General features: G+C 36.8%; 4 protein-coding genes and 1 pseudogene across 6 annotated transcripts; 3 read left to right on the top strand and 2 right to left on the bottom strand.

The window, feature by feature from the left end:
* Positions 1–4,775: 4,775 nt before the first annotated feature.
* Positions 4,776–5,851, top strand: LOC143563477 (uncharacterized). Its single transcript, XM_077051010.1, has one exon. It carries the CDS (start codon positions 5,052–5,054, stop codon positions 5,643–5,645), a length of 594 nt encoding a protein of 197 aa, XP_076907125.1. The 5' UTR covers positions 4,776–5,051; the 3' UTR covers positions 5,646–5,851.
* A 26,178-nt stretch (positions 5,852–32,029) lies between these two features.
* Positions 32,030–42,930, bottom strand: LOC143563475 (porphobilinogen deaminase, chloroplastic-like). Of its 2 annotated transcripts, none has more exons than XM_077051009.1 (5): positions 42,722–42,930; positions 34,273–34,678; positions 33,177–33,383; positions 32,418–32,595; positions 32,030–32,334 (listed from the first exon to the last, which is right to left on the bottom strand). In XM_077051009.1, exons 1-5 carry the CDS (start codon positions 42,838–42,840, stop codon positions 32,222–32,224), a joined length of 1,023 nt encoding a protein of 340 aa, XP_076907124.1. In that variant the 5' UTR covers positions 42,841–42,930; the 3' UTR covers positions 32,030–32,221. The 2 variants fall into 2 exon arrangements, with proteins under 2 accessions (XP_076907124.1, XP_076907122.1); XM_077051007.1 differs by lacking the exon at positions 42,722–42,930 and adding an exon at positions 35,721–36,035.
* On the bottom strand, positions 41,307–42,065 carry LOC143563474 (uncharacterized). Its single transcript, XM_077051006.1, has 2 exons — positions 41,768–42,065; positions 41,307–41,563 (listed from the first exon to the last, which is right to left on the bottom strand). Exons 1-2 carry the CDS (start codon positions 42,041–42,043, stop codon positions 41,420–41,422), a joined length of 420 nt encoding a protein of 139 aa, XP_076907121.1. The 5' UTR covers positions 42,044–42,065; the 3' UTR covers positions 41,307–41,419.
* Positions 42,931–45,839: 2,909 nt separating the features above from the next.
* LOC143563473 (uncharacterized) lies at positions 45,840–48,521 on the top strand. The gene is made up of 5 exons (XM_077051005.1): positions 45,840–46,259; positions 47,128–47,205; positions 47,626–47,725; positions 47,813–47,955; positions 48,156–48,521. Exons 1-5 carry the CDS (start codon positions 45,996–45,998, stop codon positions 48,369–48,371), a joined length of 801 nt encoding a protein of 266 aa, XP_076907120.1. The 5' UTR covers positions 45,840–45,995; the 3' UTR covers positions 48,372–48,521.
* Positions 48,522–53,724: 5,203 nt separating this feature from the next.
* LOC143563485 (structural maintenance of chromosomes protein 5-like) lies at positions 53,725–63,608 on the top strand (annotated as a pseudogene). The gene is made up of 31 exons (XR_013140676.1): positions 53,725–53,783; positions 53,968–54,145; positions 54,612–54,765; positions 54,896–54,969; positions 55,429–55,578; positions 55,660–55,764; positions 55,841–55,986; positions 56,071–56,182; positions 56,279–56,434; positions 56,519–56,640; positions 57,409–57,553; positions 57,634–57,699; positions 57,912–58,040; positions 58,117–58,215; positions 58,827–58,992; positions 59,100–59,245; positions 59,730–59,793; positions 59,892–60,016; positions 60,114–60,191; positions 60,737–60,809; positions 60,892–60,995; positions 61,140–61,256; positions 61,342–61,419; positions 61,503–61,602; positions 62,181–62,235; positions 62,356–62,404; positions 62,490–62,577; positions 62,654–62,726; positions 62,810–62,913; positions 63,026–63,084; positions 63,579–63,608. The product of XR_013140676.1 is annotated as a structural maintenance of chromosomes protein 5-like (transcript).
* Positions 63,609–72,089: the final 8,481 nt, after the last annotated feature.

The raw sequence follows: 72,089 nt of genomic DNA, 5'->3' as shown, positions 1-72,089 counted from the left end.
CAAAATTAGTATCAAACAAACACAATTGCATGAATATCTCTTAAAAAATTACAAAATCATACAATTAAACACATATAGAGTCAAATCTAGCCACATACTGCGTTTACGATCAGTGGTTGAACAATTTAACACAATAATCAACAACATTCATTCAATTTAACAGAAATTGAACCTTATCAAACAAACGCAGTAGCACGTATATCTCTTTAACAATTACGAAATCATACATTTAAACACATATCTAACACAGTAATTAACAATATTCCTTCAATTAAACAGAAATTGAACCTTATACTGAATGTGTAAGGATGATGTCAATAATCATTACAAGTCCGTCGAAATGATCGAGTAATGGGGTTGTTGATGGTTGGAGGGCTAGGAGTTGTTGTTTAGTGAAAGTGTAGTAGGTCCTTCAAGTTTGTCCAAGTTACAAAAAATAGAAGTGTTTTTTACCTAACAGACACATGTCATACTTTCACATTCATACTCATTCGTATTTGAAGATACACATATCATTTTTCACCTATTCCACACACATATATTCATGCAAGCTTATTTAACATTCTTAAAACATTCACATTCAACACTTTCCATAACCAACCAAGAGTATGTTCATACTCCACCATCTATACCTATACCCAAGGCCATGAGCGCGTATAAGGTCCGTAATCCTTACCTGTGTTCACCATTCATGGTATGTACAAGGTCTGCGATCCTTCCCTATACCAACATACATTAACAGCACGCACATGGTCTACCATCCTTCTCTCTGCTGACACCTACATCATCGCAGGTACGAGGTTTACACCCTCTTATGCTATCATATTACATTTACAACATGTATAAGTTCCACAACCTTTCCTATGCTAACATCTAATAGCTACAACACGTATAAGGTCCATTTTCCTTATCTAAGCTGACATCTATCATATATATATATAACGTATAAGGTCCACAGTCCTTATCTACGCTAACACATTACATGCATAACATGTATGAGGTCCACAGTCCTTACCTATGCTAACACATACAATATCTATACCAGTCCTTACCTATGCTAACACATTACATGCATAACATGTATGAGGTCCACAGTCCTTACCTATGCTAACACATACAATATCTATACCAGCGAAAGTTAGAGGGATTTGTCATCCTAACTTGCCATGTCTTACATACAACATATATGAGTTAACATATGAACATTTTACATTCTACATGCCAACACATACTACTTACAAATCAATATATAACATTCAACTAACATATTGAGTATGAACGCATCCCAAAAAACATAAACAGAGAAAGGAGCTAGAAACCCATTTGGATGGTTGCGTTCTTAATTTTAGTTATTCCCTTTCTCAAATACGCACGGTTAACTTAATCGAGGGAGATCAAAAAAGGTATGAAATATTTGATGACGAATCCTTTAAGTTTTCTTTTGGTTTAGCATAGATCTACACGTTTATGAAGTCAGATATTGAATTCTTTACTAAAACAAAACTCTTCAAATCTTGAGCTTCATGTGTGTGTTTTAAAAGATGGAATATGAACATATTTAGGGTTTGAGAGCTTTAAGAGGGTATTTATACTCTATATATCATGGACCCTTAAGCCCATTATATTTTCTTAAGCCTATTCCCTTGTAGCCCAAGGCTATTCAACTTATTTAAATTATAAAGTCCATAAAAATAATTAATAAATCCTTTTATTATTTTTTTGAAATTCCGGATGATACAAGAATCAAACAAACGCAACTGAACATATATATCTTTAACATTTCCAAAATCATATAGTTAAATGCATATTAAACATAGTAATTAACAATATTTCTTCAATTAATCATAATTTAACCTTAAATCGAGGGTGTGTGGATGATGCCGATCATCATTACAAGTCCGTCAAAATCATCTAGTAATAGGTCGTTGGGGGTTGGTGGGTTAGGAGCTGTTCAATGAGAGTGTAGTAAGCCCTTCAAGTTTCTCAAAGTTATGGAAAATAGAAATATATTTTTTTTTTCTAAAAAAGTAAAAGTTAGTTGTATTTTAAAAATAATAATAAGTATTAACCGAGTTAATTCATTTTTACATGTTTATACTCTCTCTACTCTTCAAATTAAAAAACCATAAAAAAAATTCTATATTTATATACTTCTCCATAAACATCACTCTATAGAGCAATCAAATCTTGTTCCCGAACCGAGAATTATGAGAATACCGCAAACATGGGGCTACGAAGAAGTGGTGTTGGTAAATGCTTGGGTCCATGTTTCCGAAGACTCTAAACATTTTGTTACGTTGAGTTTTCTCGAACTCTTAAAGCTCACGTTTTTCTAAAATGAAATTTTACTTTAAATTATTTAAATACTTCTTAAATATATGGGTAGGAGCACCGTCTTTTTTCCTTCTGAAAATACGTGAAAATGAAATTAAGTCACTTATTAATTATTATAGATTTATAGAATTTGTGCCGCTGGCCCACTAATAACCAGCAACAGACCAAGGCCCCAAGTTGTATGTCCCAAACTTATCGGCCCACAGTATTATCCAAGCTAACACACAAACACCGGCCCAACCCCAGCTAGCCCAAAACAAATTCCATTTTATTTCTAATTTTCATTTATTTATATTTAATTGCATAGTTAATTTAGTAAAATAACAATATGTTTTAAACTGAATTATTAAAACGATCTTCTTAATTTTGTTGATATCTTATCATATCTGACCGGAGCTTATTAGATTATTGGACTAAGTTGTTGCCCCTTTGTATCTAACCTAACGGGGTTTAAAGGCTAACAATTGCAACGACCACCAGGGGTTGTCACAAACACTAGATGATTGTTCTTTCTCTTGTTCAATGCGCTCGGTTTTTTCTTGTCTCGTTTATCTATGTTTTAGGGTTGTAGATGAACTCTTTATGTGCTTTATTTGAGTTATTCATTGTGTATTAGTTGATCTTGTTTTAGTCTCTATTTGGGTAAACATTATTGATTTGGGATAATAAAGCTGAGATTCGGTATTCGTTCTCTATGATGCATATTTTATATTTATCACGAAAGATAGAACAGTAACATTATGTTCTAGATCTATAATGCATAGATAGTTAACATTTAATTCTAGCTGATATCTACTTTTATGACACATAGGCATAACTACTTTTATAACTGATTCTGACTTTATATTTATTAATTATAAATTTCTATCAAATAAGAACATTGGATGAACAATAAAAAGTTCTTTCTTTTCCACAAAAGAAACATAAAGAACCTATAAATCTCTTTTCATTTCCTACCATAATCATACATGTGATCTCTCTCTCTCTATTTCTTATGTGCTTTAGGGATAGAAGTCATGTGAAGCAGTCATATTCCATAATGGTAGTCTGTCCCTTCAACTAGAAAAAAGATCGAATGCCGTATTCAATAACTAGACGTGTGTATGGCTAGAGCTACCCTTCTCGTGAAAACGTTATAAACCGCCATAGCCAAGCGACACATACACATAAAATATAAAATTGTAATTTTAATTGCAATTATGATTGTTATAATTACGGTTACCTGGTTTTATTTATTTACATACTACGAAAAAACCAATAACTTCTTGTGTTATATATATACCTAGCATTGCAAGAGCCACCTATGCAGTGTCGGGTGGTTGACGGTCCGCGGACCGACCCTGATAGGCCTGAATTTTAATTTTTTTAAAGTTATATATATTTTTTTTGAAAAAAAATATGTATTCTTAATGTTTAAACCCAATTACTCAACTAATTTAAAGTCTAATTTTTTCTCCTTCGGTCCAATAAAATTTCCACGATTCATGGAGATGGCCCTGGGCATTGTTGGTCAAAAAACAATTAGTGATGAGGCTTAAAACCGTCGAAAATAATATTATCGTTGACTCGGTTATCGTTTGACCTAAGAAAATGGTCCAACCTGTGAGTTTGGGGGTGAAAAGCCCAAATAGCTACAATAAGTTGGTTCTCGGCTTAAGGGGTGTTTAATGAGATTGTGAATGACTAGGTTACGGTTATTTAGACTTTTTGTTAGTTAATTAGTTGAGTGAACATTACGAATACATAATCAAGTCTAGGGTTATTTATATATATTTTTTAGTTAAGTTGAGTTTTTAGTTTTTGTGTGTTTATCATTTGAGTTATATCAATTCAATCCTTGATTAATTTTTGTGTAGATAACCTTTGTCTCAACCCTCAAATATTAAATATTAAACACGTATTTACAAATTTATTGTTATCACGGATGAAAGCTAATAGTGACATGGATTAATTACTAGATGTAAAAATGATTGATGCTCATAAGGAGCTGAACCATATAGGTTCAATGCACATTGATCATCATTAGTGGATTCTTTGCTTAAATACATTGCTTACTTCTTAACTTATACCTTTATAGAAAACATACATCAATATAAGATATTGAATAATCAAACACACATTTTTAGCTTTAAGTAAGTTGAGTTAGGATATATATTAATACTATTTAATGGGATTTAATTTAATAAACATAAGGTTGATAACAAATATCAATTAAAAGTTCTATATTAATATAACTTTTTTGAATATATTAAGAAACTTTTATGTATATAGTTGTAAAAATTAATAAATTTGAATATCTATGGATAGATTTCTTCCATAGGGATCAACCATGCAAGTATACCTTTAATTTTATTACTTAACCTTGAGAAAATATAACTTATTTAAAACCGTGTATAGTCAATCACAGCTCAACTAATTAATCACATATTTTACTAAACAATATTAAACAACTTGGCTGCCTCCATATGAGTAGACGACCCTAGACAAAGGGTCATTATTTTATAACTGTTGGTTCACACCAGAAACCTAAAAGGTAAGGTACTTTTTTGTCCACATCCTTTTAGTTTGAGTGAATGAACAAAAGTCATCCACATACATTTAACAAGGACTAGAAACCAGTAGATGAAATCACACACTATATAATAAATGACCCAACTCACAACATATCAAAACATCACATTATTTACATATCAACATATTCACATATCTTGTTAATTATGGCTCCAGATAGAGATACTCTTATGGCTTCCTACAATGCTAAAAACAACTCAACCAATCTCCAAAAGCCCTCAAGGTTATCAATGGACACGTTACAACGAACCATATCAGATATATCGTTTGAATTAAGCAAAGAAGTGGATGCTGTTGCTGATCAGCTAAAGCTCCCCCCTATTTCGGAAGTTGAAGACGCAAAGTGTGAGTGTTGTGGGATGTCCGAGGAGTGTACACCCGAGTACATTGCAAAAGTGCGCGATAAGTTTTTAGGAAAACTAATTTGTGGGTTGTGTTCGGAGGCGGTGAAGGAAGAGATGGAGAAAAGTGGAGAAAAGATAGAGGAAGCATTGAATGAGCATACTAGGGTTTGTGTGAGGTTTAATCGGTTTGACCGACCCAACCCGGTGTTGTTCCAAGCCGCCGCCATGAAGGAAATGCTGAAGAAAAGTGCAAGGTTAGATGGAACTAGGGGCAAGTCTCTTAGCCCTAGAGATCATAAGAGAGCCTTTGGTATGAACAAGGGTGGGCTTGCAAGGAGTTCAAGTTGCATACCTTCCATTACAAAAGAAATGACCGACCGAGAGGTCGTCAATTAAGAAACTGTCACGTTTCTGATAACAAGTTCTCATGGTTAACCCAAAAAAACATTCCCGCAAGTGATGGCTAGAAAATCCCTATTAGTGTACATACTATAAGTTGTTTCTTAGATGTTAACTTGAAAATAAACTCTCATAAATCAACCCGAGATGTATATAGTGAGAATCTATGTGTGACATGCTACCTTCAGTGTTTTTTAAATGTTCATGACTGTATATTAGTTAATTAATTAGTTCTTTCTTCGAAATCATCTCAAAATTGTGTTGGACCCAGGAGATCACGATGCAACCAACAATTAAGAACATAACAAAGAAGAAGAACAACAAGGGATTAACCCGAAACACAAACTTTATTGATCGAACAAGAAATGATACAATTGTTTAAATCGAGCATCTATGTATAGTTTTCCTCATGGCGGTTAACTAACCACCCCTGGCTACAACTACATGGTAGTTATATAACTAACTTATAATCGCCAATAACCACATAATATTTACATCAAGACCCCTAAGTTACAAATGTTGCATAAAGCACCCTAAAGTATACCTTATACTAATACAAAATTGAACCGCAACATTTGTATCAAATTGGATCACACAATTAAAGCCAACATTCACCCCCCTAATTGTTGATCCAAGTTTGAGTCTTTTTCAGTTGGTCTTGATCTGTCTTATCTTGTATTTTCTTGCATCCTAATGGTTTCGTAAATGGTCTTCATTCCTTGAACTTATTTCTCGCTTTCCTAGCAAACACCTTGCGCAACACTCGACTATAACGCTTTCTGGTCGGATTCCCTACAGCCTCATGCCGAACCTCGGTTCTCCCCGGTTAGATTGCATGTGTAAGTGCTACTGCCATTGATTAACGACCAAACTTCACTCGGTCACCCCCCACCCCCGAACCATTGTCTTCATGTGTTTCTTTGGATTCAAACAACCCTTTGCGTGGTAAGGACAAAACACCGGGATTCCAACCACCATTAGTGTTGATCTATTCCCCAAACCTAAATCAAAAACACATCCCCTGCATATCAATACCCACAGCCTCCTGCCGCTTTTGTTGTCACCATACAACGTTGTTGTCGCTTCCTGGCCGCCATCGATGACCACAGAGTAAGCCTTTGCCTACTTTGATTCGGTTCAACGGAACGGACCACCGGCGTTCCCACTGCCGCTGCATTTTTCACCAGATCACACTACAACCGTCACCACAACTCACACCCGACTCGCTAAACCTTGATTATAACCTCCACCGAACTCTCACATTCATCCTCTTCTTCTTTATTGTTTCGCCCTAACACCAAAATTATTCGATGTACAAGACTCGTAGTGAACCACTTCTGATATCGCTACTCGGTTTTTGGTTCTTCTTTCCATGAACCCAAGTAACCGCCACTGAATTCTTAATTGAAGATTGAATACAATGATCTTGATATTTTAAACCTTCTAATCTTTCCCAAACTTAACATTCCAATAACTAGTCTTTCTTCTTGAACCCTAATGACTTCTCACCCGCGTCACATGCAACACCATTTCCTTTCCTCGCGATCTCATCCATTGTCATACCCGGTTCACTCTTGAAAGAATCCTTGTAACCATCAACCGAATCACACCGTGGTTGAACACCCCTTGGCCTATCGCTAGAGATCTCTCAACATCACCGGACTTTGCACACTGGGGAACTTTATATTGATTAGAAAACCATGTGGCTCTTCTACCAATATTGGACCTATGAGATCACGATTCAACCAAAAATCAAGAACATAACAAAGAAGAAGAAGAACAAGAAAGAATTAACCCGAAACACAAACTTTTTTGATCGAACAAGACACGATACAACTGTTTACATCGAGCATCTGTTTATAGTTTTTTCTCATGGCGGTTGATAAACCACCCATGGCGGTTATATAACTACCTAGTAGTTATATAACTAACTTATAGCCGTCAATAACCACCAAATACTTACATCAAGACTCGCTAACTTACAAATATTGCATAAAGCACCCCAAATTATACTTTATATTGATACAAAGCTGAATCGCAACATTTGTATCAAACCGAATCACACAATTAAAGTCTACAAATTACAACTTTCAGTTGAGTTTTACGATTTTTTTGCTACATAAAACACTGATTATGTATATATTTTGAACATGCATGGAATTTAAATATTACCAGGATTACTTCAAAAACAGTATAATTATATATTATATGGTCTAGAAGAGTGAGGATGGTTACAATTACCTTTTCCTTAAATCTCAGCCATTGATGGTCAATAAGATTAAATCCTAGCCATGTAAAGTAACTCAAATGGCAGTTTTGAAAGAAGTTACCGGAGGTTTCATCTAGGGGTGTTCAAATTCGGATATCTGAACATTTCAGATAGTGGATTTCACTATCCGAATCCATATCCGAAATTTCGAATATCTGAAATTTCGGATGTCCGTTCGGATAGTGAAATGGATATCCGAAATTACAAAAAAAGAAGCTATTTCAAAATCATTGTGTAGTCCACATCTACTTATAGTTGTTGGTGGGATTTCACTGGGTATGATTGATTGATTGATTGTGTAGTCCACATCTCAACCAATTCTACAGCCCCCTTAATTCACCTCCATCATCATTAATCCATTAAGATCCTAAAAAATTGATTCCACACATGATACAGACACACATCCAAGTCACTTCAAATCTTCAATTGAATCAAACAGTCACTATCGCCTAACCATGAACACTAGCCACGAATCATTCTCGTTGATCAGATGAATATCTTCGTCACATCTCCATCTTTGTTTTTCTGGTGAACGACGGCGAGGTGAGAGGATAGAGGTGAACGATTGAAGGAGGCGGTGTGGTGGAAGGTTGATCTGAGAAGCAGATGGAGGAGAAAAAAGGTTGAATCTAGGGTTATCAAAGTGTCATGAGGTCAACAGCAGTAGCGGCATGCAACAATATGTGATTTAGGTTTTTACTAGTGATATATAAATAAATAATTAAAAATAATAAAATAAATTTTGGATATCGGATGGATATCCGAAATATCCGAAAATTTTCAAAATCACTATCTAAATCCGAATCTGAAAATTCGGATGTCCGATATTCAGATATCCGAATTTTCGAATATTTCACATACAGATTCGAATTTTTTTGAACCCCCCTAGTTTCACCCCCCCTTTTTTCATCTTCGTAGGTAGAGAATAGTGTGATAGGTTACAACTACTTTTTGTTGAATCTCATCCCTCACTCAACTTGAGATTTTGGCGGTCCCACCATTGCTTTATACCCTCAGGAGGTTCCTCCCCACGTCGCCTACCTCAATATGCATTCATTCATTCAGAGATCTCCCATATAGGGCTGTTCAAAAAGCTCACGGCTCGAAACTCGCTCAAAAAAAGCTCGGAGAAAGCTCACTCGAAATCGGATCAATTGTAAACGAGCCGAGCCTAGCTCGACTCGATTTCTAAACAAGCCGAGCCTGAGCTAGCCCTGGCTCGACTCGAGCTCGCTCGATTGGCCCGAACGATTTTATTTTAATTTATTATATGATATAATTATCGAGCCCAATTATTTTAATACATGGGCTTTCCTTTAATCCAGCCCAATTTCTTTTCTTACTCCATAGTCCATATTCATTATTTCATATAATGAGTAACTGAGAGATAGGACTTCATAGTTCACACACTCAATAATTAGTATACGTTTTATTTTCCACCATAACCCTAGAAGCTTATATTCACCTCCGCCGCTGCTCATATTCACCTCTATCATCGGCCCCCGATTCTCTGCTTAATTTTGTATTAGACGTATTTATTTAGTTTGTATTTGGTTGGTGTTGATCTCAACGTCATATTTATTTAGTTTAACTTGATGGTTGCATACAATTGTTATTATTACAGGTAAACTCGAGCCAAATCGAGCCGAGCCGAGCTGACTCGATTTAAAACCGAGCCGAGCTTGAGCTCATATTTTTAGCTCAATTAAGAGCTCGAGCTCGAGCCAAGCCAACTCGATTGAATATTGAGCCGAGCTTGAGCTTGCCTTGGCTCGGGCTCGGCTCGGCTCGTGAACAGGCCTACTCCCATAACAGAAAGTTTGTTCATCATTGATGCCCATCTCTCTGATTACAATCAAGGTTAAGGTTAGTATGTTTATCTCTCTCAAAGCCATAGCCATTACATATGCACGCGAAAGTATTTCATAGTAAGATTGCTTGATACTTATGCATGAACTGATGGCTATTGAAATAAGGGTTTGCAATGCCATCGGCAACACAACTGTTAGTGCACGGTTTTGCGTCTAGAGTCTTTGTAATTATCATTAATGTTTTCCCTCCTGATTCGTTAGGAATGTTAGCGAACTAGGACATCATAATGTTTTCCCTCCTGATTCGTTAGGGGATGTTAACGAATCAGGGGGTGGTTCGTTAAGTTAATGTATTTAACGAAGGGGATGCTGGTTCGCTAGGGAATGTTAGCGAACCAGATCGTCTTCTATAAATAGTGAACCACTGTTCACTTGTAAAAAGTTGAAGTTTTGAGAGAAATAACATTATTTAGAAAGATTTAAAGTATTCTCTCTCTCTCTCTCAAGCTTCACGATTAAACTTATTGATAATACATACTACATACTAATAACAATCGAGCTAAGGTATTAACGGGTTAGATCCGTATGATTAATACTAACGTATAGATCTGGTTTAGATCTAAGTTATTGATTAGAACGAGTAAAACGGGATCAAACAAGTAGTATCAGAGCTTTCGGGGCTCAATTCGCTTGGTTTGATTGTTATTATTATAGTTTTCATGTTTATTTTCTGTTTGATTTGATTTTGAATCGATTTGAGTTGATTTGGATAGAATCTGGATGGATTAGAGTGAATTTGGTTTAGTTAAAGTATTATTGGTGTTTAGATAAATGGAATTGGATTGTGGATTGAATTTGTGATGGTTATTGTGTTTTCGGTTTAAGTCCGTAAACAGGGGAGTGGTTTTGGTTGAAATTGGTTCGTGTATTGTGATAATCGGTTACGAGATGTGTTGAGTTGAATTCGCGTTGTGATTAAGAAGATTTTGGTATATTATTTGTTAAGTTTGGTTAAGAAATGAGTGTGTATTATGAATCTGGAATTGATAAGTTTCTGGGTTTGATCTTCTTATTTCTGGAAAATTGTTCTTGAATGTTTGAAGATTTGAAGATGAATGCGATTCGTTATAAAGTTTTAAGCGATTCGCTATGTCTTTAATTTGATTCGCTATCAGTTCTTGCCATTCGCTAATCAGTTCGCTAACTGATTCGTGTGAGTTAATCAATTCGTGTTATCTTGTTCGCTAAACTAGATAACTGATTCGTTTTGACACGTGTTTGTCTTGGAATTTGTGCTCTAACAACTTTTTGCCACGTGGCAGAAAGGAATCAAGTTTGTTACAAACGGTTGTAACAACCTGATTCGTTATAGTATAATTCGCTATAGTGTTGATTCGCTAATCAACTGTAGCTGATTCGTTATTTTAATTCGCTAAGCACTCCTTAGCAATTCGTTAAGTTGACTTGGTCAATTCGTGTGATCAATTCGTTAAGTTGACTTGGTCAATTCGTGTGATCAATTCATTAAGTTGACTTGGTCAATTCGTTTGGTCAATTCGTTAAGTTGACTTGTGATTCGTTAAACCTTCATCACATTCGTTATCTGTTTCGCCATTTGGGTGATTCGTTAACTTTATTTGTGATTCGTTAACTTTATTTGTGATTCGTTAAGTTGACTCGCTAGGTTGACTTTTGATTCGCTAACACACTCACCTCATTCGTTAAGACTTGATTCGTTAAGCCTTGATTCGCTACACTATTCACAGTTCGCTCAATCTTGTTCATTGATTCGTTAAACATAGGGTGTAGTTCGCTATAACTATACACTTGTTTATTTTCAATTATGGCTGGTATGTATGCATTGGCGTCTCAGAACATGTTGATGCAACAGATGTTACAACTTGATACCGAGATAGGTTCACATTCTAAATATCCAAGATTGATGAAGTTCAGTGACTTTGCCAAATGGGAACCTCGGTTTCGTGCACATTTGGGATCGGTTCATCCTGACTGCTCATATTGTCTTGATGAGGTTTATGTTGCACCAATGATTGGTGATGATACTATTGGGTATACTCCTAAAGCTGTCTCTCAATACTCACAAGAAGAGAAGAAAGCTTTAGAAATCGAGATAAAAGCATATTCTACTTTGACTATGGCTTTACCAGAGAATATTTTTCATCAAGTTGGAAGTATCAAGAGATGTGCATCTTTGTTTCAACATCTGCGTATGAGAAGCATGGGAAACACAGCTGAGAGTAAGAAAGTGATGCTCAAGTTTCAATTTCGAAACTTTAATTTATTGAAAGGAGAAACAGTTGAAGAGATGACTACAAGATTTAGTCACTTAATTGCTGAAATGGATAAAATGAAAATGGAAATTTCTGAAAGAGATAAAATTGACACTATCAAGAGTGTGCTTCCTAGTTCCTATTCAACATTTCTCATGGTTTTGAAAGAGAATGATTATTTTCTAAATGAAGACTTGACAGCACTTGAATTTCTACAAAAGATCGAAGCTAGAGAATACGATCTTAAGTGTCAAAAATCTTCCAAAGAAAATCAAGATCCAGCTTTCTATGGTGGAAGTATGCCTCTCAGTTCTACAATCTCACCAATCACTGCTTTTCTTACTCATGCCGCAAGTGAAAAAGAATCTGCTATATTTAATGATCCAAAAGTTTGTTTCTACTCTGCTAGTAATTCTGGTGGTTCTGGAAGTTCTACTAGTACCTATCCATTTGCTACACCACCTAGTGTGAATATGAAGGAAGCTGAGCAAAACTTTGCTTTTCTGACGGCATTTATGTCTTCATATGAAAACTTGGTGAGTAGTAAAATTGCCACAAGTGAGTTAACTGATGAGGATTATGATTAGATAGATCCGGATGATCTAGAAATCATGGATTTGAATTGGAATATGGCCATGATCGTTCGTAAGGTTAAAAGATTCATGCAGAGAACTGGAAAAGATCTTCCAGCGTTAAACAAGAAGTTGGGTTTTGACAAATTAAAGGTGAAGTGTTATAATTGTCAAGAATTCGGGCATTTCGCGAAGGAATGTGACAAACCAAGAAAAGAATACACTGGACCTCGTGGTCAAAGTCAAAATGCTTCTTCACCACGAGGAAGTGATGCTGAAAAGAAACCATCTTCTTCAACAACACAAGCAATGTTAGCAGACGGGACTGATTGGTCACAACGGCTACTATGCAATGATGTTCAAGCAAATTTAGCTATGTTTGGATTACATGAAGATTGTCAGGATACTACTGGTAGTGTGGTGTCTTCAGATAATGATTCTGGATCTGATTCTGACGACTCCTGCGACAAGCCTTCTGAATCAATGTTTGCTTGCATGGCTAAGATCAATGAGGTTAGTAATTCTATTTCTTCTACTTCATTTGTTAAAGCATCATGTGTTGACTGTGAATCTAGCAACTCTAAGTTAGAAGTTTTGAAAAATCAAAATGATAATCTTATAAGAGAAATTGCTTCTCTTAAGGACACTTATCGACAATCTCTTGAGTCTCAAATGAAATCTCGAGAAAAGATTGAAGCATTGTCGACAAGTAATCATGATCTCAAAGCCGAGTTATCTGTGAAAATGACCATTAATGACCAAAAGTTTCAGGAAATCTTGAAACATCGTTCTAGGATAACTGAGCTTGAGAATGAGGTTCTTGAGTTGAAGATCAAGTTGGGTAAATTTCGAAATTCTTCATTTTTATTGAATGAAATTATTGAAGTTTCTGGAAAACAAAAAGATTCTAAGAAAGGTATTGGTTTTGTTGAAATTCCACCACCTACATACCTCACATATACGATAATTACATCGTAGCATACGAACACTCTAGGCGTTCTTCATATCATTCATCTAACAACCATACTCCATGACGATACTTGCAATATCCGAAGATCGTTCACGCACCAACAAGCATTCATTCATAACACTCATACATACTATCACATAATTCATCATAGCAAACACTTACCATTTAAGGTAAGTGTATTAACGCTCACATTGAGTATGCACACAGCCCCGAAAACATAACAAGGAAGTGGGGCTAGAAACTCACCTGGATTCTATCACGTTCTCAGTTAATTGTTATTCCTCTCTTTAACTGTGCTCGGCTAACTGTACATTAATTACATGTATCAATACTTGTTCTAATCACATATTTCAGGTTTCACCAAAAATAGTTAAGTCTTGTCTATTCTAATAGCATTGTATTTGAATACTTTGTATTCGAATGGTATTAGAATACATTATATTGTATTCTAATAATCATATTGTATTCTAATGATGTAAGGCCCCGTTATCGGAGCCTACATTGGACGTTGGATTTACTCATAAACACAGTTCAAAACATCAGAGTTATTTTAAACTTTCGCGGAATAATATAAAGGTAAACCATTCATTACAAACATCCATAACTTGTCTTTTAAATACATAACATAAAACATAGAATAAAAACATCATGACAAATCTTCAGATGCCAGCCTCTTCAATCTTGCCATGTGTCCTGCTCAAACCAACTGCCTCAATCTGTTAACCTGCGTGCATACTAAAAGTCAGCTACGCTGAGTGAGTTCTAGTTAATCTGGCGACATACAATAAATTCACATACTTACATATGCACCCGAAGGTACCTACCTTCATATTTACTTACATGCTGACATACATACGTACTTTCATTCTTTCTTTCATACTTACGTAATACTTTCATTCATAGATATACGTTTTAAAGAGCATTCCGCCCTATAAACTTCGCCGATATTATTAGGGTCGGTTCCCTACATTCGCTGATACTATTAGGGTGAAGAACATAAGCCAGATGATGGAACGGGAAGACCTAGGATGTAGAAGATCATAAAATGAGTGATTCGGCAGATTTTGATTCCTATATATCTACCCATGTGGTACTTCATTATACCATATATATAAGATCCATCGGTATAGATATCACCATCTACATCCAGAAAGCCATATGCTTTGGAAGAAGCTTGTATAGTTTGGGAAGGGGTTTTGATTGATAAAAAAGAAGAATCTACTTCAACTGATATGCCCTTAGGCACGGCCATACATAACATAGAAATCACACTTGGAAAGGGTGGACAAATAGCTAGAGCAGCGGGTGCTGTAGCGGAACTGATTGCAAAAGAAGGGAAATCGGCCACATTAAAATTACCTTCTGGGGAGGTCCGTTTGATATCCAAAAACTGCTCAGCAACAGTCGGACAAGTGGGGAATGTTGGGGTGAACCAGAAAAGTTTGGGTAGAGCCGGATCTAAGCGTTGGCTAGGTAAGCGCCCTGTAGTAAGAGGAGTAGTTATGAACCCTGTAGACCATCCACATGGGGGTGGTGAAGGGAGGGCCCCAATTGGTAGAAAAAACCCACAACCCCTTGGGGTTATCCTGCATTTGGAAAAAGAAGTCGAAAAAGGAATAAATATAGTGATAATTTGATTCTTCGTCGCCGTAGTAAATAGGAGAGAAAATAGAATTTCTTTCTTCGTCTTTACAAAAAAAAATAGGAGAAAGCTGTGACACGTTCACTAAAAACCCTACATTCGACGATACCATTAGGGTAGGTTCCCTACATTCGCCGATACTATTAGGGTCGGTTCCCTTTTTCTAACTATGCCTTTCGTACCTTTCTATACATTCATAATTATAACTTCCATACGTTCATACATCATTTATACATCATATATATGTCAATCATATCTTTACACTATCCCTTGGCGGTACATGCAATATCCGAAGATCGTTCATGCATCGTCAAGCATTCATTCATACATAAATCATATAATACATACACTTACCACTTAAGGTAAGTGTATGAACTAATCACATCGAGTATGCACACAGCCCCGAAAACATAATAAGGAATGGGGCTAGAAACTCACCTGAACGTGACTACGTTCACCGTTTATAATTAATCCTTTCTTGAGCTGAGCACGACTAACTGTATAATCATACATATATTAAATATGGTTCTAGCTCTTCTTATCATCTGCTTAATTTATCATACGTATATAAGCCGGTTTTACTTCATTGGATCATTACCAGTTAGTTAACCGTTACACATTAACCTTTAAAGGCGTCCTTCATAAATCATCAAAGTCCAAGGACTATTATATAATTATATCATTCTTTTCTAAGTCCAGGGACTGTTATGTCATTATGATAAACTTCTAGTTCGTTACTTGACTCTTAATGGATTATCATACGAACTGGTTCTCGTAACGAATTGAACTCTTTAGCGAACTGGATATTTAAACGAATTGGACCTTATAACGAACTGGTCCTTTGACGAATTAGTTCAGGTAGCGAATCAGTCCATGTAACGAATTGGACCTTCCAATTCGTTACCTACTTTAACGAATCAAGGGTAATTCATCATCATATTCCTTTAACTAATTGAACAGGAAATAAGTCTGGTTCATTAGACTTTCTTTAGCGAACCTCTTGGCGAATCACCCCCAGTTCGTTAACTTCCCGTTGACGAACTAGGGTTAAGTCAGAACATTCTCTGACATTCCTCTGACCTTGTACCACTTTCTGGCGCCGCCTTTGCCGGAAAACCGAGATCTCGCAGGAAAAACGATATCCAGCTTATTTCTCCACCATTTTCTCCGTTTTTCGTCCCGTTCGATCCAGATCTGAGCTAGGGTGACCACTAAGCTCAACTTAGGTTCAGTTTATACCCGATTCCACCCGGATCTCATGACTCTAACGGTTTAACGATGTCAGCTCGTCGTTTCATGATCATATCTAACGGTTTAAGCTCATACAACATCATAATATCATTACCTTGGATCGGGATCGGTTTTCTATCTTGGATCGGCTAGAGAAAGGAGAGAAACTAAAGAGAGAGCTTAAGTGTGTGTTTTGGTGGTGTATGAAATATGTGTGGAATGAATGATTAAATGGGTAATTATGACTTATATAATTATGGATCATGGGCTTAAGCCCATGGTCTTTCCTTCCTTCCTTCATAACCCAAGTCTATAACCCATATCCATTTAACCCAACACTAGCCCGACTCATAATAACTCGTATTTCATTTTATTAACCGAAACCCGAAAAACGGGATGTTACAAATGATCATATTGTATTCTAGTGATCATATTTTATTCGAAAATCTACATTGTAATCGAATGAGCTCATTGTATTCGAAAATCTACCTTGTGATCTAACGAGCTTATTGTATTCAAAAATCTACATTGTAATCGAACAAGCTGAGACAGTTTGGTCTTTTTATCAACGTTATCATCGCAACTCGTGACCTTAACATCCTATTATGGTTCGTTATTAACCCATAAACGTTCCCGTTTCCATTTTCGGCCAAGACTTGACCCGTGCAACCATAAAGCTTGGACCTCTATGGCTTAAAACGTTCAAAGTTATATCTAGGGTTTCTTTATGAGCTGTATCTAACCACGAGTTCATTAAGTCCATTTTAAACATCAAGTTTTCACTTTTATGATTTATCTATACCCGATCTACTCTAGGGTTAAGTTTTTGGGTAAACCGTTCATAAAAACGTAACCTTTAAATGTAAAGAACATACATTTATGTGTTTCCAGGCTACGGTTAGCTTCGGTTATGAACAATAATCTTGTATCATGCTTGTATATCAAAGATCTAACAAGATATAGCTTGGTTTTGGTCTTGGATCTTCTTTCTTGCTTTCGGTCGTATATGGAAGGGTTTGTGTGTCTGTGTGTTTTGAGTGTGTAGAGAATAAGAAAGATAGAAATGAGGGTTTTAGGGTTTTAGGGCAGTTTAAGGGGGTATTTATACCCTCTCAAGCCCATGGACCTAAGGCCCATCATCACCCTTTACTCCATCTTTCATTAATCCAAGTCCATACTCTTTATTCTATTTATTTGGCCTACTAAACCTTCCATCTTTATTATTTTATTAATTCTTTATTACTTCAAGTAAACTTTTCCATCATTAATAATAATATATTATTCTTGGAAATTCCGGAATGTTACATTGATGAAGACTATCAAGCAGACAACTCGGCAGGGAGCATTAGACAGAATTAATTGAGATTTTTAACTACCAAGTAAATATTTCTTCTTTAACAAACCATAATTAAGCATTAACTGGAACATATTATCACCGTCTTCATTTTCAAAAACTTTCATTTAAGTTTAAGTGTACTCCCATTCATATTACTATGTAAGCTTCCCTCTCAAACAAACATAGAGTTTAAGAAGCTTGTTTCTTTTTATTACTGGACATTGTTCCTATTTCACATATATGTTCTAGCCTATAAAGTAAACAAATATTTATCAATTTTTTTCCTTGTATAAATTTTATTGGCTTTCCTTTTAGTTGTGATTTGCGGTGTCTAAAATACCTAAAACCGATTAACCAGACCCAACCCAAAACCCGAATAACCTAATTAGATTCGGATAAAATAAGATGGAAAACTACATATGGATTCAAGGATTATAAATACAAAATTACAAACCCAAAGGGTAACGACATGATGAAAGTGATCACAGACTTTATTGATAAAAACAATTTCTGCATATTAAACAATTGCCATGAACCAAAAATGGCATGTATGATTTCAATATAAGTTGAAAATAAATTGAAATAGTGTTTTAAATATATTAAAAATGAAGAATACATGTAATAACATAACCTAAATTGAATTAGGATATGATGACCAGCAGCCATCCTATCACTCGCTCCTTGTAATTTCATTCAATTAGTTCGATTCACTGGATAATATGATTAATTGAATAGACTCGCTTATTTTGATGAAGATGTTCTTTATTGAAATTCTTAGGATTCAGTTCCACTTTGATTTCATGATTTTATGGTGGAGAGAGGATGAAGCGAACAACAGTGGTTTCTTTTTTGTTTATGGCTTTTCAAAACATCTGCAAGCTTAATTTGTACAAACTGTGAAAAACAAAATTGATGAAAAAAAAAACTATGCTAGAGCTAATTCACTATTGGCCTTCGTTAGAAGGATGACATTATTTAAGCATGCTATGGTCGATTACAGCATCATGACTATATATATATTCTAATAATGGATTCACAAATTCAACCAAGAACTACAAAAATGTAGAAACAGCCCTAGAACTTAAACTACGATTGATATATTTGAGCCCTTGAATTTAAACTGAAACAAAAATTTTAAAGAACATGAAAAGAACAGCACCTTAATTTATCGTTTGCTAATCCAATGATAACCTTAAGTCTTTCTTCTGCAATGCTAAAAAACCCCCCAATTTTAGGGACACAAATTAATAGATCAGTCGATTGATAATAACAGACAATAAGTTATAATAGCATGGAATCATTATCGGAGCCAGAAAGCATGCGGCTAAATTTTTATAATAAATACCAATTAAACTGAAATACAAATTAACATTTAGAAATCTAGGACCACTACCACGATCTTCATGTGTACCTTATTTGCTTGCTGATGTTGCTAAGAATATTTTAGAGCCCAAATTACACCTGATGAACAAACATGAAGAAGAAACGAAATCATCTGTGATTTATTTCCCAAATTATGTACAAAAAAACACAATGAGTCAATTTAATACCCGTTAGGAGAAGGCGGTCCATGAATGGGTTGTTGTTTGATCCCGTTTTACTCGTTCTAATTAATAACTTAGATCTAAACCAGATCTATACGTTAGTATTAATCATACGGATCTAACCCGTTAATACCTTAGCTCGATTGTTATTAGTATGTAGTATGTATTATCAATAAGTTTAATCGTGAAGCTTGAGAGAGAGAGAGAGAGAGAGAGAGAGAGAGAGAATACTTTAAATCTTTCTAAATAATGTTATTTCTCTCAAAACTTCAACTTTTTACAAGTGAAAAGTGGTTCACTATTTATAGAAGACGATCTGGTTCGCTAACATCCCCTAGCGAACTAGCATCCCCTTCTTTAAATACATTAACTTAACGAACCACCCCTGATTCGTTAACATCCCCTAACGAATCAGGAGGGAAAACATTATGATGTCCTAGTTCGCTAACATTCCTAGCGAACTAGACTTAACCTTAACGAACTTGTCTTAGTTCGCTAACATTCCTAGCGAACTAGACTCAAACATAACGAATTAGTCTAAATAACATTAAATATTACATTAAAATAATCAAATAAACATTAATGATAATTACAAAGACTCTAGACGCAAAACCGTGCACTAACAGACACCCCCTCGTCTTGAGCTCTTTGTCTTTAACTTATTTGAAACGCTTTGTCTGCCAATCTCTGCAACTATGAATCCCATGTTCATGGCATACACGAACGACACGTTGGAATTGCATAGCCAGGTCGTAATCTTCTTGGCGTTCAAACAAAATTTGCTTCCTGTGTAGCACATCATTGTCTATCTCTGATAAATTAACCAACCACATCGGGTCGATTATCTTGATAAGCTCAGTCTGTAGTCCTTGACCACGAACAATAACGGCCTCGCCAGTACGATTGTCATAGTACCAACGGTTGAAAGACAGATGAATATCTTGAGGCATTGTCTTCACATGAACCCTTCTCATTGTCTTTGGTGGCTTCACTTTCAAAACAAGTTTCTTCCAGCCGGTCCTTGGATCAATCTCATTAGTACGTTTACGTCTTGGGACCTGGGGCTTGAAGAATTTGAAGCCATGATTGACCTCGAACAGTAAGTGTTGATGAAACCACTCAGCAGTTCGGTTACCCCCACGATTGATAAATGGACGTCTCGCGAGGGTGCGTACATCCCAACGCGGTAGTGTTAACACATCCATTATCCTCTCGTAATATTGGACACCCTTTTCCCATTTCACAATACATACCTTAAGGTCTGAATCATAGAGCCAGGAGACAATATCACCATGTACCTTAGAAACAGTCTTGAAGGTAGTCATCTGATTTGCCTCAATCCAAGCAGCAGCGGTATCCTTTCTTTCTTTATCTACATACCGAAAAGCACTGATGATCTTACCCACTTTCTGGCGTTTGAACCATCTTTCAATGTCATCATCAGTCACTTCTTTGAGTGAAGGAACCGTTCGCTGCACAATCTTCTCCAAATCATCCTCAGTTTCTTTAATTACGTCTTCATGAAATACCGGAGCACCTTGATCAACATTTGCGTGTTGATACAAGTCCGGGTACTCTTCAGCTGTAACATCCTCCATCTCAATCTCCTCGTTTTCATAAATAAAATTTGTATCCATAAATAACGGATCATCTTCCATTTCATTCTCATTGATCACTTCGACATCGGGCTCAGTCTCTAATGCAGTCAGCTGATCGTCATTTAGCCCAAGTAGAATCGAGATCTGCTCCCTTGTCAAAGATCTAATCACAAACTCACCGATCTGTATCTCATCTTTGTTCACCACACTTCTAACCATCCCACATTCATCAATAAATATCACCATGTTAACCTCAATCATTTCTATTGGCTTGGCCGCTGTTGGATCTTGAAATAAAATTATCTGTTTGTTTGAATCATCAGCGCCACTCACACCAGCACAAGAGGATGAACCATGCGATTGTTTAGGCTCACCTCCTGCATCAGACTCGTCAGGATCATCATCATCATTTTTGAGTTTCTTGAGGGCATCTTCTTTACAAGTTAATTGTAAAATTAACTCATCTTGTTCTTTTAGTTTCACCCCCTGAGACTCAACAATCGCACGCAACGACTTGGTCTCCTTCTGACAGAACGAAATCTAACTCATCATTTTTCGTTGATTCTCCATGAGTCGTTCTTGATTGAGTCGGTCAGCTACCATTTGATTTTCATATAAGTGTAACAGATTAAGCTGCATTTCCGTTTGACGTCCAGGTGACAAATTGTATACAGATGGATGAACTGGTTGAATAGGTCCCTGAGGCCGAGTGATTCTCATGAAAGAGACATCACTAGGCAGAGGCGGAGGAAAAGTAGTTGTTGGCAGAGGAGGAGGTCCCATTGGAGTGGTGGAAGATACGGTAGACAACACAGCAGGAGGCTTCGGTATCTCGGTCAACGCCATTTGAGGAATCAGGCCGAGCCTCTCATGTGACACCATCGTCGTCGTCAAGGTGAGCATCGGGGTGCTAGTAGTTAGCGGCACCGCCGAGCTTTGAGTAGTTGATTGACGTGGTAGTGGTGTTCCAATAATTACCCCAGCCCCAGAAGACACACGGGGCTTCTTTGATGGTTCATCAGTAGCTACCGCTTTGCCCTTTCGTTTTCGTTCTTGCTGAGCTTTCATGGTGGCAGCTAGAGCAGCATCGACTGCATCTTGTTGTTCTTTCAGAGCTCGCTCACCAGCTCCATCATCACCATCATCATTGTTACCATCATCATCCCCACCATCATTGTTCCCACCTTCTCCCCCTTCACGCTCGGAATCCGAATCATTATGGATCCAGCGTTCATTAGGAGGACATACATAATCTGGATTGATTATATGACCAATCATCCTTTTGTCCTGTGGCTTATCCTTTCGATAAATCAACATCCGATGCATCGTTTCAGCTTTCATATGTTCCATATCAAGAACATCGTTCACCAACGATCGATCAATCACCAAATCTGGTATCAGATCTTGAATAATTAATTGTAGAAAGCGTGGATACATCAAGAACTTCTTTGACGGTAGAGTTTGCTGAACTTGCTCTTTCAAATGATCAAAGATGAGTTCTGAATAGTTGAATGGCTTGTTCAGGATTAAAGCAACAAATGCCGATTGTAAGCTCAGTCTACATTCATCGAAACCACCGCGATGTCCACTCAAGCAATGAAGCAAGCCATGCAGCAAATACTTGTAAGGTGGACACAACCCATTCTTGTTCAACATTGATCGACGAATATCACCCCCATAATGTAATCTTGTGATAGCCCCCTAACCAGCGTCCTGTCAAATTCACTCGGGTAATCATCACTATCGTCAAATTGAAGTACCCGACGAATGACCTCAACATCAATCGTGATCGGAAGCTGATTAATTGTAGCTTGAACCCAATTACTTTCCTCAACATACACTATCGTGTTCCAGAACTGCCTGATCATACTAAGATACACCTTAGGTTTAGCAGTGATTGCATAATGTATCTTTGAACGGCGTAAGAAATTCAACATAGCTCCGAACGTCCTTAAATCAGCCACATCAAGATCGACATAAGCACAGATGTTGTGCTTCTTATCGAATGGTAATAGAATCATTTCAGCTTGTTGAGCTTGTTGTGGTGGTTGTCCTTGTGGTTGTTCTTGTGGTTGTTCTTGTTCAGCCATGATTTACTGTATAAATAAAAATTAATATAAGAATAGATATCACAATGTATAATTAAAAGATATGTGTATTGTATCTAGTTATGCGTATAAGACGATTTAAATCCTTTAATTAAGTTAAATGAATATTAAAATCAAATTATTTAAATATTTTTTTTAAATATTTTTTTTAAGTGTCATTCATTAACAATCACACTGATTCGTTATACAAAGATAACGAATCAGGCGATTCGCTATCAAGTAAATAACTTAACGAACTGGACCTAGCGAATCACTAATTAAGTTAACGAACTAAACTCTAGTTCGTTATATTTTAAGCGAATCAAACTCTGATTCGTGTGATGTCTTATTCGCTAAGCTAGTTCGTGTAAAATCTTAACGAATTGGACACGAAACAGTTCCAATTCTCTAAGACTAACGAATGGTCAAAATTAAGACTTTTTCTTTGACTTCACAAAGTCAAGGTCAAAATTATCAAGAACAATAATAGTCAACATCTTAACCCAGATTCAATTCGGCCATAATCATCGTTGAACTATCACGATAATCAGCTAGTTAAGCTCGGAAACACACTCGTTAATGTAGGTGAATGAGATTGAGACTCATTACCCAAATGTGTTAATAATCAAACGAACCAACAGTGAATATCAAGAACACATAACAATAATTAACCCAGCAAACAATAATCAAATATTGATTAGAGTCCACCAAGGGTATCGGAAAGTGATTCCGATCAAAATGATATCAAAATCAGACAATTAAGAACATAAATTATACACAAACGAGTTTCAAAGGTTCAAAACCCTTAAACCCCTAAAACTACATAATTCAACAGTTAATTCAATGTTATTGTTGACGAAAATGATATCGCCAAGAACATTTATACCTTAAAAACTCAAATTGATCTTTGAAATATTCAAACTTAAAAATCGAAAATATCAGAGAGAATTTGAACAGTTTCTGAAAGATGAAGAAAGAAGACGAACAGTGGAATACTATTCGTTATCTTGTCTTATATAGCGATACACAAAACCCTAGGCACAGCTTGCACGAATCAGACGATTCGTTTAACTTAAAGTTAGCGAATTAGCCCATTCGCTAACTCAATTCGTTACCTCATGTAACGAAACACAATGTAATTCGTTAAATTAAAGATAGCGAATCAAGACATGATTCGTGTCATGATTCGTTAAATATGTATAACGAAGGGATGATTCGTTACAGAGTGCGGAAGCGAATTAGGTTAGCGAACCAGAAGCTAGTTCGCTAAATAATCATCTAGTTCGTTAACCATACATAACGAATTGGATTTTAGCGAATTAAACCCATTTATTTAATTTTTAAAGTAAGTAATTAAATGAATAAATATTTAATTTTTAAAGTAAATAAATAAATGAATAAATTAATGAAATAAATAAATAAATAATTAAATTAAATCAATAAGTTAAATTATCGAGAAACCCTTATATCCCGATAACCTAATACGTTAAAAATCGTTTCAGATTTCCGAAACTTAACTTAAAAAAATATATAAATATTTTGTATAAAGAAGACGAAAATATTTTTGGTATTTTGTAAAAATTTAAAGAATTAAAGAATGTATTTACAGAAGAATATCCAATCCTTTAAAATAGACCATCTTTTTGTGTTTTTCAATGATTTTATCAAAAGCAGTACATATTTTTGTAATTTTGTTGAGTTTGAGCAGAGAATCATATTGACTAAATTGCCCTTCCATCACAGTTTTATATTTCAGCGATATTATGACTGGCGATAAGTCGGTCATTGGTATTGTTGTCCCCATAAATCTAATAACACACATTCAAGTATTTTTGTGATATGATTAAATAGTTCAATTAGAGCACAGAATATCAGAAACTATCAGCCTCTAATCTCGGTTCAAGCTTAATTTGATTTTTGCCAAATCACCCCAACTTGACTTAAACCATTATATTGTTGATCAAAATTTTGATACCAATTGAGAAATTTTGAGCAATGCATCAAGTTTCCTTACTGTGAGTGAGTATGCACGAGTCCATCTGTCGGCTTACATACATTGTATCCCCTGGGGTCCGTTTCTTAATGGTATTAAGACGCACGCAAGGGAGGAACAATTGTATGACTAACAGCGGTTTTTGATCAAGTCAGTAATTTAAATTGTACGAGGTACAGTGGTGATCAAGTTTAATGACTTTGGGTTTGCTCAAGAAAGCGAGTGAAATATTCATGCATATGAATACCCAGATGGTTAAGCCGCATAAAGACTCACAATGTCCAGAATCTTAACCCTTGTTATTTGCTTTATTTGATTTTGGGTGATAAACAAATATAAGGCTTGAGTATGACTGGTTATTACATTTCTATCATCCTCACCAAGACTTTTGCTAGAGACTAACACCCCTTTCAATTTGGCGTTTCTTTATGTTTCTATCACATACTTTACTCTACTGGGTTGTTTTAAGACCTACCAATGCACCAATGCAATTAAGCACGCAGTCTTTTAAGCTTACTTTTTGCTGAACTTGGGGTCAAGAAAATCAATGTACTATCATTTTCTCTTTTGCTTCAAAAACTCAAAATTTGAGGAGCATGAAAACAAAATAAAGATAAATTTAATCGCCCCAGTTAACTTAAGTGAATAAATAAGTGGCTAACCATCAATTCACAAGTGAATCATAGGACCAAGACATGCAAGCATGCTTCACAAACTTAAATAACCGACGTAATTTTCAGCGAGAAAATAATCTAAAAATCTTTTTGGTTTTTCTCTGTACAAACTTTAAAACACAATATTTTTGTCTTTTTCAAATTTCTTATAAACGAAATATACTTCACAATTTTTTGGATTTTCGGATTTTTCTGTACAAAACATAAATTACATTCTTTTTGGTTTTTCAAATGTTTTTGATTTTTCTAAATTTAAAAAGAAAATCATTAAAGAACAGAAATCAAAATATTTTTGAATTTTAAAAATTTTTAATGTTTTTGGATTTTATCTATACAAACGAAAACACATTCTTTTTGTATTTTCTATACTTTTCACCCCCTAAAATCTAAAACATAAAAAATAAGACTAAATCTATAAGGCAAGTAAACATAATTATCCTAATTTTAGGATCTCAGCAAGGGTCTTCAATCCATTTAAACCAAGCAAAAAAGTAAAACGTGTTTTATCAAACGCTTTGGTAAATAGATCGGCTTTTTGAAAATCTGTGTGCACTTTCTCAAGATCAATTAATTTCTTTTCATAACAATCCCGTATAAAATGATATCGAATCTCGATATGTTTCGTTTTAGAATGTTGTACGGGATTCTTGGTGATACTTATAGCAGCAGAATTATCAATCAAGATGGGAGTAGTAAGAAACTTCAAACCGTAGTCGCGAAGATGTTGTTGAATCCACAGAACCTGGGAACAGCAACTCGAGGCTGCAACATATTCAGCTTCGGTGGTTGAAGTAGAGACCGTTGTCTGCTTCTTACACTGCCAGGAAACAAGCCGGTTTCATAAGAATTGACATCCTGCAGTCGTTGATTTGAAGTTAATCTTGCATCCTCCATAATCTGAGTCTGAGTAGGCGGTAAAATCGAAAGTATTATCTTTGGGGTACCATAACCCGATGTCAGGATTTCCCCGTAGATATTGCAAAATACGCTTGACCGCTGCCAGGTGAGTCACTCGGGGACTAGCTTGGTACCTAGCACACACACAAACAGCAAACATTATGTCGGGTCGAGAAGCAGTTAAATACATTAGAGAACCAATAATAGCACGATAAAGGGTCGGATCAATGGTATCCTTCAATTCATCCGGTGACAAATTGTGACCCACTGGAAAAGGAGTTGAAGGGATTTTTCTGGTAGTTATCTTGAATCGGCTCAAGACGTCATTCACATATTTAGTCTGATGAATGAAGATTCCCTTATCAGACTGATGAACCTGCAGCCCTAAAAAGAAATTCATCTCTCCCATTGAGCTCATTTCGAACTTTGTTTGCATGGACTTCTCGAACTCCTTACATAAAGTGTCATTTGTAGACCCAAAAATAATATCATCAACATAAATCTGGACTAGAAGAAGATCATCACCAACAGTTTTATGAAATAAAGTGCAGTCAACAGTTCCTCGTTTGAATCCATTATCCGTCAGATGGTCGGCGAGTGTGCCATACCAAGCTCTCGGGGCTTGATGTAGACCATACAGAGCCTTGTTTAAACGGTAAACACGGTCTGGATAATCAGGATCTTCAAAACCAGGAGGTTGTTGAACAAACACTTCCTCATGTAGTTCACCATTGAGAAAAGCACTTTTAACATCCATTTGATAGACCTTGATATTCTTGTAAGCAGCATAAGCCGGGAAGATTCGAATCGACTCTAATCTTGCAACTAGAGCATATACCTCAGTATAATCAATACCCTCTTGCTGATGAAAACCTTGCACCACTAAACGTGCTTTGTTTCTGACAATCACCCCTCGATCGTCCTTTTTACATTTAAATACCCACTTAGTCGGAATAGCTTTCTTGACTCTAGCAGGCTTGTCTATTAAATCCCAAACACCCAATCGTTCAAACTACTGTAATTCCTCTTGCATAGCTTCTACCCAAGAAGAATCATCAAGTGCCTTACGAGCTGTCGTTGGCTCAACTTGAAATAGAAAGCAATTGAATTTAGCAATATTCACAATTCCCGAAGAGTGTAAATTAGTATAAGCACACAATACGTTATTGTCGCTTGACGAAGCAACTTGATGACATGTACGAACGCCCACATCAAGTTCTCCAATGATATTGTCCTGTGGATGATATCCATGAATCCGAAGAGTAAGATTTTCAGGAACAACAACATTATCAAATAAATTAGTGTAATGTTCACCCAACTCGGGAGATGAAACATTATCACTATCAAGATCAATAACTTAAATCTCAGCTTGATCATCATCGGAAGATGTAGAAGCACTGTCAATAACAACTGGAGGAGCAACTTGTGAGTCTTCAGTTGGAGCATCTGGTTAAACGTCAACTGCATTTGAAATTGAAGAGCTTGGAATGTTCAAGTGTTCTTCAAAGTATGATCTAACCAGATCTTCATCGATGTGATCAGTCGAAGTAGTAAAAGAATTAAATAGACTATCGTAGTCAAACATCCAGTCTGGACCTTTCCCTTGAGGAGGAGTTGTGTACTTTTGACAGTCCACATGGTACCATTCTTCAACACAGCCAGATGTAAAATTAAATACTCTTTTCTTTGGAGACGCATATCCCAAGAAATATCCATCGATAGCCTTTTCATCAAATTTACCCGAATCCTTCTTCAACATTGTACACGGACACCCAAATGGTTCCAGGTACTTTAAATTAGGTTTTCTGTTATTTAATATTTCATAGCTTGTCTTCTTGAGTCGTTTTACTGTTAGAACCCGATTAAATGTATAACAAGCTGTGTTCACTGCTTCATTCCAAAATTAAATAGGAAGCTTTGAATCAGCAAGCATTGTACGTGCAGCTTCAATCAGAGTTCTATTTTTCCTTTCAGCGACACCGTTTTGTTGTGGTACATAAGGTGCACTATATTCTCGGTGAATTCCCTTTTGAATACAAAAGAAATCCAAAATAGTGTTTTTGAATTCAGTACCATTATCACTTCGGATTCTCCTCACCTTTTGTTTGTACAGTGATTCTATCTTAGTAATAAGGTGTTGTACCAAAACAGGTGTTTGATCTTTTGAACTCATAAATAGCACCCATGAATATCTTGAATAATCATCTGTCACTACAAGACAATACCAGTCTCCAGAAATACTCGCACGATTCACTGGACCAAACAAATCCATATGAAGTCGTTCAAGAGGAGTATTAATGGAATTCAATAACTTAGAAGGATGTATCTTCTTCTTATGCTTGCCCTTTTTGCATCCAACACAGTGATCAGATAACTTAAAGTTCTTTAACGAAACACCTTCAACTAAATTATTTGCCATTAAATAATTCATCTTTCTAACATGAATGTGACCCATTCTTCGATGCCATAGAATCGAGTCTTTCTCAGTTGCTTTCGAGACAAAACATGTTTCGATCGATGTTGATATCTTAGAACTCATGTTTAAGACATAAATATCATTTGATCATGGTGATCGCATGACAACCATGTCCTCGGGAATAATAAAACCCGGTTTCAAGATAAAACACTCTTTGTTAGTAAATATTGTAGTGTACTTTTTATCACAAATCTGCGATACACTCAATAAGTTATGATCAACCTTGTCACAATAATTTACTTTTTCAAATGTAATATGACCATTTGAAACATCACCCTCTTGTGTGATCATGCCCCCAGAATTCCCAGCAAACGCTACATAACCCCCTTGAATATTTCTTACGTTGGTTAATAGGTCGAGATTTCCGGTGATATGACGAGAACATCCGCTATCCATGATCCAGTTTTCACCAGAAATGGTCTTGGATGGACCCTACACATAAACAAAAGTGATTAGTTCAAAAAGGCAGCCCAGGCCTCAGTCTTGGGCACCTTTTGGTTTTCTCTTTGATCATTAACTTTAACAGTTTTCAATTGTTGTTCAGCCACTTATGAATAAGTTACTGGCTTCTTAGACTTTCGTCTTAAATAAGCTGCCTGAACAATGTTTGAATTCCTGTTTTGACATATAGGTTCAGTTGGAATGAATTTTGGTTTCACTTGACCGTGTGTCTCATTGATATGAAACACCTTCCGAGGATTCACATCAGAGAACAAAATATGAGTATCATCAGCATACGACACAGGTCGTTTCAGAATCTCCTTAACCACTGGAATTGGTTTAGATTTGTCCTTGATAAAAGGATGAAGATTTTGAAAGTTCTGTTGATTACAATTCTTCACAACATGACCTTGTTGACCGCATAAAAAACACGTTCGCATGTCCACATGGTGATGTTTAGAAGAAATTGGAATAGATAGTTGATAATGACTCACATTTTTAGTCATGCTCTTAGCAAACTCATCAGATAATTCAGATTTCTTTTTTAAATAAAAATCTAAATTAGAACTATTTGAAAAACTTTTTAGTGTATCTGTTCCAGTTGACTTAACAAAGTTAATCTTCTTAGCTTGTTTTAAAAATTGTTTTGCCTCAGTCAATGGATCAGACTAAACTGATGTTTTTGTTTGAGCATACACACGTTCAAGTTCTTGAATTTTTGAAGTTTCATTGACAAAAACACTCTCAATTAGCTCAGGCTTAATGATACTAATTGGAATATCTTTTTCAGTGAACATTGTGTCCATTTCTTTTAACTTAAAAACTCTAGCAGCAGATGGCTTAGAATTAGAAGGATTAATGAAACGCATTAGATCTCATCAGAAATTTTCGGTTTAACTGACTTCTTTGCCTTCATAGAGTTCACATTCTTTGAATTTTCCTTTTTCTCTTGAGGTTTGTGTGAACCATACACTGCTTCCTCAAATTCGTGAGGTTCGCACAGAATATGATTAGAACTAGGAATGTTCTTATTCTTGTGTATAATCTCTGGTTCAAACACATCCTCGATAATGACCTCGTCATTGTGTTCAACAAACACCTTTTTGCTTTGGACATGAGATTTTTGAGGAGCAACTTGGGGTTTAACAATTTCAGGTTTAACCATTTTAGGTTTCTCAGAAATCACAGATTCCTTTTGAATCAAATCTTCTTCTTTTCTTGCAAAAGGATTAATATTAGCTGCACTTTTTTGTTTGATAAATGTAGTTAAATTAAAATAATTTGAACACACAAATTAAACAAATGGGATTGTAGTAATGCAGTGTGATACATGTTTTAGGATTGATCTTGACAACTACTCAACCAACTCAGAAGAAAACTAGAGTTCACCCACAAGGCCACAACGATCCAAAGTGTGGTTAAAGTTTAGCAAATATATAGACGAAAACGTTATTGAGAGAGCGAAATGTAACCGCTTTGGTGATTCATACAAGGCGAATACTTTTTTTTTAACTTGTTAAACCCGAAACCTAACCCGAATTTACCCAACGTGTTCACCCCGAAAACCCGAACAGCCCAAATTCTTTAAGCTCAAACCCGAAGAACACCCCTAGCTCAATCTCTAAACCTTCAATTAGGCCACGATCGACCTTAAGAAATAACACACCGGCACACCATATTCACTATTTTTATTTTGCTTATATACGGCCCAATTGAAAAACCAACCTCAATCAAACATTTTGTTGACTTGCACATAAAATTACTCATATTACACAACATAATCATATTCTACTATTTTTCACAAAATGGATTGATTATTTAAAAAAAATGTATACGAAATCAGGGCGGCTTAAATTAGACAATGGATCAAAGTAGGTTTATTCGAATCATTATAACATCTGTGACTTAAAATTAATTTAAATGAATTAACACTACGGTTGTTGCAGCCCGCCTACAACACCTCACCCATTGCCACCCAAAGAAAGGACGGTTGAACCTAACGACTCATTTCAATCCGAGTTCAATTTAGAAACATCCGTTTTGACCCAAATAAATGTAACCATTTTCTGAAACAGCTTGATTCGACCTGAACTGTTTTGACCTGTGAGTCCGACCAAACCCACACGTTTTGCCAAGCTTACAACATACCCAATCTTATCACCTCCACCATCTGATAAAGCAATACATGCATTAACAACTAGAATACAATCAAATGGGTGGTTCAAGATTAGGCTAACCCACAATAACATTTTTGTCTTTTATTTTTCGGAATTTAGACCATTTATACGACAATGAAAACTGTATTATCAATCCTTAATAAACGAACCTCCAGTAAATAAAGGTAACACACATTTTTCTTTTGGCTGCCTTTCACATGTTTGATCAACACAACACATTCTACATATTTTCATATTAGCTAAATGTTTCAACTTACCCGATTGACCCGTCATGTTATTTTGTCTCGTTGACAGTTGACCCTTTTCAACTTTAGCCAAGAACTTAGACTGTACCCATTTGACCCGTTAAAGATAATATAAACGCCAACTCACAAAATTACAATCCAAACTATCTTATTATCTAATCAAAAAATCCTATCATACAAAAATTAAGCACTCTACTATTTGTATTAATTAATCGACCGATACAACAAATCAAATCCTATTATTAAATTACACGAACGATGTAAAACATCAAAACAACTCACCATAAGCTAGCCGAAAGAAACCCGCATTTGAAGACCTCTCAACTATCAAAAAAACCGGGACCCGCACGCGAGAGCAATTCCTCACCAGCATCCTTCCCCATCAGAATCATATCTTCATATGTATACAATCCTTTTCTTGAAGTTTCCAGCACTGAAACCAATATAAAAACATAAGTTATCAAGTACTATGCAAACATATACCAAGCGTTTTTAGTTATTTATTATTTTCATTACCTTTGGTTCCATCAGGGGAGGCTACCAAGCCTCTAAAGAGGCAATTGCCATCTTCATCTTTACAAGCATATCCAGCTATTGGTGTTCTGCAAGATCCATCAAGTGTTAATAGAAAAGCCCGTTCACATGCAACTGCTAATCTTGTTTCTTCATGGTTCAGCTTTGCTATGTAATTAGCCTGCAAAGTAATATAACATTTTGTCAAAAGCATTTTCAGCAAAGGTGACCGTTTTGGGATGTTTACTTATAAGTTATAAATGAGTCAGTTTGATCTCATAACTATCAAACATGTTAAAAGCGTTCAAGGTTAATCTTTAGGCAAATTGAATTTTAATAATTTATATTATGATTCACTGACCAATAAAAACCCATATTGCAAGTTTGGTCCTCAAGTCTGAGAAATTACATGTGTGCTCCCCAATATTTATAAAGCGTAACACAGATGGTCCTTGGAAAGGATGGCGTTATTTTTTCCAGTTAAGCGTGTGTGAAATGACTATAATACCCTTACAATTAAAAGAGTAATAAGTAAACTGATAAAGATTTGGATTATTAATTCATTTTGCCTTTTTCCATCAATATAACCTCTAAAATTGGTTTTTATCCAATTTGCCAATGGATTATTATCCGCCAATGAGTCATAATTTGGATTATAAAAATCCAATTTGCCTTTGAAATCAGTTTTATTTAAAATATTATAGTAATTACATTTGTTACAAACCAAAAGAGAGAGAAGAAAAGAACAAAACAACAACATACCATCGTATCATCATCACTTCGACAAGCAATTCCAATTGCACCTTGCGCAACAGCCGGGAGCATGTCTTCGATAGGAAGAACAGAAGAAACGTGTTCAGTCATATTTAACCGTTTCAGTCCTGCTAATGCTAATAATGTTGCATTAACAACACCATCATTTAGTTTCTTTAATCTAGTTTGCACATTGCCTCGAAAATTTTCGAGCACCTACAAGAGATTCAATCAGAATAATCTAATTATTTGAGAAATTATAGATAAAATGATCAAAATGACATTTTTTGTAATACAAACGGTATCAAGATAATTCCATGCCCTGTAAGTGATAGGTGCATGCATGAAACCAAAATAGCTGAACCTGGACAAAAACACACGGTTTGGTTTTATGTTTTCGACTTTTCGTAAAAACCGAATTTTCGGTTCGATTCAATCAGAATTTTCAGTTGGATGTTTCTATGATTCAATCTTATTTGCTCGTTTAACTAAATTTCAGTTTTGCATGTATCTAAACCGAAAACCGAACCGAACCATATTTATGGATTTTTGTTTTCAATTTTGAATGTTAAGTAACTTATAAGAATTTAATAGATAGCGTAACCCAATTATTTTAGCCCAAATGTACAATAATCAATTTAACATTATTTAAGCCCAAAATTGAAGACCAATTTTTTCCGGCCCAAACTTTCAAGCCCGAATGTAATCTGAACATAAATGAATTTATGGATTTTCATATTTTATCTTATGATAAGTAATTTATAAGAATTTAATAAAGAGTAATCAGCTAATTTTTAGCCCAACAGTATATTAATCAATTGATTATTAACTAACAAAAAGATTTAGACCCAAATTCATTGTTTGGGGCCAAAAATTTTATCGTCCCACAAATTTCAAGCCCAGATGATAAAACCAAAACAGAACCCAAAAAACCGAGACTAAACGGTTTTCAAAATCTCGAAATCTGAGCGGTTAACCCATTTTAGTAAATGATTAGTTTAGTATTGTTGCAACTGGTATGAAACTGATTATTCCAAAAAGATTATCTGACTTGAAATTATCAAAATGATTACAAGAAAAACTTTGTTTATACAGGAGCACTTACGGATACTGATGGATATCTATGAAGCAATTGAGACTTTCTTCTAAGTGATGCAGTACCAACAACACTTCCAGCTGGAAGATCAGCTAATGAAGTTGCATTCAATGAAATAAACGCGTCACGAACATCTTCACATGGAAGATTGCAGGGCAAAATGGTCTTTTCAGGGAGATAAGTAGGAACATCTTTCATTGAATGAACAGCAATATCGATTTCACTGTTTAAAAGAGCCTCGTCTATTTCTTTAGTGAACAAACCCTTGCCACCAATATCTGCAAGTGGCTGGCTTAATATTTTATCGCCCGTTGTTTTAATTATCACGATTTCAATCGCGCCTTCTTCTGCTAACTCGCTGCTTGAGGCCATGAGTTTATCGCGTGTCTCGTAAGCTTGCGCGAGAGCTAATGGACTGTTGTACACAAGAAATGTACACTGATTAAAATGAGAGATAGTAAATGAGCATTTGTGTTCATTCATTTAACTTTAGCCAAACACATGAACAGACACGTGCACTTAAACAAACGGATTTTTACAGTTTATGCTTGCATGTTAAGAAAATGAGCACGTTCGTGTTTGTTTATGTTCTCGCTTGTTAATGTCCTAAAAGAATGGTTCACGCACATAAACGTATACAAATGTGCATAAATGAACCTAACCGAGTTAAAGAGTAACTGTAGGTATCCAACTTAGAATCTATAATACCATCATTATTACGTTGAATATTTCAAATTTAAACAAACATATAAAAAAATCAAACTTATTTCAAATTGATAATGATAATCAAGTAATTTTAAACGAATATATAAACAAACATAAACAAACGAACAAACATAAATGAAAGTAATGAACGAACAAAAACAAAGGTTCACGAACTTGTTTATTAGATGAAAGAACATAAACAATTAAACAAACCTATGATCGAAGCAATTCATCAATGTACTATCACTAACATTCTAATTAGCCCTAACTACAAATCATAACAGAAAAACATACCGGTAACTTATAACATCATTCATCAACAATCACTCAATCAAAACCTAAAAACCTACGCAGTCAATATCAGTGCTATAGCAGTTATCAGAACTCTAGCAGAATATCAGTCAAAATATCGCGATATTGACCGATATATCACCAATATTTCCAATATCAGTTTTTTAACTCTTAAATATTAATTGTCAATGCAGTGTTTAATATCAGTTTTTTAAGTCTTAATCAGTAGTTCCTACTTGCTACAATTGTTAGTGTTTTGTAAGTTGTAAGCAAAAGGTTAATTTGTTAACGATAGGAGAGTATACCGAATTATTAATGTTAAATTGCTATATATATAATTCTGCGTGATATTAAAATTACCGATATCTCAAATATCAGTCCAGATATTTTTCCGCAATAACTGCATAGCTAAAAACAAAAAACAAATAACGTAAAACAACAATTATCAGGAACACTACTACCTCCCGCGGGTGCAAATTCTAACAAGAGCGACTTTTTTCTCAACGGCGGCGACGGAGGCTCTAACAACGGCGAGGTTGCGGCGGCGTTGGCAGAGGACCGGCCGAGAGTTGAGAGTGAATGCATTGTTGGCGGATAGGAGAGATCTGGAGGTGAAATTGGAAGAAATTAGGGTTTGATTTAATGATATCTCCATGTTATTATTATTAGGGAGAATGAATGAGACGGTGAAGAAGAAGGAGGAGATAATAATATTATTTGGGGTGATCGGGTTATCCGCCACGTCAGCGGGTTCCCGTTCGTAGAGGATGGCATTATTATTTTGTGAAAGTTGACGCCTCTGCAGTTGGATTGGTTGAAGGTGGGTTTGTTTTATTCAAGTCATAGATTTTGGGTGTTTTTAAGTTGATTACTGATTAGAACTAATTTAAGTGATAAATTTTGGACAAAGTTATAATATATTACGAGGTTTTCTTCAATGTTTAATAACTTTTAGGTTTGATAGTTGAAATAAAACGACAAAAAGAAAAACCACACACATAAAAGTACACTCAAGACCATCGTCAATAACAGAGTTGTATAAGTATAAAACTAATGTGGAAGCGCCACATGCACAACATGTACACGCGAACCACTGCGATAGCCACGCAAATGAGACAATGGCACTGAAAAGTGAGCCGCGCACAAAATGGGATCCACAATCTCCAAGATGATGGTTGCAGTAGGGACAAACTGGATATTTCCGTGATGTGTGGCCCAATAAACATTTCATACATCCGGCTATAAATTCAAGACTCCATCAAACGGTAAAGGCATTTCGATCTCACTCTCTCTCTCTTTGTTTATACTTACAACTTGTCATAACGATTTTCATACGGATGATGGTCACAATCCACATGAACACCCCCCCCCCCCCCCTTCATTCCAATAAAGAGGCTAGCAATGTTGTTAGTTTTGCAAATCACCACACATTCACTATCGGGTTCATAATTCTCGGTTAGCCACGCCCTTATTGAAATACCTGTTTTGACTACGCTCGAACTTGTGTTTCTTCATTAGCGTCATCTGTTGAACCCGCTTACTCTTTGAGTATCAAAAAAAGGTTTTTGGTTTTGGGAGTAAGAGTTTGTTGAATTTCTTTATTTATACTTACAAAGTTAGTGTTATCATTCCTCTAGTTATTCTTGAATTTGTCTCCTTAATCACACCTCATGTATCAACCAATACAATAACTCATCATGGCTTTGTTTTACCTTAAGGGTTACTCGTCAAGACAAAACACATTTAGGTAAGAGAAAAAAAAGTTTTCACCATCTTATGAGGAGGGGGCTTTGTTATGCCCCTTAAACAATGTGAGACTTACAACTAGCGTGTGCTATACATTTTCACAAAGCACGTATCATGCTTCTTGTTGAAATATCTCCTTCATCTGTATGAATATCTCGTATCGTACTTACTATGGGACTTACAACTATCTTATGTGTTCAAAATTATCCAAAGACTATTATGTCGGGGGATTTTTAACATGTTTTAAATAAATCATTTGCAATGGAAGTTAGTTTTGACATGTTATTTTAAAATTTTCAACTAAACCAACAAAGGATCCAAATGTGAGTTACTTGAAACTTAATTAAAAACGCACATAGGGGATTCAACTTATCAACCTTTCGCTCTCCTTGTGGTGCGCGCATATAATGTATATGTGTGTGAACCTTCGGGTGGGCAAAAGTGAAATTGCACTAATTTTGACATTATTTTACTGATCTCGTGAAAATAACGTTAAAAGTGGCGGAAGGCTAATCAGGCATCATGTGGTGGCGTTGATAGCCGAAAGACAAGGGTACATGCACCAATCGGCGGTGTCCCGATGGGTGAGTGTTATGTGCCTTATATCCAAGGCTTCATGCAAAACTACTATCGAGTCTGGGGTCTCACCGGAAGCAGTCTCTCTATTCTTAAAGGATAAAGGTAATGTTGTCTAGATCTTACTCTCCTTAGACCATATCATAGCTTTGTTATTGGTGGGATATACTGAGTACGACGACGACGACGATGATGATGATGATGATGATGATGATGAACAAGTACCTAAATATATCTTGTCCGAAATGTATCCTCACCAAGCAAGTAATCTTCAAGAGATGTTAGAATCTACAACCTACGAAATATCAAGAATAACAACTACAAGAAGAAACTATCTTTTTGTTGCTAGATATAAGCAAGTAAATAAACACACCTAAATCCAAAACAAACCACCTCATTAACTAGATGTATGTGTATGTGCTCTGTGTTTAAATCTTAGAACCAATCTCAAACATCATCTTGTGAGCTCACGGTCGAAGGTTTCTTCATATCACCACCAAAGGGTTTATATCTTCTGATCCAAACACATAAAAAATCAAAGCCATAGAAAGCTTCATATATATGTTTAGAAAATTAAAATAAAACAAAAGTCCATTTGCATTATAAAACTCATTTGGTTGGTGGATCAGTTTTTAATGAGACTACCCATTAATTTTAAAAATCCTTTCAAAATATATAAAATATCATGTTCTACTCCATGAAAGTAAGTTCTTACTTCATAGAATGCAAATCATTAACTTGCTTAGAATCATAAGTATACATACACATTTATACCTTTACATTAATATGTATTTTATGTAAGTCCATGAAACATATATTACTATCAAAGATTCTTTCAATTATCACTTTGTTCAATAATAAATATTTGACACTATCGAGTTGTGTATGTTTAAACGTCTACTTGGTGTGTGACCTTTTGGGATCATATATCAATGGCAACACTATCATATGTTGTGTGTTGGGCATATATTACTATCAAAGATGGTCGGTTACTCTATTACTCGTGATATTTGGTTCTTCAAAAAATAGTCAGACCGTATTTTTAGGATTGTGAAAAATGTGTAGTTAGATGTGCAGGTTCATTCTTAATTTTCTATATGGATTCTTTCTTATTTTCTTTGGTCATAAATCCAATTGATTCTTTCTTATCTTTACATTTGACTCTTTAAAACATAAATTTCCTGTTATGTTTTTTTTTCTTTTTAGGAAGGTAGTGTCATAGTTTTTGCACTGATTTCATGGTTCAAATGAAAAATGGATATATTTTTTTTCAAAAGTTAGACAAATAGTAGCAATTTAAAACATTCAAAATTGTATCATCTTACATATTAAGCAAGAAGTGTTTTTAAGCGTACCCTTCTCCATACTATTTTACTAGTTGCAAGTTGCAACCCAACCCCCCCCCCCCCCCCCCACCACCACCACCACCACCACCACCACCACCACCACACACACACAATTCAAATCAATTATATATTAAATAAAAATTATTACTTTTTTTTTGCCTTTTATTAATAATAATAATAACATTTTTATTTTTAATATTATCAATATTAGACCTATGCTAATATTATTATCAATATTCACACACATAAAGTCATTCTAATACATACCCGAAACCTGTTGGTTCTAGTTGTACGTTGTCCACCCTTACAAATGTGATACGGGTTCAAATCATTGCAAATACAAAGTAATTAGGTGATGGGGTGATCGAAATTCATTGTAGAGTTGTCACTCCAACGTATGGGTGGCTGGATTCAACGCACACGAGTGTCGGCATTATTCAAAGTGTCCTTGATAAGTTTTTTTTAATATCATTTTGTTATGGTGAGTAGCTGGTGTTCTTGCCAATGAAGTTGTGAAAGTCATATGGTTGGATCGCAATTAAAGGTGTGATTTTGCTATAATATATCATTTTAATACACAAAAAATAAACGAACTTTTAATAAAATAATCAAGCAATAAAAATATTAAAATAAACAATAAAATATAAAAAGACCGGAAAAAATAGAAACTTAACAGTTATTTGATATTTCGAGGAAATTACAAAATTTTATAAAAAATGACTAATATGTCAATTGAAAATGTTAACGGAAATAAAAGTTTGGGGGATACGTTTATCAATGGAGTACTTCTAGTCTAACCCTAAGCAAATTGTCTTTTTCTAACATATGAATTATGCAATGTCACTTTATGATTCAAAATGAAAATTTCAAAACTTTCAAATTACAGCAAACAATGATGATGTGGATGAGGCTGAAATTGATGTAGATGGTGTGTTAAAAGATGGATTTGAAGATGAAACTCAAATAGATAGAGAAAACATCATATGAAATCGCATATTGTAGCTAGCATTTGTTGTTGAAAATGAATCTTGTTTTAGTTAAAATTGGTTTCTTTCTCATGTCTATCAAAGATAGTAACGAGATGTCTAACATTTATCATCATACAGAAATCTCAAAAGAATAAAGACGTACAATTAACGAGCAATGATCTCCTTGGTTAGAGCCATGTGGTTATCACAAGTATTATTTATTAAACTTTCTTTACTAACCATCATTTTGAATTTACAAATCTTGTTATAAAGGTATTTTTGCAACTCGACCAAGAAATTGGAACAATAAATCCACAAGCTCATCAATAGCCTCATATATATGCACTTGATAAATGAACAGTTAACACATAGAGGTGAACAAATCGAGTATTTCTAATGCCCAATTCCTAGTATGAAAAACTGGGTTCGAGTATGCTCAGATATTGAGAGAGAAACCAACCCCTGTATACCCGGGGTAAGGTATGATCGAGTTCCGGTATAGACGGGTATTAAAACCGGGTATGAATACCCGGTTTGAATTAGTAATTACAATAACCAGTATATTACAATACCATAAATATAAATTTGCTTTAAAAAATAAATTTGCTTTGATTGTAAAATAAATAATATATATTACAATAACCATAAATTCACTCAAATACAAATTATTTACTTTATAATATGCATTTAGAAAAAAGAAAAATAAAGTTGTATATCAAAGTTGTAAAGTAAACAATAGAATATACTTCAAAATTTAGTTATTCTAGCTGGTATTTAAAAGACCAATATCGGGGAAAAGGGTATGACTTGTTCCGAGTATTAAACGGGTACAAATCGTGTATGGTATTGATCCTAGGTATTGAGATCAAAATGCATACATCCTACAAGTAGGGTCGGTTCTGGTCAGGAGTACTGAATGCTCGAGCATAAAAATAACCGGTTCCAAGTTTTTTTTATTGGGTCCGGTTTCAGGTAATGTTTTTGTGCACCTCTACTTGTGAAATAAGAGATTTTCAATGTATTTGTATAACTTAGGGTGCTTGTTTTTTTACCAATCACAACACACGTTTAGCTTAGATTTGTATGTGCCAAACTTTTTTCAAACAATGGGGTTGTTCATAAATGTTAACTCAATTGTAGATTATCATGTTACCTTCACCATCTAGGTTTTCGCCACTGCCTCGTGAAACATATTGGCCACAACTATCATCTATTAGAGAATTGTGATCCTCGCTCAACAAAGCTATGAAATGGAATTGAATTTAACGCCCTCATATGTACAGCCTATGACCAAAACCACGCCTCGGATGCCACAACTAGCTTTTCATAATTCTTACAAGTCATTTTCTATTTCGATTAAGTTCCCAGTTGCTGGTTTTATCATATGTTGGCATGTGTATAACATGAAATAAAAATCTTCTACTACTATGATTACATAACTATATGTTAATGTAATTTGACTTCAGTTACAAGATTATGTTGAATGAAGCATAATATTAGATTATTCGTTTGAAACATAACGAGTTACCTTCCTGAAATCTCAGCTTCGCGTTTGGGCCGGTTGCGAGTCCTCTGCTGACTTGGAGGCTCTTCATAGGCTGGAGTAACTTCTTCGTCTTCGTCTTCTTCTTCTTCCTCCGCTTCTAATATTGATTGATTAACTTCTAGCTGTTTCCGTTTACAACAACATTAGAAACAGAATCATTATCATTCAATTGGATACATATCATAAACCTGTATTATCTATATTACTTCTAACTGCAAATTAATATATACACACACACATTAAATATGTACAAGAATTAAAATAAAAAATGGGTTGACTATTAAAATAGGTGTAACTAAAGCTTGCATTATTGTTATTATTATTACCTCTTGGTAGAATTGTCGGTCGAGTTTATCTGAAATCTGGATGGAAGTGAAGACTGTAACAGCGAGAAGAGAGAGTGGAAAGAGGAACGCGAAGAGGTAAGTGTTGGTGCCTGGTGGGCCCGCTCTGGTGGCTACCAACCGTCTCCGGCCAAACCTACATGAAGATTGTTTACGAGGAGTAACAGACAACGACAACGGCGACGGAGATGAATCATAATAATCATAATAATCAAGACCCAGGAAGAGGAAATTAGAGGGTGTTGTGAGACTCGCCATCAACGTTATCTAATATCCACACTGAATGGAATGGATGGTAGAACTAATCAATCAATTAGTATTTTATATCAATCAATATTGCATAACCACCCCCACAATATAAGGAAGTGTAAAGAGATGTTAATCATGTCGGGTTGATGGGTTGACGGTTTGAAATCTGCAACTAGAACCCGATATACAAACCTATCATCGAACAGTTCACGGATGCATATAACAGCAACAACTGAAGTAATTCATCAATGTACTATCACTAACATTCTAATTAGCCCTAACTACAAATCATAACAGAAAAATCTGCCAGTAACTCATAACATCATTCATCAACAATCACTCAATCAAAACCTAAAACCTATGCAGCCAATATCAGTGCTATAGCAGTTATCTGACCTCTAGCAAAATATCGGTCAGATTATAGCGATGTTGACCGACGGATATTTATCACCGGATATCAGTTTTTTAAGTCTTAATCAGTAGTTCCTACTTGCTACAACTGTTAGTGTTTTGTAAGTTGCAAAAAGTTAATTTGTTAACGATAGGAGATTATACCGAATTATTAGTGTTAAATTGCTAAATTCTACATGATATTATAATTACTGATATTCATTTTTACGCATTAACTGCATAGCTAAATACTAAAAACAAATAACATAAAACAGCAATTATCAGTAACACTACTACCTTCCGCAGGTACCAATTCTAACAAGAGCGAGTTTTTTCTCAACGACGGAGGCTCTAACAACGGCGAGTTTACGGCGGGCGTTGGCAGAGAACCGGCGGAGAGTTGAGATTGAATGCATTGTTGGCGGATAGGAGAGATCTGGAGGTGAAATTGGAAGAAATTAGGGTTTGATTTAATGATATCTCCATGTTATTGTTATTATTAGGGAGAATGAATGAGATGAAGGAGGAGGAGATAATAATAATAATAATAATAATAATAATCTATCTATTTCAAAATCTTTTTAAATTGCCACATGACTACCGTGAAAAGAAACGAGCAATGAAATACTAAAAAAAATTAAAATGTCATGTGAAATATTTTTAATGAAAAGAAAAAAATAAAAAAAATTACCAAAATATTACGTGGCAATTTAAATATATTTGATGAAAAGTATTTTTATGAAAAAAAAATAATAAAAAATTGTCAAAATGCAATATGACAATTTAAAAATATTTGATGAAATGTGTCTAAGACAGAGTACCTTTGTCAAAAAAACAACATGGTTTCGATTTTAGGCAAATAGTTGAAGATTTAATTAAGTATACAACGATGCGTATTGTAGTCGCCTGTGGCATTTCTTTTAATTCGTTGCATGCATTTTACATTATTAAAGAATAATAATACGTAAACTAATTTCCAGCATTTGATGTCAAATATTATGTTTTTTCTTCAAGCATTGATCTTTGGAGGTTCATATGGTCTACCGGCTTTTTCGACATTCTGTTCTCGGGCTCAGGCTGTCATGTGTTGGAATTAAGGAGATATTTATTAAAGTTAGTATTTATTATTGTTGTTGTTGTTATTATTATTTTGTTTCTAAATAGTGTTTTTAAAAATAAAATGAGTATTTATTTATTAATTTAATTTTTTACAAGTTATTTGTTGAAAACATATTTTAAGAGTTTAGGTCCTTTTTTACATGGTTTTTTTGTTTTTTTTTTTGTTAATTTTTCATATTTAGTTTCGATATGGAATAATCAAAGTATTAGACAATTTTAAGATTTAGTCCCCATGAAAGCTTACCAATAGAAAATTTTAAAGTTTTGTAACGTTTGTTAACTACTACAAAACACTAATGTCTATTACGTGTATGCTATTGATAATTTTATTATATAAAAAAAATGTTTGTAATTGCTTATATTATCATTTTTTATTGTTTTTGTTTTATTATTATCTTGTGTACTACATGTGTTTTTGTTTTATTTTTTTTATTATATACTTTTTACTAACCCGTGTATCATAATATTATTATTTGGGGTGATCGGGTTATCTGTCAGCAGGTTCCCATTTAACCAGCGGGACTTGCCCCAATGGCCAGGAACATGATGGTTGACCCCGATGTCCCGGGTTCGAATCCTGATTCCACCCAGATTTTACCAGAGCATTAAAACATGTCGTGCCTTCGGGCGAGGTGAGCCAACAGGGTTTTACCGGGAACATCAAGCCAAACTCGGATGCCAGCGTGGATCCCGATCATGTCAACATAGTTGGCTTGAGTGAGGTGGTGAGGCGCGACACATTCGTACAGTGAGATAACTTAACTGTAAAAGTCATCATTCGAAAAAAAAAATCAGGTTCTCATTCGTAGAGGATGGCATTATTATTTTGTGAAAGTTGACACCTCTGCAGTTGGATTGGTTGAAGGTGGGTTTTATTCAAGTTGTAGATTTGGTTTTTTTAGAGTAATTGTGTAATAAATTTTGGAAAAAGTTATATATATTATAAGATTTTAAGTTTAAGAACTTTTAGGTTTGGTAGTTGAAGGGAGATGATCTTGGATTTTGATGTGATTCAGGCGTGAATTTAAATGGTCAAAAATACAATAGGTACACTTAAGACCACCGTTAGTACTAGAGTTTTACAAAAATAAAAAACCAATGTGAGAGTGTCACCAGCACAACATGTACACATGAAACCATTGTGATAGCCACGCAAATGAGACAACGGTACTAAACACTGAGACAACGATATTGAACAGTGAGCCACGCGCAAAATGAGACAACGGTACTGAACATTGAGCCACGCGCAAAATTGCATCCATGATGATGGTTGCAGAGGGGACAAGCTGGATATTCCCGTGACACGTGGCTCAATGAACATTTCATACCTCCGACTATACATTCAAGACTCCATCAAACGGTAAAGACATTCTCTCTCTCTCTCTCTTACAACTTACCATATTTATTCTCATGACAGATGATGATGATTACAGTAACCCCCCCCCCCCCCCCCCCCCGCTTTTCCAATAAAGAGGCAAACAACGTTGTTAGTTTTGCAAATCACAACACATTAACTCTCGAATTCATAATTTTCTGTTAGCCACACTCTATGAAAATACATGTATTGACTGCGATTGAACTCGTGTTTCTTCATTGACGTCATCCATGAGACTTGAACCCACTTACTCTTTGAGTATCAGAAAAGAGTTTTTCTATTTTGGGAGTAAGAGTTTGTTAAATTCCTTTATTTATATTTAAAAAATTGCCGTTATCATTCTTGAATTTGTCTCTTCTAATAAGTAATCACACTTCCAGTATCAACCAATTCAAGAACTCATCATGGGCTCATGGCTTTTTTTTCACCAGGCAGATTACTTGGCCAGACAAAACGCATCTAGGTAAAAAAAAGTTTTCATCACCTTATAAGGAAAGCTTTGTTATGCCCCTCAAACAATGTGACTGAGACTTACAACTAGCGAGTGCTTACAGTTTCACAAGGCTTGTATTGTGCTTCTTGTTGGAGTATCTCCTTCAACTGTATGAACATCTCGTATTATGCTTATTGTGGGACTTACAATAGTTTTGTGTGTTCAAATTATTCAAAGACTATTATGTCGGGTTTTTAACATGTCTTAAATAAAATCATTTGCAATGAAAGCTAGTTTGAACATGTTATTATAAAACTTTCAAACAAACCAACTGAGGATCCAATTGAAACTTAATTAAAAATACACATGGGATAAAAAGCAAAAACCGATACCGATTATGCAAGCAGTCGACACAAGATTAGATTGGTCGTCTATAATATGTATACTCAAAATATCTTAACCTATAAAATATCTTGTAGTCGTAACAGAACAAGAGTACAAGGCCGTTGCTTTCAAAACATTACCCGCCACAAAAACACTGACCCCACACACCACAAAACTCATACCCAATAACCAACCACTCATCAATCACCAGTCAGACACAAACACACACACACACTTCTTCTTATTCTTCTTCACTGAATATGTTGCCGTCGGTGTCCACCTCCGTCGGCCGGCCGCTTCCGATCATACTCGCACCAACCGCCTCCCGTCCCCGACGCTTTTCCGCCTCAATCGCTTCCCTCGCCTCTCCGTCACCACCGCCGCCCCAACCAAAGTCAAAGGCAAATCCAAATCCACCTTCCTCAACAACGCCTGATATCGCCTTTAATTACACGCTTGCTAGCCCGAACGGAACCAATCCGGCTTTGCAGATTGTCAAATCCACCGAATTGGAAATTGAAAAGGTTTGTTTGTTTGTTTGTTTTTCATTTTGTCATAAACCCATCGGGTATCTATTGGGTTCGGGTATGTTACACTTATATATAATATACACTTAAAATAAATTAGGTATATTAAATACCGTACAATTAAAAATAAATCAGGTTGGTACTTGGTAGTAACTAGGAATATAATCGGGTATATTATATATTGCATACACTTAAAAAAAACATGTCGGGTATATAATCAGGTAAACCAGTATATGTTATTAGGCCAGGTAAACGGGTATATCATCAAATCCCTTGCCCGTTCCCAGGGCCGGCTCCGAAAAGACGAAATTTTTTTTGGGCCAAAGACGAACTTTTTTTTGGGCCTTAAGTAAAAGAAACATTTTGTTGGGTTTAAACAATTTAATTATAAATAGGCTTATTTGATTATGATTAAAGTTGTGTAAAAAACTTTTGTATAAAAATAAGCTTAAAATTGTCTCAAACAAGACTAGAATCAACCTTTTGGTTAGATGTCATACCCCTTTACCATTAGACCAAGCTAGTGGTTATGTAATTGTGTTGAAACATTGATTATACACATGTTTTTGATAAAAATACATATAATTTTTTTTTGAAAAAAAAAATTTCGGGCCTAGCGGGGCGTCGGGCCTGTGGCCATCGACTACCCTGCCATGCCTCAAAGACGGCCCTGCCCGTTCCATGCTCGTGGAAAATTTCAAAAGTAATCTCATACCTGAACCCCAAACCCGTCCCAAATGTTTCGGGCTTGGGTTTCATTGCAATCTCTTAATGGTGTTTTATTTTGGTACAGTTAGCTTAGTTTTTATGAAATTTTTTCATAGCTTGTTGTAATTATGTTTTTTTTTGTTTTGCTACGGAGCAGGTGATCTTCGATTTTCGGTTTTTGGCACTTCTAGCTGTTGGAGGTTCATTAGCAGGCTCCTTATTGTGCTTCCTAAATGTAATCCTACTTAATCTCATTTGTATGATTATGAGTGTGCATGAAACTGAACAAACTGAACCGAAACAAAAACCGTTGGTTTGGTTTTATGTTAATATTACGGTTCGGTTTTGGTTTGCATGTAATAAATACCTTAACCATACGGTTTTTAAAACCAAAGTTTAGGTTTTTGGTTTGGTTTTAGCCCAAAACCCACCGAAACCGAACTGTACACACCGCTAAATTTTGCATCAAACCTATAAAAAAACAGAAACCGAACAGATTTTAAAAATTCAAAAACCAAAGTTTCAGTTTTTTGGTTCGGTTTTAGCCCAAACTGAACCGTGCACACCCCTATATTTTGCATCAAGATTCATGTGCAAAGCTGCAATTTAGTTTTATGATTACATGATATTAATGTTACTGTAGATTTAATTACAGGGATGTGTTTATATAGTTGATGCATATAAAGTCTACTGGACTAATTGTTCAAAAGGTGTTCATACAGGAAAGATGGTACTTAGATTAGTTGAAGCCATTGGTAAGTTTTTCAAAACTTTAGCTTGTTATATCTTTTGCTTCATTCAAACTATGAATCCTTAAATTTTCAGAAACTCGAGTGATGCAGATGTTTACCTTGCTGGGACCGTGATGCTGATATTTGCAATGGGGTTGTACGGATTATTCATCAGCAATTCGACTTCTAATGTAGCGCCATCGGATGATCGCGCCCTTAAGAACTCTACTTTTTTTGGGATGTTTGCTATGAGAGTAAGTTTTCTATATTACGCACATGCTTACTATAAAGAGAGGTCAACTGTTTATAATTATGACACGACATGTTAACATGACATGACTGGTAGATAAATGTGTACATGTTCGTGTTAGTGGTTAAGTGAATGACATGTTTAGTTAACTAAACGTCACATGACGCATTTTGTCAGCTCTAAATATAATATTATAATTTGTAGGAGAGACCTAAATGGATGAAGATCAGCTCACTTGATGAACTGAAGACAAAAGTTGGACATGTAATTGTGATGATTCTTTTGGTAAAGATGTTTGAGAGGAGCAAAATGGTGACCATAGCAACTGGTTTGGATCTATTAAGTTATTCTGTATGTATATTTCTGTCATCTGCCTCATTGTACATTCTTCATAATCTTCATAAAGATGACCATAAATAACTAATTTTGTATAAATGTCGGAGGAAGAAGATATGTATATACAACGATACGATAACTGTTATTCGAGGGGTGGTTCTTGGTGTTTGATATATTATTTTTTTTTCCAATTTTGGAACGATATGTTTTAACCCGAGTATGTTTAAATCGTAACCTGTTTTGACCCAAATCAAACTGATATATATATATAATTTTTTTCAAACAGTTTGTTTTGACGGATTAACTTGATCCAGCCCACGGCCAAGGACAGTAATGCTTTAGTTTAATCTAAACCTAGATCAATGTTAGTGTGACACCATCTATGGTCTATGTTTATTGCACAACCACCTAGAATCAGTAAAGACAAACAAAAATATGGGTTTTTTTATTTATTCGTATTAACCTATTTTGTTACATTACTTTTCTAGGTTTTTTAGTTTATATCAATAATTCACAACGTTTTACTCGCATTTCCCGTACTTTATAAAGCCTATTTTTCGGTTGAACGATGATAATAACAAATAATCAAAATACTACTTTAATAGAAAAAGTATTAAAAGCATCAATAAGAAATGCAAAATTACTTCAAGCCCTTGGCGAGCAACAAGAAACGATGTTTAACGTCATTTGATGCAAAATGTGGGGGGGGGGGGGGGGGTGCCCACTACACAACAAGATCTTATAGTAAAAGTCAATAAGACATTAATGTTTTGCTAAGTTACTATATACTCTAGTCTACGATCTTGAAAATAATATATATATATATGATCGTCTCTGATTTCCCATCGCTCTTCACTTATAAACTAAACAATACATGAGGTAAAGCTATTAATTAAAATAAAGAGGTGCGGTGTTAAAAATATTTGAGGTACAGTGTCAAAATTTCATCATAACCCATCTAGGACTCAAAAAAAAAACCCTAAGAGTGTGGACGGCCTCATCGGAGCCTCCTATGTCTGCCCTTAATTACACGTATCGACATACATACACTTACAATAAATTCTCACCGTTTAACAACTTGGTGGTCAATACATGTTTTTTAGGTGCCGTTTTTTAAAAGATTAGACATCGGATCACCATCTAATGAGTTTTCTGACCCACCCCTTTGTGATATGGTTGTATAAGAGGGTGTTTGAGTGAGTTTTTAAAACTTGCTTACTGCACTATCTAATTATGTAAGCCTCTTTTAATCCTCTTTGCCTTCTTTTGTTTGTAGTTACCAACCATGAATATCCAACGTATCGCCGAAATACGCGACGGCACAAATGGGTCACCGCTCGAGGTCAGAATTGTTCGAAAATGGCAACCTTTTAAACGCACTGAGACAGCTTCCTATTAGTTGATAGTAAGATAAGCACTCTTTATATCACCGGCCATAATTGCTTCTTCATTATATTATAAATAACAACGGACACGTTTTTAGGGAGACGCAATAGAGGTAGTTACAGCCGCTAAAAACACGCAAGAGCTTACCAAGTGTCTACATGTAAACCACTGCTACTCCATTCAGAATTATATATGCACTCGAAAACGATATACGATGCGCACCGTTGACCGCAACGCATCCATCATCTTAGCAAACTACACCCAGGCAATTCCAATAGAGGGAGAAAACATACCTCTCTACCACTTCAACTTCCTACCGTATGACGAGCTGACAACCCGTGTAGACAAGAAAGACCTATTTACAGGTACTTATAATCAGCCAACTGCATCACCGTATTTTTTCCCACAAAACTATCATCGTATCTACAAACCACATACACTGTTGTATTAATAATGAACAACTACTGTCGATGTTATTGTCATATGCATACTAAAGTAACATTTAAACATCATATTACATTGGTTGCCTTGTGGCTGTTCGTCATTCTGATGAGACTGAAGAAAAAATGAAGGCTTAGCTAGAGCTGAAAAACGGCAGGTACTAACATTAACCTTCACAAAAACATGTTACTGATTCCTTAAATACTACAAACCCTCACCACTCACCATACTTTCTTGTGCAAAACAGCAACGACTCAGTGCGTGTGACTTTATGGCCTGAAATACGCAAAACCTTCACCTCAACAAAAGTGCAGCAATTCATAGGCTACGCACTCAACCCAGCGATGCAACTCAGCTCAACCCCAGCAACCTGCATATTTGTTAATCTGAATATCCCAGAACTGCCACAACTAATCAACAGGTATATATATGTTACATGTTTATTCACAGCATCCATAGCTCTCACAACAATGAACTAACTTATTTCTTTCTTTTATGGCATACTCAGATACAAAGAGCTAAACTACCCAGCCCCTACGATGCCTGCTGCCCAAACACAAAATGCACAGGAGCCAGATGTGACAATAACCACAGCCATGGATCTATTCAACAAAAAAACGACGGTATGTCAACATCATTAACTTAAATGCAAATACACCACTCACTACATATCTATTGTCACACAGCGCAAGCAATTCTACTGTGACGCAACCATAACGGACATCATTGCTGGTGAAAATAAAGCTTGGTACTTCACCTCGTGTAACCAGTGTACGGGTAGAGCCTTCAAAACAGAGGCAACAACCTCAGACAAGGGCAAGGGTACAACAGAGACAAATGATTTTTACAAGTGCTTCTACCACCCTGTTGTGACAGACGTTATACCAAGGTTAACATGTCATAGAAAAACAACTAACCATCATACATATTAACATCTACACTTCATCACATACAACTACAGGTACCGCGTGTCGGCAACCCTCGAGGATCATACAGGAAAAACAACCGCAACGTTCTTTGACGAAGCAATGGCTAAATTGGTTGGCGAAAGTTGCGAAGATCTCATCAAGCGACATGGATACCCTGACCCAGATGATTGTCCAGAATCATTCAGAAAACTAATAGGAACCCGAAAACGATTCGGAATTCAGCAACACCGTGACACCAACCGACAATCAAACACCTGCATTGTCACACGCATCTCAGAACCAACCACAACGACTACCAACATGGAAACACCAACATCACAGTTGCCACCAACAACTCCCGCCAAAGACTCAAAAAAGAGACCTCACCAACAAATCACAGGTATCCATGTCACAACACATTTATATAATTTGTTTCCTATTTATATCAAACACCATGGATAAGCATACGCCAAAATATGCAGGCCATGACTCGCCTCCACCAGAGGGAAACAACGAGTAATATCGCTGAACGCAACTCATTTTTTTCGGGTAACCGAAGGTAAGCAAAAAAACTATATTTGGCTACCAACAACTCTGAGGACCACCACCACCTAACACTAATAACACCTTATATTGCAGAAGTGATTCACTTACCAAATAGCAACTAACATCACCTACAAATCACCCGCTCTGTGGCTGCAATTTCTGAACATAATAGTCTTCGCACCAGTAGTGGTCAGCGATCGTTAGCAGCCACCATCTAAATAGTTAGTTTTTGTAATATGAATGTCGGGATGATGCTAAAAACTGTTGCTCCTATGCTACTTTCAGTATTAATGTAAATAACCACCTACATATTTTGTAATGTTTGGCTATCAATGGTTCTTTTATACTTAGTACTCAACATCTGCAGTTATCCTTTTCGCTATTGCGCCGGGTATTTATCTAGTTCTAATGGAATTACAAATTACATGTTTAATCCAAGGGAAAATTACCAAAAATAGGCAACTTTGACCAAAATTTTATCAAAATAGACATGTTTATTGATATTTTGACCAATAAACAAGTGACACGTCAGTGAAGCCGGCTAAGCCTTAACCGCCACTTTATGGACACATAATTTTATGAAAAGTAAACGGTACCCACCTTTAGCCAATAAAAAATGACATGTATCAAAGGCGGCTAAACTTAGCCTACATCTATGGTTATTTAGCCGACATCCTTGACTCTTAGTCAGCTTCGGGATATGTGTCTATTCACTTAGCGAGTTCAAAACATTCCTTCTTAGCTGGCTCCAACTCTTCTTGTAGGCTAAGGCTTCAATTAGCCGTCTTCTTTTTTTCATTTAGCCGTCTAATTTTAGCCGCCAAAATTCAATATTTTACCAACCTTACCAACCCTATTAAATATTTAGCCGGCTTCTATCTTTTTATCTCTTAGCCTTATTCTTAGCCGGTGTAAATATAGCCCCCAAAATTTAATACCTTTACCAACTCAATTTTAATCGGCTAAGAGTCAATGATGCCAGCTAAATAACTATAGATGTAGGATAAGTTTAGCCGCCTTTGACACGTGTCAAGTTTTTATTGGCTAAAGGTGGGTCCCGTTGACTTTTCATAAAATTCCGTGTTCATAAAGTGGTGGCTAAGGCTTAGCCGGCTTCTCTGACGTGTCACTTGTTTATTGGTAAATTATCAATGATTTGAGAGATGTAGCTAAAATAGGCATGTCTATTTTGATAAAATTTTGGTCAAAGTTGCCTACTTTGGTAGTTTTCCTTAATCCAAGCATAAATAGCCTAAAAACCAGTTCAACCCAACATAACCAAACCTAATACTGCTAAGAAATATAACTAACAAATTTTGTTTGGAACGATAACTTTCTTGTGTGTTAGATACCGCACTTCTTAAATTTGGAGAGTCCTGTTGTCTCACCCTCACAAAACTATGTTGTTTTAACCAGGACTACGCTAGCTTTCAGAGTTTGGCTTGAGCATTTTCCGGGAAACCATACTGCTTGCTGCCACATGACAATCGTTGTGCCACTACAAGAGCATAACTTTTTGGCATAACACATGGTGGGATGAGAACCTGGGTGAGCTCGGACAACTTTTGCACAAAGCCTAATTAAAATCCTTCATTGTCAATATTCACCCACCCAAAGTGATACAAGTGAGAATCGAACTTGTGTTTCATCTGGAGTGGTTAGGAGATTTTTCTTAAGTTTCCTTACGGAGGATTCCAAGCTTATATGCACACTCTGAAAAGTTGACAACACCACTACATAAGAATAACAAGTGCTACGATAGGAAAAGTGGAAAACACCGTTATCATTGTGACATATACCTCTTGAAAAAACAAATGACATTAAATTTCGTTTGTTAATAAATAACCCTTACAACTTAATTTCTTTCGTATTCATATCATTTAAAGTTACGTACATTTATTTATCAATATTTTTTGGAACTACCTTCCAATATACACGAGCAAGACACAACACACACACCGTAAGTTATCAACTCTACTTATTATATATCTATCTGTGACTGTGTGATAGATATATTTGACTACTAGGCGCGACACTGGGAGTATTAAATAAAATAAAATTAAATTGCTCAATATCCTCTTTCTTTTCTTTTGGCGCCAATTTCCGTCTAAGAAACCCTAGCTTTCATTCAATCCAATCCAATCCAATCCAATCGATTGAGATCCAAGCTCGTTAGCATGAACGAACCACGGGCCAAACGCCCCAAAATCACCAGGTCAGTCACTCACTCACTTCAATTTCAATCCAAACAAACAAACCCTAACTTACTATTCACACAAATCCTTCGTTTGCTGCTTTCGAATTACTAGTTATATTTCCGTTTTTATTACTTCATTTGTGCGATTTTGTTCTGGTTTATGTAAACCCTAACTATGAGTATATTGTTTTTTAATTAATAGGGGTGAAGATGATTATCTGCCAGGGAATATAGTGGAAATCGAGATTAGGAACTTTATGACCTTTAATCATATGGTTTGTAAGCCCGGGTCTCGGTTGAACCTCGTCATTGGACCGAATGGCTCCGGTAAAAGCTCCCTAGTCTGCGCCATTGCCCTCGGTTTAGGCGGAGAGCCTCAGGTAATGAATTATTGAATGCTAACTGAATGCATAGTTATCAAAGGCGCAAGTCGCAAAAAACGTGAAGGTCTAAGAAAAAAAGCGCACTTAAGTAAAAAAAATTAAAATATATTGTTTTAGAGAAGTAATATTTTTTTAAAATATAAAATATGCAAAAGCTATTATATAACATTTAATATCATCTAATTAGTACCAAAAGTTCTAAAAGAGTCGAAATTTAAATGTAATTCCAAAATTTGAATAACAAAATGTTCAAAAAGTAATAAATAGTAAAGGGGTTTACTTGATCATTGCTCTTGATCCGTCATCAATATTAATAGAGGTGTTGACAACTTCTAGGAACTAGAAGCGCGTATATTGGGCCTCGCCTGAAAATGGGTTTAGGCGCAAGAAGCGAGTGCTTTTAGTAACTATGGGTGAATGATAATGATATTTTGTTGTAATTGAGCAAGTTGTGTTTTTGCAGCTGCTCGGGAGGGCTGGAACTATTGGTGCGTTTGTTAAACGCGGGGAGGAGTCTGGTTATACCAAAATTACCTTGAGAGGTAACACTCCTGATGCGAAGATTGTTATAATGCGGAAGATAGATGTGCGTAACAGGTCCGAGTGGTTACATAATGGTGAGTTGTTGTTTATACAGATTGTTCTAGTGTTGGATTATTGGATAATAACATCGTTAATGTATACGTTGTTAGTGCTGACTGTGAACACAAATTGCCTTTTTGACTTATGATTTACTTGTTATAACAGGTAGAGCGGTTTCCAAGAAAGAAATAACTGATGTAATCCAAAAGTTTAATATTCAAGTCAACAATCTGACTCAAGTGAGTTTCTAAGGGTTTCTTGTTTACAAGCATACTTTAAATTTAAGCATTTTATTTGATCCAGTTGACATGTTTGCAATCTTGTATGCATATGTGATATGCCATTTTGTCTCTTTATTTTATAAACAAATGAGCACAAGCTGTTAAATATCAGCTTTATTCTGGGGCAAAAAGACTCTAAAACAATAAGCTTTTACCTTTCTGTTTCATCAGCTAGTACTGTTTGTAATAAAGTTCTAATTTTTATGTCATTTTCAATTAATTGTGTCTGCCAGTTGAATTTTTTAACAGGCATGCGTAGAGAATACTTTTTGCTTATATGATTTTTTTTTATTTCGCATATATTTAATAAGATGCATAAAATGTTTCTGTTAAGTATAGCTACAAGTATGTCATTTTACACTTTTCAGCTACAACTACAGTTTCTTGTGTGATTATATTGTTTTTCTTTTGTTTTAGTTTTTACCACAAGATCGTGTTTGCGAGTTTGCAAAATTAACTCCAGTGAGACTTCTAGAAGAAACCGAGAAAGCCGTAGGTGATCCTCAACTTCCTGTACTGCATCGTTCTCTTGTTGATAAAAGTGCAGAATTGCAGAGATCTGAACAGGCAATTCTCATAAATTTATAAAATTTGTGAATACTGAATATCCATTTTCTAAATAATACTAACGCTTTGTACTTTTTATAGGCTGTTGTAAAAAACAAAGAAACTCTCAATCAGTTAAAGGCACTTAATGCTGAACAAGAAAGAGATGTTGAACGTGTTCGGCAACGGGATGAACTGTTAGCCAAGGTTATTATCATTGTTGTAATATTTTTGTCTCATGTAATTTATTGAATTTTTTATTAGTTAGTTAAAAATTTTATAGGCTGAGTCTATGAAGAAGAAGTTACCATGGTTGAAATATGACATGAAGAAGGCCGAGTTTCTAGAAGCTAAAGAACAAGAGAAGGATGCTAAGAAGAAACTTGATGATGCAGCCAAATTGTTAAATAATATTAGAGAACCTAGCGTGTATGAAAAGTTTTTATGCGTTTATCTAATATACATAATTTAGTTTTGATATGTAATATGGTTACGTGAAATTTTTTTTTGTAGGAAACTACAACACGAAAAAAAGGAGCAAGATATGCAATGTAAAAAGTTCAGGGACCGTTTGGATAATATTGAAAACTCATTTAAGCAAATGCTGGATAGAGAAAACCAGCTGGTATTGGAATTTGTGATTGGTTTTCTTCTATATTCTTTCTTGCATTCTTATTAATGTTGATGAATAATTAACTGATTTTTTTAATATATTATATAGAGTGTAAAAGTGAACGGAAAGTATAAGGATATGGAGGATTTAGAGAAGCAAGAACACACGCGTCAAGAAAAAATAGCAAGAGCCGAGAAAGATCTAGCGGATGCTGAGCTGGAACTGCAAAACCTTCCACCTTTTGAACCTCCTAAAGAGAAAATTGTAAGTCAAACTTTTGTTAGATTAAGTATTAAATATTTATTTACTATTAGATAATTGTTTTGCATAAAACAAATACTTTTGCAGGAAAAGTTAGGTGCTGAAATATTGGAGTTGGAAGCTTCCGCACGAGAGAAAAGATATCTAAAGAAAGAAAAAGAAAAGCTTTTAGACCGAAACAGAGTATCCGCAAGGCAGACTGCAGAAAGGTGAATACTGGGTTTAATGTCACGTTTGCTAGCCAGCTAGGGGTGTAACCGTGTAAACATGCCGAGCTAAGCTGAAGATTGAGCTTGAGCTCGAGCTCGTTCCGAGCTGTATTTTTAAAGCTTGAGCTTGGCTTGTGAGTAGTTTTTTAAGCTCGAGATTGCTCGCTTGTTGTCATAGTTAGTTTATATACATTTTTAAATAAATTTTATGTATATCTTCATTATAGTTTTTATATTCAACAATATATATATTTTTTAGTTATTTTTGTCATACTTTTGTATATAAATAATAATATTTATCATATAACTATATTTAGTATATTAAATAAAAGTTATATAAATAAGAGGCTTTGAGGTCGTCTCGTTTTGAGCTCTATTTCTAAAGGTTGAGCTTGGTTTGTTAACAACTTTTTAATGGTTATATTATTAATATATAACATGATATATATTGTTTAGTCATTTTAATCATTTTTCGAACTAAAATAATAGCTATTGTATAAATATATATTTAATAAAAGCTATATAAATCACAGGCTTGCTTAGGTTTGCGAGCCAGTTCGAGATCGATAAATGAAGGTCAAGCTCGTTTATTAAAGCTTATTTTTAGGCTCGAGCTCGTTTAAGCTCAATTCGAATCGAGCTTTTAGTGAGCTGATCTCGAGTAGCTCATGGGTGGCTTGGCTCGTTTACACCTTTAATGTCAGCATTGTATGCACATAGTATCTCTTTATATGGATTTCACATAACTGTCACCTGCATCTTTTGTAGGTTACGGGAGATGGAAAATATAAAAAATAAACGTTTACAGGCGTTAAGAAATTCTGGAGCTGATAAAATATTTGATGCTTATCAATGGGTGCAGGCACACCGAAATGAGTTTAAGAGGGAAGTTTATGGTCCCGTGTTAGTTGAGGTTACTTCATGTTCTCTTCTGAATTTTGAATATTCTTTATATATTTTGTTTATTTTCTTATTTTTTTAATCATGCTTCAGGTCAACATCTCAAACCAGCTTCATGCTGGATACCTTGAGAGCCATGTTCCTTATTACATTTGGAAGGTGCCTCAAAATTTTTAAAAGCTATGTTCCATTTTGCTTCGTACATACAAATTCTAGTCTTCATTTTAAGATATATAAATGCATTCAATTTTATTTTATTTTTTGCAAATACGTATAGGCTTTAAAGACACATCTAAAAAGTTTCTTTACAAACTCACCTATAGATTTTTTTCAGTTAATTATTGCTGACCCTTTAATTTTTATAAATGCAGGCGTTTATTACACAGGATTCTACTGACCGTGACTTATTGTTCAGGAACCTTAAGTCATTTGATGTTCCGGTTATTAATCATGTTCCTGATGGTAACCGCAACCCTGAGCCATTTAATATAACTCAACAGGCATGTGATGTCATTTTTAAAATTATTTTTAAATTTTTTTGGCACTAATTAGTTTTCAGTTTGATGAAACAAGCAGATGTCATCCATGGGCCTATATTCAAGACTTGACCAAGTTTTTGATGCTCCATATGCCGTCAAAGAGGTTTTGATCGGTCAATCTGGTTTAGAACATTCAGTGCGTTCTTGTTCTCATCCTGTTTAACACATTAAAACCCGTGATGAGTTCTAGCATGGGTCGGTTTTGGGCTCAAAACGAACCAAAAACCATAACTTTAGTTTTGGGTTTTTGAAAAGTGTTCATTTTCAGTTTTTTGGCTTTCGATTTTCATGATGGGTTCGGTTTCTATTTTTTCGGTTTTGCCATTTGGGTCCGAAAGTTTCGGGCTGAATAAAGGCTCAAATAATTAATTTGGGTTTAAAACTTTGGGTCTATATTTTTTGTTAATTAAAAATAATTGATATTTTATAAGGCTACTTAACATACGAGCTATGCCATTTACTAATATTTTATAGGTTACTTAACATTAAAAAACAAAAGTTATACTGGCTCGGTTATTTTGGTTATAAAAGTCGGTTCAGTTCATTTATTTCGGGGACAAGCACATGCAAAACCAAAACTGAACCGGGAATTCAGTTATTGAGAAAATATAAAGTCAGAATATCGGTTTTGGGTTGGGTTTGGTTAGGTTATTTTGGTTTAATGCACACCCGTATGTTCTAGTGTTTTAATTAGTAGTTACAATAAACCTTATGCTAAAACATTTGTTCTTTGAATAATTGTACCAGTACATAGGGTCTAAAAAGAGTGATGAAAACGCTGACAAGGCACATAGTTTTGGAATAATGGATCTATGGACTCCAGAAAACCACTACAGGTGGTCGAAGTCAAGATACGGTGGTCATGTGTCAGCATCTGTGGAAGCAGTGAGTGGCTCTCGTCTTCTTTTGTCCAGTAAGTTCTGAACCTGATGCTATTATTAATTGCTATTTCAAAAGTTTAAAGGGTTTTTAAATTCTCGTAAAAGGTTAGCGGGTAATAATTTATTCGGCTGTTTTCAGATACCGAAGGTGACGAATTGAACACACTTAGGGCAAAGAAAACAGAGTTTGACGAGACCATTTCTGGTCTAGAAGCAAGTCTTAAGTCAATGCAGAGTGAGATTAATGGGTTGGAAGATTCAGCTGCTCAACTTCGAAAACTTCGTGTATGCTAATTAACATCATTAACACACACACACACATATAGGTGTGTATGCTATTTGTGTGTTTGCATGTGTATACATATGTCTGTTTATACGTGTATATACACATGCTTGTGTGTATGTATATGTGTGTGCGTCTATATATATGCGTGTGTGTGGGTGTTGGGGGAGGGGGGGGGGGTCATTGGGGTACCATCGATCTAACGAACTTCGATTGAATTCGTTGTAACGGATTAGCGACATTGAAACCGGCTCGTCGAACCAAATGAACCTGTTGGTTGATGCAGTTCGTCGAGCCGGTTTGAACGCTGCTGGAATGAGTTAAATCGGAGTTTGTTCGATGGTTCTCCGGTTCCCTACTTTTTTGTGGTTCTCTACTGAACTTCCCTCTGTATGTGTATGCGTGTATATATATGTGTATGTGTATATATATATGTATGTGTGCATATTCTTTTAAGTGTTATGCATCAATTTCTTTTTCTTGCAGGATAACCTTGTGAACGAAGCTCAACTTGAAAAAAGGAAACAAAAGGAGCTTCAAATCAGAGTTAGTGAGTAACCAACCAACCTCTTTCTGCATTCTAATCTAAGTTTGAACTTTTATATTCTTCAAAGTCAAACATATGAACGTATAATATTATTGTTTTAGATCAAAAAAGGTTAAAATTAGAATCCATGGGAAAAGAAGAAGACATGGCTGCTGCAATGTCAAAACTGGTTCAAGATGCCGAGAACTTCAATATTCAAAGATTCAAATGTGCAATAGAGATTAAGGTAGGTTATCTTGGAGTGTACCGGTGGGCCCCACGAATTTAACAGTAACAGTTAGTTCACCAACATAATAAAATAATATCTGGACTTGTGTTTGCAGAAACTTCTCACTCAAGCTACTGGTTACAGAAGAAGTTATGCTGAAAAGTTCATGGCTTCCACTGAACTTGAGATAAAGGTTCCCTTTAATGATTAAATTTTTTTTATTAAAAATTTAGAAAATGCAGAATAGTAATACATTTTTGAAGTTTTACGACTTGTAAACAATTAAACAGATGAAATTTTCTTGTTTGCATTTGTTTGTTCTCGTTCGTTAACTGTATAAAGAACGGTTCACAAACGTAAACAGACGAACGTTAACAGAACATGGATGAACGAACATAACTGAGCTAAAACCAGTTAAAAGTACTGTTAAGATCATAAATAAATATATAAATGAACACAAACTGACGAAACATTCACGAACATAAATGAGCGAAACACGTGTTCATGTTTGTTTGTTTGACTAAATTAACATTTTTTTTTCATGTTCGTTTCGTTTGTATATTAAATATACGAACATACGAACTTTCCGCCAAACTGTTCACTGATTTATAGGCCTAATTATTTTAACACGCTTTGATCTTCAATAATTTTGTTCACTTGGAGCTAAATGTAACATAATTACTCTACCGATGTATGTATTTAATCATAATGATTTAGTCCATCTTGTATGTTTCTTAGATTAAAGAGATGGAAGCGTGTATCAAGCAGCAAGAAAAGCTTGCATTGCAAGCTTCTTTACATTTTGAACGATGTATGTTACTTCTTACGCAAGTCAACTATTTTTATGTTCTATTTAACAATTGGTACTTATTTGTCTTTAATGATTTATAAAGGTAAAAAGGAGATGGAAGATCATAGACAACAATTGGTAGCCGCCAAGAGAGCTGCAGAATCAGTTACAATTATTACTCCGGCTCTTGAACAGGAGTTTCTTCAGGTTTGTTTTTAGATTTTCTTTTTTCAATTATTTAAATGTCAAACTTGTTTTATCTATTGTGCAATCTAAATATCCGTTCCGAGATGCGAATTATAGAGGGTGATATCAATTTTATAAATTTGAATATTTGATGGTGGTTTGTAGATGCCTTCTACAATTGAGGAATTAAATGCTGCGATTCAAGATATTACCTCTCAGGCCAATTCTATTCTCTTTCTGAACCACAATATTTTAGAAGAATATGAACGGCGTCAAAAAAAAGTAAACTTCTGATTGACTGAAATTATTTATTTAATAATCAATTATGTTATTATGTTTTATCCAATTAATAGTATTTTCATGATAGATAGAGGAGCTTTCGGTCAAACTGGAATCAGATGAAAAAGAGTTGTCTGCCCGGTTAGAAGAATTGAGCAATTTGAAGGTTAAGAAGTTCGTCTCTTATTCAGTTCAAGAACATTATTTTTTTGCTAAAATCGTAGAATCTTTTGATTTTGCTGCTTGCAGGGGAAATGGCTTCCAACACTTAGAAACCTAGTTGCTCAAATAAACGAGACTTTCAGTAAAAACTTTCAAGAAATGGCAGTGGCAGGAGAAGTATCCCTGGGTATGTTAAACATCACCTCAACAGTTCTCTAATACGTTCCCAGGGTGCGCATAAAACCGAATTAATTGACATAACATAATTGAAATAATCAAACCCCAAATTGATGGTTTAGTTTTATGTTTTTTTTTTCAAAACATAATTTTTGATTTCGTTTATTTATTTTTGACTGCTACGTATGTTGTAAATAATTAATAAATTGTGTAGTTTAAAATATTAAATACAATGTGTAATAATTAGTTAATTATATTATTTGACAAAATATCTTAGGCACAAAGTTTCAAGCTCAAATTCATTATTTGGGACAATTTCTTTTTCACCCCAAAAATTTCAAGCCCAAATGGCAGAATCGAGACTGAACCAAACCCAATGTGAATACTGAAAACAAATGATTTCAGAACCAAAAAACCTACCTTTTGGTTCGGTTTAAGCCCAAAAATTTCTACCCAAATGGAAAAATCGAAACCAAGCTGAATTCAGTATGAAAACTGAAAACCAAAAGTATCCAAAAACCCAAAAACCATATTTTTGGTTCTTCTTTCGGTTTTGGTGATCAATAATTATTTGATTTTGGTGATCAGATGAACGCGGGAATGAGTTTGATAGCTATGGAATACTTATTAAAGTGAAGTTCAGGTGATTTCTTTTTAATGCTTCTTTTCTTATTTAATTTCATATACTATTTAAATGTATAATCATAACAAACCTGTTGTAAACCACACTTACGTTTACTTTTGTTTTCACAATAATTGCCAGGCAAGCAGCCGAACTGCAAGTTTTAAGTGCTCACCACCAGTCTGGTGGGGTATGACAATGAGTTATTAATTATATATATAAACTTACACTTCTTTTTATATAAATCGTCACTTGTCTTCGATGTTCTTGTTTAGGAGCGCTCGGTTTCAACAATTCTTTATCTTGTTTCACTTCAAGATCTTACAAACTGCCCATTTAGGGTGGTCGATGAGATAAATCAAGGTTTGTGAATTTTTATTTTTATTACTTTTTTCTTTTGTATAAATACAATATATTGATGTATGCTTTACTCCGTAAGGAATGGATCCTATTAATGAGAGAAAGATGTTCCAGCAATTAGTCAGAGCCGCAAGTCAACCCAATACTCCACAGTAAGGGCTCTTACCTTTGACTTTTCTTAGGTCAAAGTTTGACATATGCTGACCAGTGTTGACTTTTTGTGTATTGTGTTTAGGTGCTTTTTGCTAACTCCAAAACTGTTATCTGATTTGGAATATGGCGAGGCATGCACGATTCTGACTGTAATGAACGGACCGTGGATTGACCAGCCCTCGGAAGGTCAAAATTGCACTTTAATTCCATACTATTACCTTGTCTATATGAGTATCATCATTTAACAGTAATATCCATAAAGTGAAAGTCAAAGTCAAACTTGTTAATTCTTTTGCAGTTTGGAAATTTGGAGGAAGTTGGGGATCTGTGATGGGATTATTGGGAGAAAGCCATTGAGTCAAATCAATGGACGCATGAAGTGTACAATAAAAGTCTTCAAACTTGTGATACTGACGTGGCAATGTTGGAGACTAACAGCTGCAAGTCTCTACATCTGTAAATTCAGGAGATTTAGGGTGAACGATAAGATATTCAGATTCATCCTTTTTTGGCCATGTTGGTCTTAATCTCGTTAATTTATCCCTTTGTTTTTGTGAGACTAAACAGTTATGCTAAAGAACATGTAAGTGCTTTCTCTAAACTATACATGGTAATGGGCTTTTGTTGGAGACATAAATTTGTATGGTATTTGTGTAAAAAGATGTTACTAGAATCAATGTACCCCAGTTAAACATGGCCTGAGCTCGTCTTGTTGTGAGTCGAGTTTTGTTTGTTGTTATTATTATTCATTATGTTTTGGTGGGTTAACTTAGTTTTGGTACTATTAAAGGGTTTTGTGAGTAGTCCTCTGTATGACATGCTTACTAATTATTTTGGTTATTTATGTCTAGAAATCGTATGGCAACGTTATTCATGAGTGATTCTAAATGGTAACAAACTAAACCATGGCATCAAACTTAGAATAAGCGAGTCTGATAAAATTTAAATGAGGAGCCAATGGTATTAGTTGTGGGGAATTTATGATGGTCATAGGCAAAACCTTAATCATTTTGTAAAAGCAGACATTTTGAGAATTTCCAGCTAAACAAAACAGTTAAAGAAAATAACGCAATAAAAATTGATGCAATAGCTACCCATGAATCTATATAAGTATATCACTATATTGTGCATGCATGGCGGTTCAAAACTGAATGTTTTGAACCTGACTCGCCGTGGAGAAAAGTAATTCTAGCCATTCACGGTTCCTCTCGCACCTGGTCTATTTTACTACATGCTAAACGTATTCCGGGAGTTTGGAATCCCATAGAAAATTTCCTTTCCGTTTCCAACTTAAATTTGTGTAATTTGATCATTGGTGTCCTTACGAGTATAAGGTTCGGGTGGATTCTTAGAGAGGTTTTTTAGTAAAGCAGTCGATAGGTACACTTGCTTGCCTATTGTTGTAGCATTAGGAGAGTCTAGGTTTATAAACTTAAAACTAGAGTGTCTAAGTTTTAGGTTAAGTTTAATAGACGGCATTTAGAAGTTAGAACATCACTTATTGAACAGGTTGGACCTTGAGGTGGAAAAGACTCCTTTCAGCCCATTTGCAACTTGGTTGTGAAAATTTGATCATAAACGTCCAATTAATAAATCGGCCAGATTGTTGGGTTTGTTTTGTGAAAGACTGGGAAGTAGAAAATTTTAATCATTACGAGGTACCATTTTCTCCATGGATTAAATGGGTCTCGATTAAATTAGTTATTTTTTTAATGTGGAGATTGTTGTTGGACCTGATATATATCAACCAAGGCGGATGAAGAGGTAGGTCCCAGCAGAGCCCAGTTGGACCCGCAAGACTCACCTTGAAGAGGGACGTCTGCGCAGAAACCAACTGGATCCGCAGGACCAACCATGCTCAGAGACGTGACGTCCTTACGCGCAGTACGCATACTGTTCCCGCAGGAAATGCCTCCCAATGGTGAAGGACTCTGCCTGTTCCCGCAGTTGCGGATACAAGCCATCAGGGAAGGCCACCCGCGCAGCAAGGCTACACGCACAAGGCACTTAGCTCTCAATCACTCAGTGTCACCTGAAGGAATGAGCAAAGCCGGGAACAATCCCGCATAAGGGCGGGAGGGGGAATACTCCCGCCCAAATAAGCCAGTCCGTACGATACGGGAAGATCTTCTGTACTGTACCTGACGAGGTATGGGCAAAAGATCTGACTAAAGATACGACAGCTTGTTGACAACAGTATGGCGAGCAGCATGCTCCTGTACTGTATGTCACTATTAGCCTCTGCCTACTCATCAACTCCTGTCATACCACGTGCATAGCCGGCAGTTGGTGGAAAAGGAATAGTACACAGCAGGCCTGGTCACTATCAGCCGCTGCCTACCCACCAACTACCAGCAGGGCACGCGCGTAGGCCACTGTTGGTAGAACAGGAATACTATTCAGCAGGCCACACCTCCTTGGAAACCTACCTTCGGCTATAAATACCACAAATGGTATGATCATCTCATCTTATCATATCTTATCACATTATCATCATATTATACCTGATATCTGCTCTAGCAATCTCTTAATATACATTTATATTTAAAGAGCAATCTAGTCTGATTCTCACGCCGGAGGGTGTTCACAAGGAGGAACCCCCCCTTCTCAGTGACAAGCTCACGGTGTCTGTTTTGCAGGTTATCAGAAGAACCATCTTTACCGGGTCTAACCCCTCGTGGGAAACATCTATCTAACCCCCAGGTTATCCGTAATCTGCCCGGGGCCGGTTAGTGTTTCTTCATTGGCGCCATCCGTGCATAAAAGCTAGAACTTCATTTTTCTCCAGTTTTTTCAAACTTCTGGAAAGATGGTTAAAGAAACTCCGGTAACCACAACCCCAGCTACTGGGGGGAATACCGGCTACACAGTCTTTACAAACACTACCCCGGTTACCCAAGCCGGGGCAAGTGAAGTAAATTTTACGAACACTACCCCAGTTACCCAAGCTGGGGCAAGTGCAGTAAATAATCGCTCACTGGGATTCACCGATACCCAGTTAGAGAAACGAACAAGACTCCGCCGCCAAACACTCGATGAAGTTAAGGCATGGGCAGAGGCACGTCAAAAGGAATTCCAAGCTGAGTTGGACGAACGCTTGCGTTCCGTCCAACAGGCTGACGAATTCGAAGAATACTTGGACGATGACTCGGAGGAATCCGACTCCGACGCGAACCCTCGCCATAGGGCAAAAGGGAAGCGTAAGGAAACGGACTCCCAACCGAGAAGGCATTTTGGAGAAGCCTTCAAACCAAAAAACACAGGTGGAAGTCCACGTGACTTCTCCAAAACATTCAGACCAAACGTTGCAAATGCGGGAACGTCCAAATTTGCAAGGGACATTGCGGAAGCAATTGCCCCAAAAAGTGCCAAACAAATGTCCAGCATAGGCACATATGATGGTATATCTGACCCAGATGATCATTTGAACAGATTCATAGCGGGGGCAACCGTCAGTAGTTGGACGGAACCTACGTGGTGTTACATGTTCCAAATGACGCTTGTTGGGGCTGCTAGAGCGTGGTTCGATCGTCTACCGGTCAACCACATCTATGACTGGGCAGACTTCCAACAGAAGTTTAGCCAACACTTCAGCCAGCAAAGAAAGTATACCGAGGAGCAATGGACAATCCTCAAATGCATTCGAGAGGAAGATGAATCTTTGCTAGACTTCATCACTCGCTTCAACTCGAAGAAGCTAAGTCTGGGTAACATTAGCGAAGATCTTGTTCGCGCTGCTTTTATTCAGGGCGCGAACGACCCAGAGCTCATCCGCACCTTAACGGGTAAAGATGGCATGCCATCCACATGGGATGCCATCATGACAGCAGCTAAACGCTTTGCGGAAACGGAGAAGCAACTGGGTAGAGATCTCCCACAGAGCACAAACCTCTACACCCAGAAAACAAGAGAAGACAACGTCCTTACCGCCCGATTAAACAAAAAGCGGAAGCTAGGCATTTGGCAGTCAAGGGTAAACTTTGACACCTCATCCGGCTTGCAACATCGGTTAGGCGGAAGGGGTAACGTACAGTCGAACCAGAACTCCAGATGGACGCCGCTCACCAAAAGCGTCACCGAGATATTCGCCACTGAGGAGCTCCCATGGCCAAAGCCTCCAATAATCCGACATCGTCCCAATGCCGATCGGAGCAAATACTGTGACTTTCACAGGACAAAAGGCCACAACACTGAAGAATGCACAGACGTAAAGGACATGGTCGAAGCATTTGTCAGAGATGGGACGCTCACGCACCTCGTGGCGCAATGAACGCTGAGCAGGCTGATGCGTGTAGAACCCCAGCTGGGGAAAACACGAATAAAATTGCAGCTTCAGTATGGAGACTACATGCTGCGTAAAGAACGAGATCCCGAACCAGGTATCGGCTCGATGGCACTCCCATCCCAACAACATGGAAGGGAGCTCAATTACACAGTTTGCATGTAAATCAATTCCAAATTTGTAAAGAAAAGGCCCAGAGCCACTTCTAATGGAAATGATTCTCCTTAGAACATCGACGCTGATGATTTTACATTTATACTTTATGAACTATCAACACTGATGCCGGTTTTCACCGCATACATAAGTGTGAAAGTCGTTGCATGGGGAAGGCGGCAAAACCCGCATAAACCCAAAAAACGGCAAACCTTCACGCAGGTCAGTTGAAGGGGAAAAGTTCAGATCCTACTAAATGAAAGTGCCGGTCTATCCGCATGAATCATAATAGAGGAAACTGAACACTAACCTATTAACAACCACGCGTCGAACGGTTAATTTATTCAACACGGATATGCCGGTTTTCACCGCATAATTACGTGGAAAGTCGTTGCGTGGGGAAGGCGGCAAAACCCGCATAAACCCAAAAAACGGCAAACCTTCACGCAGGTCAGTTGAAGGGGAAAAGTTCAGTCATCCTACTAAATGAAAGTGCCGGTCTATCCGCATGAATCATGATAGAGGAAACTGAACACTAACCTATTAATAACCACGCGTCGAACGGTTAATTTATTCAACACGGATATGCCGGTTTTCACCGCATAATTACGTGGAAAGTCGTTGCGTGGGGAAGGCGGCAAAACCCGCATAAACCCAAAAAACGGCAAACCTTCACGCATGTCAGTTGAAGGGGAAAAGTTCAGTCATCCTACTAAATGAAAGTGCCGGTCTATCCGCATGAATCATGAGAGGAAACTGAACACTAACCTATTGACAACCGCGCGTCGAACGGTTAACTTATTAAAAACAGAATTTCTAACTAAAGGATGAGGAAAACCTACACGCAGGTCAGATATAGGTAAAGTTTAGCCATCCTACTAAGTGCAAGTGACGGTCCTACCCGCACAATCACGAAAGAGGAAGCAAAACTTCAACCTATTATCTACCACTTTCAAAGGTTAACTTATCCTAAACACTTAGAAATTTCAAAAAAGGATGAGGAAAACCTACACGCAGGTCAGATATAGGTAAAGTTTAGCCATCCTACTAAGTGCAAGTGACGGTCCTACCCGCACAATCACGAAAGAGGAAGCAAAACTTCACACCTATTATCTACCACGTTCAAAGGTTAACTTATCCTCAGAAAAGATGAGGAAAACCTCCACGCAGGTCAGATGTAGGTAAAGTTTAGCCATCCTACTAAGTGCAAGTGACGGTCCTACCCGCACAATCACGAAAGAGGAAGCAAAACTTCAACCTATTATCTACCACGTTCAAAGGTTAACTTATTCTACACTTGGAAAATTGCTAATTTAAACTAAAGTATGCAAGTCATATAACGTTTATAAAGCAAGGAATCCAGAGAAAGTAGCGGTCTTACCCGCACAAAGATTTATATTTCACAATGATTCATTACAAGAATGGCCGGGTAACTACCCGCCTACAAGAAAATAAATCTATACAAGCTAAATCTATCCTAGCAGTGGGAAGGGATCTTCAGGATCAAGCTTCAGGGCCACTTCCACTTGGACCAGCACCATCAGTAGATCATGGCAGTTCAAGGAAAGCTTTAAGGATAGCTAGCCCATCATCAGCAGCAGCAACTTGGTTCACCTTCTCCACCACCGGATGCGGGAAGGCGGCATACTGATTCACTGCTTGGTCGTAAACAGCTTCAGTATCAACATTATACAAAGGGAAGTTGGAAGGCGGGATGCCTTTCTCAACGAACCCTAGACCAAGCAGGAAGCCGGCCTTTTCCCCATCTTCATGAGAAGCGTTGAGGGCTGCGCTCATAGCATCATCATAAGACGTCTCTGAGAAGACCCGATGCACAACCTACAAGAAAATATACAAGTATCAGAACCTTTTCTATTTACAAAGAAAAGCGTAAAGACATGAAAAGCATACCTGAGACAACGCTTCTCGAAGAAGCCATTCCTTGGCAGCCAGAGCTTCTTGGAGGGCAGCTTGAGCTTCGTTACGGGCGCGTTCGGCTTCACTCTTGTTGAGGTTGGCAAGCAACACTTCTTTAGCCGCAGCCTCTTCGACGCCCTTTAGCTTCCGCTCAGTATGGTCAAGCACCCCCCTCTGGTCCAAGATCTCCTGGAGCTTTTTGGCGTCTTCCATCGCCAAGGCATCATGAGCCTGCTGGAGAGCCTCTAATTTGGCTTTAAGCTCTTCATTCTCCACGCGTAGAGGCTCAGCAACAGCTTCAGCCTTGGTGGCCCTCTCGGTTGCGTTCCTTGCAGTTTCCTTAGCCAGCCGAAGCTGTTCATTAACAGCTTGGGCAGCCTTGGAACGGGCCTCGAGCCGGGCCTGAACTTCAACCTCAAGGGCCTTGAAGGCCTTCTCCTTTTCCGCAGCAGCTGCGGTAAGCCTTTGGTTCTCCTCCCGGACAGCCCGCGCCTGAGCTACTTCTTTAATGCGAGCTGCTTTTAACTTGTCGTTTTCACGACAAAGCAGCTCGACGCGCGGTTGCATCCGGGCCAGGAGAACCCGAAGCTCATTGGTTAGCCTACCCTCCTGGTAGCTAGCCATGGCTTCCCCCAACGCACCACTAGGAGCAGCGTGACTAGCCCACTCCACGCACTCCACAGGGGTGCGAAGGGTTGTTCCTCGGCGAATGTTCCATCGTGGAACATACACTTCATTGGAATCCGACACTGCAAAAAACGTAAAGGCGTTAGGAAAAGATGATAAAAAAATATATATAAAATGGGCCAAAAGAACCCTACGCACCTGTAGGGTCAATAACAGGCCGATAGCCGCCAAACCCATCACCTGAATCCAAGGGAAATCCATCCAAGAGGTCAGGCAGATGGGAAGGAGGCAGAGGTTGGCGATAAGCCCCATGCATACCTGAAGGTTCGGCCGTCGTTGCCGATGACGGAGGCATGGTAACAGCCGCCGCGGTCGCCGTCGCGGAATCCGCAGCAAAAGTAACCGCCGGCTCGGTGAAAGATGCGGTAAAAATAGCACTCACAGCCGGCGGTGACGTCATCACAGCTGGAACAGTCGGCTCAAAGGAGTGAGCAACTGAACCAGCGGAAGCAGGCACAGGCGCCTGGGTCGTCGCCTCAGGTAGGCTGACCAAGCCTACCGTCATAGGCGGAGGGATACTCTGCGCTCCACCCTGGAATGCGTCAACATCCACGCCTGCACAAAGAAGATAAGCATTAATGATGAAAAACTATGAAGTTAAAGATAAAGGAAGTTTGTACTTATGGGTTTTCTTGAGCCTAAATGTACGGACAGGCGGGGATGAACCCGATGGAGCCGGCCTCTTCACGCCGCTCACCATTGTCATCCTGGGCTCTCCGGTGACAGTTGTCACAGCCTCCGGAATGGTCTTATCACCACCGGAATTCCCCGCCACCTCTTCGCTCTCGGTCTCCGAATCAGACCAAGGCGCCGGATCGGCAGTGGAGGCCACCTTCTCCTTCCCCTTCCCGCCGGCAGCCTTCTTCTTCCGCACCAACGGAGGACCATCTGCGGATTCCTCATCAGAACATACGATTAGAGGAATTCCAGCAGAGGTTTCAACATTGAGGGGTCGAGGGTCGAATAGCGCCTTACCTGGCCGCCTGGCGCTAAGGATCTCGTGGCCTAACGGGTAGACCTCCACGAACCGATCCGCCGTTTGTTCTAGGATGGGCAACTCGTTCTCGTCTAGAGCGCGAGTACCCATCCGAGCGGGACCGTCAGCCTCCCGCGGGTACATAAGCGACTGCAAGTCGTTCCCCTCTGAAATAAACAGGAAAGAAGATTAGAAGAAATTCTAAATTAACAAAGGGAAACAAAGCATACCGTAAGGAACAGAGTTCGAACCGTATTCAAGGACGATTGGGATCTTTTGGGCATCCGCATTTTTCCACACCCGGCTCATCCCCAGCATCACCATCCGGACTCCGCAAACCGGTAAACCGGAGATTGGACTCGGGATATCTTCGCAAACCATTCCGCCTCCTGGTAGTTGGAGGCGTGAAGGCTGGGAAGTGCTTGCCCATTCTTGAATTTCATGGCAAGGGGGATGGCGCGAGCGGAGATATAGAAGAACTCCCGCTTCCACGAGCGAAGACTGCGCTCGGTTGCGCAAATCTTCAAACCCTTAATCCGGGTTATCAACGTATACCACCCCTGGATGCACCTCCAAGTATAGAAGGTCATCAGGCGGTCGACATAGGGCTCAATGCCCAGAATCCGGCACACCCACTCGAAGTGGCGAACCTTGGCAATCGCCATCGGATGCACCTCGGTCAGGTGCACACCGTGCCTCTCAAGGACACGGTAAACAAACTTTGTCAATGGGAACCTAAGATTCCCATAAACAAAGAATGCAGAATATACCCCGATCTTGCCTCTGGGGGCATCGTACACCGTCTGATGGGGTTCAGGAAACTCAGGCTCGAGAGACTCGAGCATGAACTTCCTGACGACGTACTGATACAGATCGACAGGCAGAGCACACTGGCACTCGCCAGCAGTACTCTTGTCATCGGCTGTAGATTCGAGATCACGAGACGACATCTTGCAAAAGAAAGAAGAAAACGATTTCAAGAGAATGCTCGACTGAAAGATGAGTATTCGCCGGAAATCGTTCTGAAGATGAGAAGAGTGAAAGTGTGGATTACAAAGAACCCTCTCCCCCTTTATATACTAATCGCAATTAATGCGATGAATTTAATGCGGAAGAGAGAGAAATCGAAGGTGCAATGAAACTATGACACGTGGCAAAAAGCATGCTGGCAACAGCTGTTGACAGGACGCGTACCATTAATTTCGCGGCCACGCGCCCGAAAAATCGCGCCCACGCGCCTGAAAAAGCGTCTGGAATGACCATGTACTGTCACGTCACCATAACTTCCTGCACGTCCTGACACAGTCAGAAGAAACCGTCGCACGACGTTTCAGAGGTTTGGACTGT

Source organism: Bidens hawaiensis, unplaced genomic scaffold (assembly GCF_021521415.1).
Source record: "Bidens hawaiensis isolate Kalapana, Puna unplaced genomic scaffold, B.hawaiensis_p1.1 tig00021493_1, whole genome shotgun sequence".
NCBI classification, from domain to species: Eukaryota; Viridiplantae; Streptophyta; class Magnoliopsida; order Asterales; family Asteraceae; genus Bidens; species Bidens hawaiensis.
This window is presented reverse-complemented; position numbering and strand designations above follow the sequence as displayed.

Bases quoted from the DNA above. Each gene is read 5' to 3' on its own strand.
- LOC143563473 (XM_077051005.1), top strand. From the start codon at position 45,996: ATGTTGCCGTCGGTGTCCACCTCCGTCGGCCGGCCGCTTCCGATCATA. The intron at 47,206-47,625 runs GTAATCCTACTT...ATTTAATTACAG, and splicing joins CCTTATTGTGCTTCCTAAAT to GGATGTGTTTATATAGTTGA. The intron at 47,956-48,155 runs GTAAGTTTTCTA...TATAATTTGTAG, and splicing joins TTGGGATGTTTGCTATGAGA to GAGAGACCTAAATGGATGAA.
- LOC143563474 (XM_077051006.1), bottom strand. From the start codon at position 42,043: ATGGCGAGTCTCACAACACCCTCTAATTTCCTCTTCCTGGGTCTTGAT. The intron at 41,564-41,767 runs GTAATAATAATA...AAACGGAAACAG, and splicing joins ACCGACAATTCTACCAAGAG to CTAGAAGTTAATCAATCAAT.
- LOC143563477 (XM_077051010.1), top strand. From the start codon at position 5,052: ATGGCTCCAGATAGAGATACTCTTATGGCTTCCTACAATGCTAAAAAC.
- LOC143563475 (XM_077051007.1), bottom strand. From the start codon at position 35,914: ATGGAGATATCATTAAATCAAACCCTAATTTCTTCCAATTTCACCTCC. The intron at 33,384-34,272 runs GTAAGTGCTCCT...AATCTCTTGTAG, and splicing joins ATAGATATCCATCAGTATCC to GTGCTCGAAAATTTTCGAGG. The intron at 32,596-33,176 runs GTATGTTGTTGT...ATTACTTTGCAG, and splicing joins GAAGTGATGATGATACGATG to GCTAATTACATAGCAAAGCT.